This window comes from Manduca sexta, chromosome 22 (assembly GCF_014839805.1).
Source record: "Manduca sexta isolate Smith_Timp_Sample1 chromosome 22, JHU_Msex_v1.0, whole genome shotgun sequence".
NCBI classification, from domain to species: Eukaryota; Metazoa; Arthropoda; class Insecta; order Lepidoptera; family Sphingidae; genus Manduca; species Manduca sexta.
Window position 1 is genome coordinate 8,651,426 of NC_051136.1, and position 69,964 is coordinate 8,721,389.

Sequence of the window (69,964 nt, forward strand, 5' to 3'; positions counted from 1 at the left end):
AAAAAAATCAACAGAGATTACGTTACCGAACATATTTTAACAATCGTTGTGTAAGTAATCGATAAAAACGTTTACGTAGGTGTACTCATAGGTTTCGAGGCTTCTTTATGTTGTACCGTAATTTTCACGGTGAAATCGATCGTTTACGTTCGAATTTGAAGTATAAAAATAATATTAGGTATCGAATTGAGGCCATGTAATCGATTTATTGCTAAAATTAAGGTTAGGGAATGTTAGGTTTGTTTTTGTATATTGGGTAATGGTATTCAACGTATCAGGTATCTATCATACCTTAGCTTCGTAAGATATAAGCAAATCATATTTTGTAAATTGCAAAATATCAATATTATACAATTCTTACGTTGTACATTTTCCCAGAAACAACTTAATTGAATATAATGACTAATGGGATTTTAAAAGTGTTGTAAGTTTACTTTTCCAATATATCGCAAATCACAATAAGAGGCTCAGTGGCGTGTCGAGAATCTTTGAAAATAATTGTTTTATTGTTCTCTGCAAAGTTGATGCTGCAAATCTGTTCTTACATGTTTAAAACGATCGATATTTTTATGCATATTCAGTGGCAACTATCACTCTATTTATAAAATCTTCGACACTGGGGTGTTGGTAGTCAACTGCAAGCGGTACCTTTAAAGTAATGGCACAGAGTCGACAAACTGACAGTTCTAATTGAAATACGCCCATATGCAGTGTGTTTTTGCTTAACGTAACACCGGAGGGCTAATCTCGCGACATTTTTTGTCACCTCGTTTTAAAGGGTTGAATCTGAATTAGTTGTAAGTATTTTTTAAATTGTTCAACGCTGGTGATTTATGAGGCCTTTCGACGTCGTAATCTTAGGATAATATTTTAAATCTTAAACATATATATTTATTCTCGATCCATACAATTATGATAGTGTTTTGATCTGTGTAAATATATATTCTTAATTAATAAAATATATGAAACTTTGGAATAAGTAGATAGTAACAGATGGTTTATTATAGATTACACACAGCTAGTTTTAATCTATACCTAGGTAGCTTTCGGTAGATATGGAAATTTTGGGTTAATAAAACATAATTATGTGACGACTAGCCAAACAAGCGCTTGACAGCGTCCCCACGTATCGATATCTGTGAAGGCAGTTGACGCGGGCGACGCGTTATTCTGTAACCACCGGTGTCGCTGTTAAAGCAAACATGTGTTTTAAAACGTTTAAACTGATATATTTTACACCGAAGGGTTGCACTGTGCACATCTCCCGCATGTCGTTTTGCTAAACATAGGTAGGTGGAGTTCAACCCTCTCGTCGGGGCATTATTTTCAAATAATCCCATTTTAATAGGCATTCTTAATAAAACCCACCCCTTGCCGCTTTGTTTTTGTGTTTCCGGTACCGAATTCAGTACTTTGACGTTTTGACAAAACTATGTAAGCGAAACCGCATGTGTTTTAAACGTAAAAAGAAGTTTAGGTTCGCATTGAATTACCAAGGCCGCATGATACAACGGAGATATATTACTTCGTGCGTGACGACGATAATTATTTACATATAATATACGCGCTAATCATATACATCATAATATATTCTGTAGGTATTTTAACTGCCAATACGAGGCCCGGAAATGGTTTCCTTTGTATATGTTGTTTGTTAAATACCTACATAATAAAATGTCTACTGTATATAAAAGATATAGTCAACATATGTGTGCTAATTTATTCGCGATATCGGTAGGTAGATGGCGATTCGAAGTGTGCTCTGTGGCGAGACGACCTCCGATTGGCCGACGCGCGGGAGGGCGATCCTCCTTCCTCTCGCATGATGCGATTCGCAATCCACTACATAGGCAACTCTGGCAAATCGCTCGGCGTCCTGTGTAAATACGCGATGACACGCACACTTCTAAACTTACTGTTATATTCTGTTGTTTGTATCTTTATAGCTTCACAGTGTTAGTGCTATGGTATTGATGTACTAGGCGCACATGAAATCTTGTTTAATAACGTATGTATATCTATCTTGTGTGTTCGGTATCTTACATATTTAATAGCAATTGGACAGATATTATTTTTTCTTCTTATCATTTGGCATATAATGCGATAAAAATGATAAACATCATATTGTGAATTACAAGGTTGTCTACAAATTTAAAATAATTAATTTATACTATATGACTAGAATAGACGTATCAATAATATTCTCAAAGATAATAGGTTTTCAGGAAGTAAATTTACCAGAACAATAACAGGAAGGTATGATGCAAAATAGAAAATAACAATAACGGTAATTCGTGATAACGAAATAAAGTTTATTCTAAATATTTTTAACGTGCGGAGAGAAAGAAAATATTGACGAACAAAGCATTCACTCAAGATTTGCAAACAATATCGTCATTATGTCTAATTAAAACAATATTGCTGAACTATTCTTCGAACACGCTTCAACAACAATAGTTATTGACAATGAACGTTCTATGCCAGAACTGTATTTTGCCAACATAGGATGGCTCATAAGATTAGCAACAATAATTTAAATCCATAAAACTCAAACAAATGAAAAGAATACGGATGTGTTGGGAGTTGGGACACATTGGTAAACTTCTCAGTATCCTCACAACGCAATCACATCCAACTCTAAGACTTGATCTATATACCCTGAATAAATATCGACTGGCCAAAGTTTTCAACGACAAAATAATATAGTGTCGTGATATGGACCGTCACAAATAGATCATCCTGCAATTTAAAGACGTTGTCGCTATAAGTGAATTGTGAAATGATTGCAAAGAGTACTTAAACAGCCGGGGAGCTAATTAGAGTCATCTGAAATGATAACAGACTAGTTATATTAATAGTGGAATTGTATGAGAGACCAGACGATTTCTTAAGTCGAGATAACGATTCAAACTTGTTTCTGAATAAACAGGTGAAGCATAGCCGACGTGAATGGCAGCAATAAGATGAGAAGATCTAATTGGTTCTTGCTTTAGGATAAGGCTAGTAGTAGTGAACTAACATAGACTTAAGATGCAGTATTCTTTTCATAAGGTAGTCTTACATGGGTTCGAGGAAGATGTTTATGCATAGTTTATTTTTCACAAATATATCATTGGTTTTTATCTCTAATCAATATTTACATGTTTTCATACAAAAAATATGATAACATATCTGGTTCAATCCAGTTTCCCAATGTTAATAGGTATTAATAGAATGATATGCTGAGTTATCATTCTTTGTAGTAAAAACTATATAATGTATAAAATTGTAACTCATTTCGCAATTTTGTTTATATCATAATATTATAGAAATATAGTTAAACATATTTTCACAAACGAAATATTGTTAATATAAAGACTTTGTTTATATTTTTTTCATTTCATTTTTATACCAATCAACAGATTTGTGGCAAATATTATGATGGTCAGAATTACAATATTGTAAGACCTACTACATTGTAACCGTCACTTACTACAAAGTAGATAGTAATATCGGTATAATAATATGTTACATTAACTATATTATTCTGTTATCCGCTAATAGCTTTATAAATCAATATTAAGTCGCCTGACATAACAATTAGAAATTCACAGTAAAAATGTGTTTTTAAAATAACAGTATTATTTTAGACAACTAAGTTTTACAACGTCCTACATTTGATTAAGTGCATCAAATCCTACATCAAAAACTTTAAAATATGCAATAATTAATCACACGAATGCAAATGCAAGGTAACGGTCACTTTTACACGTGAGAAAAAACCAAACAAGGCGGTCAGCACCAAACTGCCCACTGGACTAATGATCACAAAACGTTGCACAAAAGCCGCCCCAACTCCTAACAAAAAGTACCAAAACAATGAAGAACAATAGCGGTGGATTTGCACAATACCAAATATATTAATTACCCTTCTCAAGAATGCACGACAATAGCAAGGGGTTTAATAGGCTTAGAGTAAATAAAAAAGCCGTAAAGTCGAAGAAATGACCGCCGTCTGTCCGTTGACCACTGCTTGTTAATCGTCACTGTGAAATTGGATATGACGTTTATGTATTTATGCTTATAAAGGTACTTTTATTCGTAATCACGTTGCATAGTAACGTAATTCAACAGCGCATAATTGACATTAAGATGATTAAATATTACTACTCCAATAATAAATTGCAGGTATTTAGTAGTTGTAAATATGCAACAAAATTATAACATAAACAGTAGATGTAAGTACCACACATTACTATATCTTAATTAAAAATAATAGGTACTAGGTAAAACTCATAGATTTACGTTTAATAACCCGTATTGTATGGACACCTCAAGCTGCTATGATTATTTTTTTTAAATAACCTCCTCACTTGAGTCTTTTGTGCACTCCCCTGAATTAATCTGAACGTTCAGTATCAAGGCTACGTGTGTGAACTTGCTAATCCAAAGTTTGGCGGACCTTCCTGAGTAGTAATACTGGTCAGGCGCGGGTCAGAGGTGACGAACGGACCGATGGGCCCGGTTCTATTACGCGGAGATTTTTTATGTCCGTTTTTATTCATAGTCCTGTTAGTTAAATAAATATTTTTGAAAATATTTAAGTATAGATTTTACAAAGTCTAACTACATTTTTAACAAAAAGGTCTTAAAAATATTTAGTTACCTATTCTCTTGTTTTACTTATTTTATTGTTTTTTCTTTACACGAAAAGTGAAGGTCATCATTTTGTTTAAATTCTCATTAGCAGTTAGCACACATATCCTTGTCCTTTGTTATAGTTAATTTAAAAAAGTAACAACGAAATGCTAATAAAAGATGTTGCAAAAAAGTACAAATATGCGCTCTATTGTGTCGTTAACAATGCAACTTAGATACAGGTGGGGTGGAGAAATGTTGAGTTTTTGCAATGAACAGGTTTGAGGGCACCGCATACTTGCATTTCCTAGCCGTTGGTCACCTCTGACCGATGACCACTGACCTCATGGGATTGCGAAACTACGCCATGCATATTTAACATTGGTATTATCGATCAAAACTCATAAAACTTGCTTGAATTCATATGCCATGAACAATTTAGTAACTTCTACGAGCGCTTATTTTTGTACTGCTTTTGACAATCTAAGTTTGCCAATATTACAATCTCATATATGTAAGAATAGTCTAGTTAGTGATTAGTTCTCGCAGTTGAAAGAAAAACGTAAAAATAATTAATATGCATGGATATTTTGGCCTTTAAAATTTCGTCGTATTAAATTTTAAAGGCCGAAATATCCATGCATATTAATTATTTTTACGTTTTTCTTTCAACTGCGAGAACTAATCACTAACTAGACGTGAATTTAAATTCTTTACTTGTCAATACTTGTTTAGTTACCCAGATTAAAGGTGAAACAAAATGTATGAAAAATGGACCTTAAGCTATAACCTTAAAATGTTATATCCGTGAGTATAACAAACTAAAGCAGATTTAGTTGGTCATGGTCAAACAATTTTATTCGCAACCCCTCCGAATGTTGGGCCGTTGGTCACCCCTGACCACTGACCGGTGACCTCATGGGATCGACAACTTGTACTCGCCATCGTGTGACATTGAACTTAGTTGGCGATGTATTTATATAGTATTGTAATAATTTCTAATTTTGCATAGCTTAAAAGTTTAATATTGTCAACCTTATCCATAATCTTAATATCAATATTGAGGCTTTACTAAGTTTGAACGTATATTTTTAGGGTATTGAAATAGGAAAACTGCCCATAGCAATTAATGTTTGGATGTAGATAAAAATAGATATAAGTATTATTAATGACTCCCTAGAGGTTGCTTTGAAATGTATAAAATACCTATCATAATTAGCTCACAAGATTCAACAAAATATAGCGTTTTACATGAATAACAGTCCGAATGATGGTTGAATAATTGTTAATCAGCGACAAATGTATGTGACATATGCGAAATAATAGTAGTTAAAGAAGTTCTGCTGAAACCCAAACCCTTATAATCCTTAAAGTTATTACGGACAACCTAACATTTTCCCGAGTACAGCTTCGGACCAAAATGCTATAAATTATTATAGCCTTGTATAAGTATGATAATTGTATATTTGGAAATTTCTAGAAAATTTAATTTTCATTTAAACTTTCACATGTTTATCGTACTAACTTTATTATATACTTGAAAAAATCGTTTGGTCATCTGTCTTGGCGCAGGTTGCGAAAGGGTGCAGCAGTACGACCATCCGTTGGTCACCTCTGACCCGCCAACGAATGCAACTCCGTGTGCATAGATTGCATTATATTAAAGTTTAATAAAAGGGTTACGCTATTTAAAAGGAAGAATGCAATTGAATCGATGGACAGAGATTTATAATGCTTTTTGAATTTCGTTAAAGAACGTTTTTCGCGTTGATTTCGGTTTATTTAGAGTGTTACCGATCCGTATACGATTTAAATATTATGACAATAAATAATAAAGATGCAATAAGTAGACGGACTTTATAGTTGAATATATAATACTTAAACATGTGAGAAATCTTTCCTTTGTGTTTTTGTTTTGTTTTCACATACCAACATGCAGCGGCTTTTGCAAACATTCGGTTATTCTCTCGCAATTATATAAACAGTCACGGTTTATCGGTAAACGCCACTACAGTGCCTTGTGAAGTCTGATTAATTAATTAAGTTCAAATGTCATTATATTTACATATTTAATTATTCGTTTAAAGTTGCCATTTCTACGCGAGCATATATTAATTGCGTGTTTCGCAATACACTACAATGAGGTTCAACGATCGAGTTGACACGATTGTCGGGTAATACCTGAAATGTCAACGTCCACCTTACATATTCTTAAAGTTATTTATAGTTTCAATTTCAATTAATTGTAAAGCATTGTTTAATTCGTTTATACAATGCCTAAAGTTATGTTCGAAACTACAGATTTACTGAAATAATAATTCTATAAAGTTAGGTACGTATAAATATAAGAATCACCTACATCGGGTAAATATAATATGTTTTATACATTTATAATTAGACACGACAAATAGTATTTTTATACTTTGAATCAATCTGTCACAGAAGACATGTGGTAAATTAATTCATTTTTAGATTGAAGTCGTCGAGATAGAAATAGAGCAGTTTTGGTTTACTCACCACCGGAAATATTATTTTAATTTGGTACCTTTACTATTAAATAATTACTAGTAGACTTAAAATATATTTGGACTTGCATTTTTTATATATTCATTTATATTTGATATGTGAACCTATAAAGCGATATTGTAGCCACAGAGCTACAGTAAAACGAAACGATTTCCATGATTCAATAAGTCCGAGCGTCTAACCGCAAAATCTTAAAATGTAGTTATATCAAAAATTACAACATAAAACGCTATATTTTGTATAAGAAAGTTCGAAGCCAACAAGTTCGTATAGCCTGTTTGATATCAGATTACGAATATATATTCGTACCAATAATGTTGTCCATCAAGGATCCGAACCGCTTGATTTCCAAACTCGCACAATTGGATATTACTGATCAAACTCCCAGCTTCTGAAAGATTTTTTCATGTAATATTTATATAATTGTACAAATAAGCCATATCACACACATGTCGAGCATACGACGCTCCCGCCCTCACGTGGTGGGAAGTAGGAAGCTGTAGTCGTTTTATTGGGAACTGTAATTAAGGAAACTTACGGTGTAATTACAGGGGTGATTGCTAAATATAATTAAACTCTTTCTTTTGGAACATGTACAACTTTATCCGCTTTCTAATGTGACGGGGGGACAAGTATTACGTTTATATAGCACTAGTAGTAATAAGATTTAATACAAATATTTTAAGTAGCACTTTAGGCTTTGAATGCATTTGAATTTACATTTCAATGCTTTTAGTGTATTCATTGTCAGAATTGTATAATGTAGATTGTATCTTTACAATTATTGGAAAAAAATAATGCGCGGTTGTGCTCTGTCACCCAACGTGTAGTAATAAAATCAATAGGTATGTTCTGTTTCTATTGTTACAGTTTATAAACGACCTCGTTATGTAAACAAAGTCTACGAATAATACGGACACTTATCATTATTTAAGCCAAACACTAGGCAATTAGCGATTTGGCCATTTAAAGGGCAATTTGCATAGGCTGATAAGACTATCAGTACAAACTCACATTGTATATTGTTGTCTTAGGTTCAAGAGTGAATTTACTAATAAGTAATGTTTAAATCGCTATTTCTTTAAAGTTTCCTTCTTTAATTAGTTATAGAAAAAGTACAAGGTATTTAAGTGATATAATTTGAGTTAATTCTATGAAATAACATATCGTTATAGGTAATATATTATGTAACTCAATGTAAAATTGAAGTACTTACCAAGTAGCATCCTTATTCACAAGCAAGCTAATATGGTATTAGTTAATTTGAATATGATTATATCTATTTAGGACTAGTTGCTCAAAATATAAATGACTGAATGAAGTTTTTAATAAATTGGTGATATTATAACGGGTTTCCAAATTTTTTTTAGTTTACAAATCATCAAATCTGTTATTGCACTGCGTCGCTTTTCTAAACCTTGGCTAATAACACAGAAGTGATCACTTACGGGTTACTTATTTTAAATAGCTTAGGCCATACAATTGCTTTCTTTTTCCTGGTAATTTCTAAGATCTAACTGTTTTACACAAACGTGTATATATTTGTATTAATTTATTACATTTGTCTAATAGACATACCATTTTTAAGTCTGACATCGTATCGATGTAGCCATTCTAGAATTATTTCCATATTGCATTTTTATAAATTTATTTAATTAATATCTATACACGTCACATTGTGCATACTGACCTAATAACAATGTTTACAGACAGCAATTACTTTATTGACAGTAATCTCTCGTAAATATTGTCACATAATTCACCACATTATGTATCTATCCAACTCATATTGACAATTACTGCTATTTCTTTGTTCTTAATTTTACCAACCTACTCTTAAATGTGATAACCTTATGCAACGTAACTTAACGAATTTTGTAATTAACTTGGGGAAAATACACTGACGACTTAAATGATTCTGAACATGTAAATTTTAGTATTTATTAATACATAACGATTTTTGCTGTGATAAGCATTAATTGATGTGCGTGTTTGCGACATCAAATCGTTTTTAATTATCTGAGAAAAATCTTTTATATGTACGCTATTATCACACTTGGTTATGACTCTACGTCGTAATTTAAATATAGGCCAGATATTTATGGTTTAGATATAGGCATCTACATCTTTGTTTGACATAAAGGCGTTAATTAGCTAAAGAAAACTGTTAGAAATATTTGAAGTAGTCCAGGAAGTTTGATGACGTGCGCGTGCGCCTCCCGCGTGTTGCCGGCCGGGCCTCGCCACACCGCGCCGCGCCGAATGCGCTGCATGTTGAGGCAGGCCCGACCGCAGCGCCCGCCCGCGCTCTGTCTGCTGCACATTGAACACTGCACGCCCGCATACCGTCGGCATGTTTCATTAAACAAATTATTAATGGGTTTTTGGGTAAGATTCTAAAATGGTACTATAGAAGGTGAAGATGAAAATTGTTTTAGGTTAGGAATTGATGAGTACCGTAGTTAATATTGCGCTGAAGACAAAATTTGATGTGGAACATTTCCAGCAATTAAGTATATGCCGCTACTTGAATTCATATTTCATCCAAATAAAACGTATTTTCTATAAAAGTACTCATTATAAACATTTACATTATATAAATTTAAAAGGGCGCGCTATTGCGTGAAACTAGATTTTAGGTAATATTGTATTAGAGATGTACTTAATTCTCAGGCATTATGATTTCTTATGTTAGACATTAAAATTAAACTATTTTTCCGATTTTATCGCGGTTTTAATATTTTCTCAGGCACTAATTTATTATCTACGTAAAAAACAATGCAAATTCTAGTATAAATAGTAGCTAGGCAATATGCTATGACAAATTTCCTGGCATGAGTGTGAATATTTTTCATGTGAACGGTACAAAGTAAATTGACAGCAGTACATAGTAACTTTATACGTCGATAGGAACACCAAATAACGGTAAACGATGCGTTTGTATTGGTCCGGCGGCGTAGCTGTGGCGATGGCCGGCTTTCGATGCGGTCTGACGACTGACCTCGACTCTATCTACTTCATGCAATCTCTTCATTCATCTAGATTACACACGAACTGTAGAACATGTATAAGTAGTACATTATTAAAATTCAAACATCGAATAATAACAAATTGCATGATATTACTCAATACTTGCATACTTATTCAACATAATTTACAGAAAAATGTGGACTCGCGTGTGATTAAATGCGAATATAGAATACTAGTTATGCATTATTTTGTTGAGTCTGCGAAAGTTACAATACAACATATACAAAAATGCTGAGTCATACATAATATGATTACAAACAAATGACATAACTATCTGTATAATAACCTTAATACAAACAGACGAGTGTCGTTTGATTCGTTCAATAAAAACGCCAGAAACGAAGCAACAGTGACTAAATGGTAAAATCCGGTTGGCGGAGTAGCAATACTGGTTAGCGAGATTCGGCAGGACTAGTAGGGGTGTGGAAGGACCAAGGGCCAAGAGGGGGGTGCAGTAGTGGGCGGCAGAAGTGCAATGTCCTCGCTAACATCGGAGGGACGCCTTATTTGTGTTCTTTTTGACTTCATACTACTGCGTTTTAAACAGACGATCGAAAATTTTTGTATGTACTTATTACAATTTGTTTCCAATTTATTTTCTAATAAAGAAAGCCATACTAAATATGCAAATTACATTGAATCACCAGTAAGTACTATAAATAATATAACTCACATATACGTATAAATCACAATATTAACACCTAGAATATTATTATGAAACAAACTAAAATTAAATTTTTCAACAAATTTAAAACTATGTCAAGAGATAGTTTTTTTAAGGTGACGTATACCTTGCAGTATCAACTCATGGCGTCGTGCATTTAGAAACGTTTTTAATTAGTGACATTTGGAGTCGGTGTCGATGACCAACAGAAGGGAAGCTGAAGCCATAATAGTGGCCACCACCCAATGAGGGTGAATCCTGTTAATATTTTACATAGATAGTTACACCGCAATATACACTTGTATAAGTACCTGTTTAAAATCAATTGCCCTTATACAATTTATGTAATTAAAGCTACATATTTTTAAATTAATGTACATCGCCTTATGTAAAGTAGAACTTATGTAGAGCGTCTTGTAGAGATACGTATTTACGAGAAGTTTGTAGTAATTATATAACTAGAACGAAATACATGGTAAATTATGTTTCGTGTACTAGTAATCTATCTTAAAAAAATAAAGATTTACAAGTATTTTTAACGATTAATTCAAAATAGGTTTTGAAAATTCTTTCGATTAGCTTCGAATTCTCGAACGTTAATGTTCATGCGTCCGTAAATCTATTAATGTCGTAATAGGTTTAATTGCATAAAAATTGGAAAATCAGCTAATTATTAATAGAGACAAACACCTTTATCGCAACTATATGAGTTTATTGATTACTGCGCAGTACGCGGTTTTATCTCGCAACGTTTAATTGATTATTTGCAATTAAGAATCGATTAAACAGGTGACAGGTCACGTTCGGCAACATTCGTCTTTGATAAACGTTTTGTAAATGGTTTAACAATGGAGTCTGCAGCCAGTTTTGTGCATGTTACTGCGCTCTTGACAAACGCCAATATCCAAATATCAACGTTTATATTTTGTATATTATAATAATACGTTTCAATGGTCATAAGATGAATTATTTATTCCTAATATTAATACTGATTGACTTGATTGCAAAACAAACAATCAAAACACTTTACTAAGCATTGGTAGCAATGGATTATCATCGAGTCGATCGATTGGTACAGTCATGCCACGCTCAACAATAAGTATAACGTCTAATAGGGACCAATTGTTTCAACAGCTCCGTGAGCTTTATTTGCTACGTATACATTATTCTTTTTAAATTTACGTTTCCTATGTTTTCGTTCAGTCAACAGTACAGCTATAAATATTGGATTCATGAGTGTTATCATATAAAATAACCCAAGCGACGATGAATGTTTTGTGTTTCGAAGTAAATTAAAAATCACTTGGCTATTTAGGCTTCCAAATATCGGACAGGCGTGACTCGTAAGTGCATAGGCGCGACGTGGGACGCGCAGGGCGGGGGAGGGCGAACCGAGTGAGGAGGGGGGGGGGATATTAGGAGGCGTCGAGCTGCAGAGACTTGACCTTGAGGCAGGATCGAGCCGATACTCGCGGTCCCTGACCTGACTATTTCGAGTGGCAAGTGCGGCGCTGCGCCATGGCCGCCGCGCTGCATGCAATGTGCATACCGAAATAACCGCCGTATGTCGCCCCGCCCGCGCCAGACACCCGCCTCCGCCACCTCCGTCGCCGCCACCAGGATGTACTGCCTTATACCCATGCACGGCACGCCTATCAGCCGAGGTGAGGGGAAGGAGTTCTGTTACTTAAAGCCGATTGTAAACAACGTACCCCTTTTGATGATTCCTGCGCTTGTTACAAAATTTCATCTTTCATGTCTGTTTCATGCATTCATAAAATATTTCTGAACTTTTATTGTTTTGAGCTATAACATTGTAACATTAAATAAAATACTGAAGACGGCTATGAGAAAATAAGACACCGGGACGGACACGATCAGAAAGTTGTATAATACGGGTAGGTATAAAGCTAAGGCGGCGCGGCAAATGTCAATCCGATAGTTTAATGGAGGGTGTTAGAGTAAGCGGTGAGAGCCGAGGCCCGAGCCGCGTCAGTTTGATAGACGAGGGAAAGGGTCTGTCAAGGTTGCAGCCGCTGTACTTTCACGCGATGCGGCATGCACTATGCATTCGTTGTGCGCCGATGTTTTCGGCCTGAGTCTCCTGACCACGCGCCCACGCCCTCATTATTTCTCAAAGACCTCATTTAGTTGAATTAGTCTTGTAACCATGAACAGAGATTTTGTACTGATAAATTCTTACAGCCACTGATTTTTTTTTTATGTAATAGTGTAATGTACCTATGTGCATTGTAAGTGGTATCTACATAATGTGCATACGTATGTGCAAAAACAATACCGGAGCAAAGTCCTGTTCCAATATAATTCATGTGAGGGTTATTCGCATTCTTGCAAGTATTTTAATGCAAGTAATTATATCACAAAAAATAATTATTTCCGTATTTTATTATTTTACTAACTAAACTATTTCTCGGCCCTGTAGCCAATTTATCCGTGTCACAGGTTTAGCATGCTAGTCACACCGGCAGTCTAAATAGGCCAACGATATGAATTTTACGACGTGCATTAACTAGTGCTCGAAGTTCATCCCTGCAGAGCTCAGCCGCGTCGGTGCGCGGAGCATGTCTGACTAATCTGTTGCGCCTGCGCATCACTCAAGGTCACTGGCCAGCAGTAGCGCGCCCCATAGACCGACTTTAACTACTCGTTAATCGCGTCACTTGTTCCATCATATTAAAAATGTTCTCAACTTGCATTCATTTAAGAAGCAAAATAAGTATAAAAAAAAATTACCAAAATATTAAGTAGGTCAAATAGATAATGGCAATTGCGTTTATTAATAGATAATAACTATTTTACAAGTTTATTTTACTTCTATAACTAAAATATATTAAATACTGATTAAATTAAAGTTAGATTTAAAAGAACTAAAGAGGATTTATCAAAATTAAAAAACTTATTGAAATGATGTAAAGCAATAATTAGTGCAATTTGTTTAAAAATATTTTAGTATGAATACTTAATGAACACATCATATTCGAGTCAAAATTAATATTTTAAATATCCTTAAAGTTATAGACACGTTAGAGAAGACGTTGTGAGCGTTGTGATTCGTGAGGGCGCGCGGCCACGGCGGGGCGAGGGTGGCCGACGGGTTCTGCCGAATGACTTTGTAACGTCCGGGAGCGCGGCCATCGACCTGCCCAATCTCCGCCGCATTAGCATAGCGAGCAATATTTCGTGTCTAGCCAATCCCTTGTGTGCGACTGCGTATAGATACAGCCACATTACCACGCACCATAAACTCACTTTAAAACGCTCCATACTACGTTTCTTTCACACACGACTTCACTCACATATCACACATCATATTTATGTTGTCGAGAATTATTCCAATGGTAGAGGCGATGTATGACACATTCTTGTGTGTGCGTAGTTGCGCTAGAGTCATCGCCAAGGTTTGTATGTGTTTGTGTCTACATGCTGATAGATTAAATACCAGCTCACATTTATAATTCTCCTATGCGTCTGCTGTATTGTGATAAAAACTTAGTAGGAGTTATGTTTGTTTCGTATTGTGTTTTGTAAAACTATTGTTTATTATAAGCTATCGCAATATTCGCGAATGTCTGATTTTGCACGCACGTTGATGTCTTTTATAGCAGACATATTTTAAAATATTTTGTTAGGTAATTCTCTCTTGTGTTTTCAATAAAATTTGTTGATAATAATACGTCTTAAATTAACACCGTTATCAGAAAAATACTGTAATAATTAAACTTGTCCTCATATAAAAGTGAATCGTGACAAAGGAAAATTCTCGAAATTTCATAGTTTTAGCCTTCCTTTATTGTTTGTCATTGATGTACACAAATTATTCACAGATGTGTGCACATTTGTTATGTGTTTGTGAGACATGTGTGTGCGAGTGTGGGAGAGCGCGGAATGCGGCGACGGCGCTGATATAATTTTGGGTTCGTAGTCGCGTTTGATAAAAAGATCAAGTTCAAAGGGGCACATCATACGAGTGATATGTGTTGTATAGAAAAGCTTGCTCGTTGAAGGAAGACATAAAATTAATCGATTTTTACACATCATTGGTAACTTCCACATGTTTATTTGTTAGATTTTATTGTTTTAACTATGACTTATGAGTGGTAAGTAGAGATCCGAATACAAATTGTGGAATCGCCTCATTATTGTAAACAAAACTAGCGAAGAAAAATATTTACTTATATTTATTGTTTTTTAATTAACAAAAAACGTAAACAAAGATTAATCAGAGCAACCAGTTTTCGTAACAAGAATCAATTATTAGTTTAAAACGTGCATAATCGACTGCGGTAGCCGAACAATTGTCACAATAGCTCTTATTGTTCGAAAATCGTAAAAAGATTTGCATCTATTTGCATACAGTGTCAATAGTCGGTGAATGGCACTTGTATTCGCAGTTCGCACCATCCCGCTTTATGATTCCGCATCGCCCAACCCTCCATCGCAACAATGAGTCCTTTTCGTACCTGCGAAGTCGTTTTTTTCGGACTCATCATAAAACTAGTCATTGCGTAATTTTTCCGCATTGTGTAAACCCTTTCCGTTTGTTTTTATTGTACCCCTTTATTTAGAAACGTCGGCGTCTTTGCGAAGTCTGCCGGAGTTCTGCAACATTTGAGGCGAGCCATAAAATAATAAAAATTGCGCTATTCTCCGCAGAAATGTTGCGCAAAGGGTTTAATACTGCGGGTTAAAATTTCTCTTTTATTCGTAGCCATTAGACGTACGTAACGGTAAACATATTTTAAAACATTTCTACTTGAATAACGTAATGGAAGGCGCATTATACGAGATAAGTAAAATGTTTTCACGCGACTAATATTTATCACGAACGGGGTATCCAACAGTTAAAACATTTCTGTAAATGTAACCTAAACGTAAAAGCTTTTGTGGTATAAATTATAATATATTCATAATACAGATACTGTAACTACAAAATTATTGGTAGTATTTAGAAATTTTAATATTGAAGTATTACGTTGACATTACCCTTTACGCTACTGATATAAGTATATTACAAATTGTCTTTATACACTGTTTTACCAATCATTTTTAGTAATAAGTTTAAACATTTTCTGAACCATGCAAGCAAAGAATCCTGCATTCATAATTATTATAAAAGATATATGGAGAGCGAGTAATAGAGGGAAGCTTACTACACGTATTCAATGAAGCTAGTTGATCGGAGCGCGGCATTATGAATAATCAACATTAACGTAGAGCTGGCAAATGACTTGTCACCGTGGACAAAAATTAGATGAAGATGTGCTACAAATAAATTCACAAAGTTGATTTTTACCGTTAATTATTGACAACACTGTATGATGTTGAAATTGCTGAAGATAATAAACAAATTAATTTCTAACTTACCTACCTGTGCCTTATTACTATTGTATATGCTATTTAAAACACAATATTGAAAAGACAGAAGAAGGCGGCTCAGTTTGAGTCGATCAGGATCATAGTATCAAGCCTTAATAACTCTTAGCCACTCTTTATTTTGTTAGATGTTACGTATTATTATGCCACAATTACAGTAGGGCGTGCATTATCTTACTAAATAGTACGAAACAAACATGAATGTTTTATTAGAGAGGTACCAAACTTCCCCATTCAAAATGGTAGGTACTATCAGAAGCTCTACACAGGATGTTGATGTAAATGTATTCGTAAAGCAGTGAATGTAGGTGTATTTAAAGTTTATATCACTAATAGGCTCTTTTATAAGAGTGCATATAAATCCACCAATAAAATACACTATTGAAGGTAACATGTTACATTTCTCACATTTGCCAATTATAATTATTTTAAAGTATGCACATAATAAAATACAATGCTATTTAGTATTAACCCAAACTACATGTTATTTTTAATACCTCACAATAGTCGTGGCTATGCATGTTTTTTATGTATTGATTGTTTGTTTTCGATGCATTCAAAGGTCCTTTTCAGCGAGTGCTAACTCTTAACGATTTTTAACAAAAGACCTAACTGTTTCGTAGAAATAAAACTTTCTAAAGTTATGTACGTAATGATAAAAGGCGCCGACGTTTAATATGATTCGTTTTCAAAGGTTCCGCTTTATGGCATCCCAAACCTTTCGCTGACCGTACATTTCGTTTGTGCAAAATTTTCTATCTCTTATCACATACATTTGCTGCGTTTTTTAACACAAAGGCTTTATTATCGGAACAATGTCGGTCATTGTTTACGAACCAGTTCTTACCTAGAACACCTAAATATTTGCATTTACAAAAATGCTAGTCTTGTAGTGTATAATGGGTTCACCCATAATTATTGTTATTGCTATCTATTGTTTGGACATTCATATACCTACAATATGTAAAGTATTTATCATTGATCTTTGTATTCACACAGCTAAATGGACTGAAAATAATGAAAGTATTCATTCAACCCGTGCCAATCAGATATGTCCATTATGGTAAAATTTATGTAGCCACCATAAATTGTGGAGTGGGCATCAGAAAACGTTTTACTGTTTGACATGGCCGAAGCAAATGACAAAAGTCAATCTACACATCAATCGCCAAACATTGGAAATTCGGGAGGCAACACGCGACTACTCAATAATGCACGAAATATCGATGTGGGCCATCACCACCTTACCACCTCACCACCACCGGTCTACGCGAAGTGCGTGTACGTGGACACATCCCCATTCGCCTACTTTTTGTCTACATATACTCCTAACGTAATTGCTTCGATTTATAACTTTACATTTAATTTCTCAGCATTTTTTTATCCAACTACAAGTATCGATCTAACGGAGGTTTTTCGCGGGTATATTACACGGGTATATGTACGTTATGTACTCATCAGTGGCGAAGAGTGAAATTTCCGAAAGCGAATTCGACACAACATATAATATGAATAAATGCAGTCTACAAAACGTTCTAATGACAATCAGATTTTACATAAATTGTGGAAGGGAACCCGGCAGGAACCGGGTTATATGGACCTTTCGCCACTGCTACTCATGGTGTGTTATATATCTATATATTAATACGTGAAGAAAAATCTTTTAACATCTTTTTAAGCACATTACGCACACCGATGTATGTACGATTTGAAAGAATTAAAATTTATATAGAGAAGTTCTGCAACATATTTTTTTTTTTGTATAATACGTGTTTACTGCGATAATGCGATTGTCGAATTTCGGCCACTGTACGACACCTGGTTTTAATTAACAATCAAATGCAATACTTTTGTGATAATATTTGTAAGTTATATAAAGAAGCATAATATACATATAAGCCGCCAAAGCATAAAATAGTCATAATTACTAGCGTAACGGTATAAGATGAAAATATGAACTTGAAAGTGTCATTTCAATTAACTGGCTGATTAAACCTGTGGGGTATCCGGTCACCTACAATGTGAAATTTAGCACAGAAATAGCTCTTTTATGATCAGTAATTATAAAACATGAATTATACACAATCCAAAAACCATTAAATTTTGATTGACATATTCCATAAGCTCATGAACTAGCTTTATATGCAACAAAAGCTTATTATAAATTATAAATTGTGTTTTAATATCATAATATTGTCATAATTATTAACGCGAGCATTACTCATCATTTGCGGCAATGTTTCAATATATTACAAAAGTAAAGTTTACGCATTCACTCAAGTATCAAGAATTTTGACGAGACATCTAATATTTACTAAATTGTCCGACATCCTTAGTGACTTGTGTCAGTCGATGAGCGTGTGGGTATGTTGATTTTGGTGAAGCGGCTAGCCAGTGGGTGTCACCGGGAAAAGGGGTTGCCAAATGACACGTATCAATTATTCACATTAATTTCCACTACACATTTGCGTGTGGAAGACAAATAGTCCTTTGTCATCGAATGCCGTGGATATTTATAATTACTGTGTGGGGCGAAATCCTCCTTGAAACAAAGTGTGTGTTCTTAAGGTTAACGCTGTCTTTTCGTATTAAATGTACCTGTTGTTCCTTTCTACATCAATTTATATTATTTTCTAAATGCGGTTCTGCGTCTATAAAAGTATGCTTTAGAGATTAAGCGTAATGTATGCAAAGATAATATAGCTTTGTATTTATGAAACATTTTTTGGATTTTACACAATACTTTGAGATTAGCGCATTTGAACAAACAAAAACATTATAGTATCAAATATATCTAAAAAATTAGTTTCCTAATTTTTAACTAAAAATTTTACGTTACCTACACTTCCTAACTTGTTCTTTACTGATCTTGGAATTATATTTGTTTCCTCTGTTGATAGAGCATTACTCCAGTAATGCTGGATATTGACTGTTTGACCTTCATAAACCATGGCTAAGTTTCATTAAACTTTATTCGTTAGTTGTCAGGACGCAGTGCGAGTCCACCTTGAGTTTGTTAAATATTTTTACCCTGATATGGCCGTCTGATTATAAAAGCGGATGTATTACTATCTCATCATATTTGCGGTAGTTGTCGTGAGTTAAAATGTGTTGTATTTAGACGACAACATTTATATGATAAGGACGAGGCCATGTTTCAATATCATTCAAAGAGCTGATACCCTTGCATTAATTTGTGTTGTCAATATTTTGCGCCATATAATGAACTGTTAAAAATTGTGAGTCCATCGGGTTGAGGGTGGTACACTCGGCGTCGGTGGCCACGGCGGTCGGCTCCACCACCGTGGCCCTACGCTTCAATTATTCAAAGCGCGTATTTTGGTCACGAGGACGCGTGGACGTTCAGCCCACTACCAGCAACCGACATGTTGTCAACTTTCAATATACACCAATTGAAAAGGGGTTGATTTAAAAATTAATGAACTAAAAACGCACGCATATGGACATAATATTACACGTTCCACGATGTCGAGGTCAACGATATACTAGATAAAAAGAAATCACTTAGCGCTAAGGTAAACTACCATTAATTTATATGCGGCGGTTTGCGCGAAGGTTCTGCCACTATCTACATAATCCTATCACTAAATGAACGATACAAGTTTGTCTACCTTTCCATGTACCTATTTATATTTATCTTACATAAAAATATCAACATATTAGCGGTAAAACCTTGGCCTCAAAATCTTCGACTAGCCTCGGCGGCATGTTGTTGAACAATCTGTTTAGGTTGAAAATATCGCAACCGAATAGATAATAATACGTGTGTATATTATTTACATCGTTTATTTAAATTTAGTTCATTTTATAAACCCGTCCAATATAGAAACTACGACATTATTATTGTGTTTAATGATTACGTAAAACAAATCACTTTTATTATATAATAGGCAAATATATGCTATACTATGTTTTTTTTCTTATATTTGTAGGTATGATGAGTACTAGGCTAACAGAAGTGTTATCGAGCATATCGGTGTGTGCGAATTTAGCTTATTGTGATAGGTAGAGCGAATTGGTAACGCCTACTCGTGAACGATTTGCCAAAATGAGTCATCGTCGTCACTGGTCGGCCCAACATATATGCCTAACAGTATGTGTACGTCATCATATATATATATACCCAATCAGAATAAAGAGTTACGAATATCTGTATATAGTTTATGTGATCCTAGTAGGAATGTGTCCGTTGGTTTGAAGGTTAGAAAAAAGGATTTTTATAAACAATGAAAATAGACCAAAATATAGTTATCTACAATGATATCTCTAACGTAAAAGATTATAAAAGTGACCTTAACATAGACGGAGATATAAGCATTAATAAAACATTGCGTTGCGCTATTATATTTTATTTAGATACCTATTGTATTTTTCCTCGTCTCATTAGTCGTAACGAAGGTCTATTATTTGTATCTTGTTAAGAAGTTAATTCGTTACGGCATCATAAATATTTAGAACCATGCACAAAATAATAGTACACATTAAAATAATATGTTGTTAAAATAAGATCAAACATTTGTGATGATTAAACATGTCACAATCATGAACAATTATGATATTATGTATCTATCTTAATACTTCCATCTATTTATGCGCCCCTGGTATGAGTGTGCGAATTTGATCATTTGACTTTGCCAAAGTTCACTTCCTTACGTTTTGATTTTTGAATAGTTTATTATTCTTGTCATAATGGTGTATGTCAAATCAAAATGAATAGTAAAATTGAATTACAGTTCAATAGAAATTTGCAAAAGCAATGGTTAAACGGCGTGACGTTGTGTTAGAACAACATAGACATTATAATTTGCGCACAGTGATAAATTTTAGCGAGACACCGCTTCCAATGTTATATAGTCCTAGTACAATTGTGCGAAATTTACGTAATTTTATGCCCGCCCATAACAAAATCATTTTTTGCAAGCGCACGCGCCACTTCGCAGACATCCGTCATTGTTATGTCATTATTACGGTGACTGCACCATAAAAGTGGACGTGGTATTATTATAGCGGCTTTGAATTTCTTTCTATCTAGGTCGGGGATACCCCTTCATTCACAGAATAAACACAGTGAACACACACATACATTATACATGTGCGAATTTTAACGCTAGACAATTTTGTCCTTGTCTTGTCTCTATAGGTATAACATTATGTAACCGTAAAGATATATGTATGGTAAAGGACTTGTTTCAGAGTGCTTCGTTTAAACAAATATTATTCTTACTAATACTTTAAACGCAAAATTGTTTGAAAGTTTGGCTTTTCAGAAGTAGCCTAATCGATGAAATTAGAATATTTTCATTCCGAAAAACTACACAGAGAGACATTTATTCAGGGAAAGTCCCTCGCTCGAGCGGAACCACGGGCAATTCCTACTTGTATTGTTTATTTCATTGATTTTAGCTGGGTCTAATATAAAATTGACACAAAAAGAATTAGACGAGTGGATAAATAGAATGTTAGGAGTCAAAAACCCAACCCATATACTAAATAGTTAGCAGTACGCTATAATATAGTTTTATATATATTATGCCGTGTAAATAATGTTATTGTGTAAAATCTATAGTGTCAAAGAATAGACCGTACGTTAAAATAAAAAATAACTTCTGCTGCCTGATGTTAATAATATCGTTAATTATAATGTAAGTATCACATAGAACATTTTGAGTGTGAAAGAGTATCGGAATTTTTTGTTTGAGCAAATTTATGTGCAGTATCAACAGGACAGTGTGTTATCGCGCCAATGGGCGCCGTTATCGGGCGTAGTACGCATTTTATCTGCGCCTACAAATCGTGCGTGTGCATTGCGTTTCGCGCGATACGCACTCTGCCTACTCGCACGTCGCACGTTCCCAACCATGTTGCACAAAAATGCTATTTGCTTTCGCAAACGAATTATCAATTTTTTATAGAATTCACAATACGTGAGAGTTGTTGAGAAATACATATGTGCGTAACGCACATGTGAAACTGTGATGATACCGCACATTGTTGCACGTTGACTAACCTCCTTGATACCAAGTTTCAGGTCATTTGCTCGAACAAAGAAAATTTACAATTATTATAATAGATATCGTAATATCGCAGTCGTATGTCAATAATGTATCAAATGTAAAAGTATGACTGTTTTAGATAGTGGTCGAGCATAATTTTGAGAACAATAGGTGGAATTTTAAAACTACCCTAGATACAGTGAAGGAACCACTGATAACCCACTGAATTGTAAAATATTGGTATAATAATCTCATGAAATGATATAAAGAAAACCTCTGATTAAATTGCAATATACATTAAATTTAATAATAAAAGAATTAACAAAAAATCGTAATATATTTTTGCATTACAACATTAGTAATTACAACCTATAGTGATTATGAATATCGTGATTATTTTGTAATTGGTAAATATGTTAAGAGTATAGATACAGGTCTATACATACGATATCCACAAATTTCCAAATATTCGGAGGCAAATCTATTTTTGCTTAAAATTGTTTTATGTTCAAATACATTGCTGATAAACACGCCCCTATAAATATTTGTTAGATAAGTTTTAGTATTGCAACATTTCGTTAACTATACTGAGCGGATCGTTTCTATTAAAACGTATCATATCTCTACCAAGAAGTGCATCGCGATAACGATAACAAAGTGACAAATTGCAATACTAATCGTGGATGTGCGCAGAAACTATTCTGTTATGAAATTTAGAAGTTATGCTAATACGGACCATTTCATTATTTTTCCTGGGTATAATGTATGAGGTTTTATTTTTTCATTTCGTGAATGTCTAAAACAATATTAATACTCCTCGTTTTACTATAAAAAAAACCTAACTCCTTCGAATTTTGAAATAAAATCGTAATCAAAAGAAAGTATAAAATAAATATTTATTCTTTCGACGACACCACTTCTAAAAAACAAACAAAGCAACATTTTATTTAGTCTTCATATAAAATAGTTTACGTAGAGACACGAGGATCAAGTCACATTTGCCAACGATATAGTCATGGGCAATCTTTTTGTGATACGAAATTGGGAAAAGGGTTTAACCCTGAGCCCTTTGATGCGGGTCCAATTGGATATCGACAGGAGAACATATTCGTCTGTTTTTTGCCGTTATTCGTGTGTAATAAAAGTGACAGTTTATTAGATACTAAGTAATATTTATTATTTGTTTTTCGAATTGCGCAACAAAATAATGTGTTTCACCCAATATCCATTAGAAATCTGAATACTCTCTTTTACACTGTAGAAGAATTATGGTAACAACTAACAGATATTATTTAAATATTGGTTGTTATTCCACATAAACATATAAATAGACAGTTAAGAATCAAGAAAACAATAGAACAGGTTTATCGGTTTTTGAATTTAGAACCTGGTTTTTGCGTGTCATATTATTCATAACTAATTATAGGATACCCTTATGTCGTGTCTATTTCTCTTACAACCCTGCAATGTTTACTGTAGCGGCCCGGCTCTGAATAAAACGATGCAATTATAATAAAAATACAATTTTGACCACAACCCTCTAGCAAGTAAACGAGGGGTGTTTGCGAATAAAGCGCCCGTAAAACGTATTAAACCTCTATGGTTCTGTATTGACATATGTCTAATAATATTTTGTGTATTTAACCCATATCTATAACAAATGCGAGAGCTTAGTGAAAAAATAAAGACTAAAAAAATTTGAGGAAATAAAAGATTTAATAACTGGATACATAATTAAGCAAAAATATGTTTTCGTATATTAACCAATATTTGCTCTCTGTTAAGTATTTGTGTCCAAAAATAACAGCCTAATATTCTATGTACTGAATAATTCGTTTCACGTACATATATTCAATATCTTAAATTAACTATGCCTTCATTAATCCAAATCAAAAATTTTTTGCATTTACCTTGGAGTTACAACTGAACATTAAATAATGGTTTTCATTTTTCAAAAATTGTTATTCTCCGAACATGCTATCGGAAACAAGTTTATTGCGAATGATACCTGTAATTATGGCAGTGCTATCTATCGCGGTGTCCATCTATTCTCACCCGACCACCGCACCGCCGTTATACACGCGCGACGGAAATAACGTATGCTTATACTATTACACTATTGATTTTACTTCATACTACCCCTTCGTTTATTAAAAGCGACATGCTTTTCGCCAATAACATATCCCTGTAATTAACAGAATGCATTGGTTTGTATCGGAGTTTTTATCGAATTAATAGCTCTAGTAACCTTTCGGTGTATGTTAACTGCGCGGCAAAATAACTATTGCGAAAGATGTTTCAAATGTAATAGATACCCACATGTTAGGTGTTTCGTTTCGTTACGAAACTATGGCAGCTTTTTCAACATTTAGCGACATCGACGACTCGTAATTCCGAGGGCGCTATTACATCTCATTAGTGATGGGTGTGACGACGCACTAATAGCTATCCTATTTTTACATAAAGCAGACGGTAAATAATGGAAATACTTACGACCATCATGATGCAACTAAGTATAAGAATCTCACAAAATATCACACGAATACTATCTACTTTCCAATGCATTTTAAAGTATCGTTTCGGTGCAACGACCAGCGTGCGCCGATGGGACGATTTCTCGCGGCTAGCAGATCGAGTCCGCCCAAGGACGTCCACTTGGAGCCGGCGCACGGACGCAATGCACCGTATCTTAAAATACAAAAGTACCATATTCGATTGCAATGCAGCATTGATAATCCCCTGGCCTAGTTGGTTAGAAAAATGATCCTGTATAAAAAAGTAAAAAAGTAGAGAGCCCGCGGTTGTTTTATTTTGTTGAGGTACAGGCGGCGACAACATGGCCGCGAGACGGGCAGCGAATTATCTTTGGATATACTTTATAAGATTCTTATCACGCTGTGTTGGGTAGACACCACCGTTGTATAAATTGAGGGGCTAATTTTACTTTATAACCACGTGCATTCCAAGGGTATACGAAATTTTGAGTGTATGTATTGAAATATTCTAAAAAAGGAATTGATATTATATGAAAGTTCGTTACGCGCCGCCCTGTCTGCGAGGCAGGTGCTCGCCGATATTTTGACAACCACATTTAGCAGAATCATTTTTTTTATAATTTGATATTTTTTTAGTACTATTGACCCATTTTTAAAATAGTCAATGGTATCTGTAACTGTGACACTTGCATTATTATTACATTGTTATAAGGGATTATTTGAAAACGGTTTTATAGTATTTTATTGTTAGTATTATTTATTCATTATGTGATTCAAATTCTCGTCAGGCATTCATAGAATATTATATACCATTTCTAAATTATTTAATTAAATTTGCAAGGGGTGTTTGGAGTTTCCAACATCATAATAAAAATTCAAATTCTAATGGTCCTAGGTATTAGACAATGGGAGGAAAGAGATTATTGTTTCACCTCGGTCCCGGGGAGTTTCGCTACAATGAACCGCATCCGGGGTCGGGCGTGGACTCCACGATCGCAGGACCAGTATGAATACATTAGATAATACCCACACTGCGTTGGCGTTTTTATAACACACTCAATTGTTGTGGACTACTTTTTGCTTGCCGCCTAAAATGTATAACGAACTCTACGTAGTACGTAAGCTATATTATTATACACAGATATAAGATAATCAAAAATATTTATAGTTACTAATTGTCCAGTGATCGAAATTCAACAATCTTATTTAATAAATATGTAACACATTAATTTTATATTTGTTTACTCCTTTAAAATATCAATTTAAGTACTTATGCTAAATATCACACCCCGCTCGCGCATTGTGCTTGAAGAGGGGTAGGTACAAAATTTTATCTCCATGTAATAATATATAGATGAATAACAAATAAAATTATTTAATCGTTGATGATAATCGTATAGCGGACCTTTGATTACAATTAATGACGTTCTATGATTCTATTATTTTACGTAGTGTAGGTACAGACGCATGCTGTGCTTAGATTATATTATTTTCATATAAAGAAACTTGGTACATAGTTAATGCCTTGAAATAGTATTTCCAATTACTATTTCAAATAGTATTAGAAAAAAAACGCAACTAAAAAACCTACCTTCCTTTCATTCTGTATTTATATCTCTATATTTAAGAATTACATCGATAGCTCTATAGAGTCGTTTTTTAACTATGAATAAAGCCAAACTTATTTTATGGATTTAATTTAAAGTCCAAACTCATGAAACATTGATTGGTGTGAGATGACATTGATTAGTATGAGATATAAAGTTTAATAATCATGCGAGCATATGCAGTATTAATTATATTATCGAATAATTTACTATTATTGGAAACTTATAAAGAACATTTACGTTTGTTAACGCCAAGTACAAAAACATGAGGTGTACAATCCTCAAAATATAGGTTGACTTAAGAAGTAGCAAAAAAGCGAGTCAAGTGCGCAAAATTGGCTTTATTACCGTGCACAATAATGTCTTTTGTTGTTTATGTTACAGATAAGAGGGTGAGAGCACCCCAAACAAAATAAAATAATAAATTCGGGCAGAACGCGTGGCAGGATGCTGGTGACAAATGACGAGGACACCGCTCGCGTAAAATCACAATTATCTCTTTATGCCGGCCACCAACCCTTCACTTATTATGCAAATATTATACATCATATTGTCATTAATGCGTATACTGATAATTAAGTGGCGATTCTGCCACTAAATGGAAAAACCCCTCTAGTTTCGTAATTAATAATAAATAAAATAGTTATTGTAATCGTATTTTTCGGTTGGGTCACAATTACCCTAATAATAACAAGAAAAACACATTGGTTGATCGATAAATAAGAGACTAAGCTTTGAACCGCGTTGAAACACTACCAAACGGTATTTTTATAAACTTTGAACGTAGAAATGATTACTGGTTATATCTGCTATGTATGAATACCGGTGGCAATTGAAAATGTATAGATACTTGTAGGTAACTGGTCTAAAATTATTCTTGGGTATTCACGATACAGGCTTGCCTAGTGGAAATACCATATGATATAACAACTGTAAATTTAGTCTTTCGAAATAAAGACTTGTTTTTGCCTTCATCTTTCACACAGAAAGCCCATGCCTACGTCCCTGTAAAAATAGATACCCCAGTTTGCCAGGCTTATTTTCTTTTATCAGTGCCCTATATGATAGTAATTGAAAAACAAAATTAGTATAAATATTCTGCTTTCCGTACTTTAACTTACTGATATTAAATATAATGAACGCGAACCGCATAATTTGCAAATAAAAAAAACACGCATGAAATATTATGTTTAAAGCAGCCTTTTACTTATGACAATGATTAATCTATACATAATCATTGTAATTAATGCTTGTTTGAACAATGGCATTGTACATATTTTGTTAATAACGTAGTCTTAATCTATATCTATCTATACTTATAATAAATCTGTAGAGAGGTCAATTCTGTACATGAAATATATTTCCAAAATAACTATCAGGGGGTGATTAGGGATCGATACTGATGCCAAAAATGCAATTTGTAAAATTTTTGTCTGTCTGTCTGTCTGTCTGTATAACCGTTATAGAAACAAAAACAACTCGACGGATTTTAACGAAACTTGGTACAATTATTTGTCATACTCCTGTGCTGGTTATAGTATACGTTTCATCACGCTACAATTAATAGGAGCAGAGCAGTGAAGGGAAATGTTGGGAAAACGGGAGAAGTTACTCCATTTTTTAAGCTTCCGTCGCGTGTGCAACTTTAATGGTTAAAGCTACACAGAAATCATGTATGTTCTCCTTAAAATTATGTAAAAAATATCCCACGACAGCATATGTCTATCTTTTATGGTTGACTCACAATAACACGTGTAACTCCCGATAGCTTAGCAGTTCGAAGCTTTCTCATTATATTTGTCTACTCTTACGTTTATAACACTCTCAGTCATCCCTAATTAAAAAAGTTAACATTATTAAATATTCCATAAAAAAGAATCATAGAAATCGGTATAGAAACACCAAAGTTATACATGAAATACACTAATAATAAGCCATTACGTGTGAATACTGAATCATGCTATAAGATTCCTTCGATTTCACCAGGATTCCATCATCAGACCCTGACCGGACAATCGGACCACCTGCATACCACCATACATTAAAAAAACATCCCGACAAATTGAGCACCCCCTCCATTTTTGAAGTCCGAAATCCACGCGGGCGAAGCTGCGAGCGGAAGCTAGTGTAAAATATGCGTATACTCTTTTCGACATTTTTAAAACATTTTGAAGTTTACTACTGCTTAAAGCTTTTTAGAAACTAATCGATAATATTGTGACGTATTAGTAATTTTATTTAATTTAATCCAATCTTGTAGGTATAATAATCAAGAAATTAACTAATATTGCTTTGAAAATCAACCAGAACTATACTAACTCTACTATACTTTTCAGCTCGCTAAGATTTAGGAACAACAACAACCTTGATTAAACGAAAATGTGTGCTATAAGTTTATCACTTATTTTCGGTTCATCTGCCTCGTCAAACTCGGAGCTCAACAAGCCACCATGCGGGATCACGTTATTGCTTTTTTATTAGTTTTTTATCCTAACCCCCGCTTGCAGTTTCAGTTGCATCGTGGGATAGGTCACGAAAATAAACTTTATGCTGGTATTAGCATAATAAACATTTATTATTCAATTTATTATACATTACCAATTGTCGCCGAATGTATGCTAATTTGCCAATACAGGTTCGGTGAAGTTTATTGCCCTGTGTTTAATGAGGAGGCGATCGTTTCCGCGGATTGCTAAACTAATTATGGCCACCCGACGTCCGTGCCAAAGGTCATAACTGTATGTTAAGTATTGACAATGGAGCATTTGCATTTGTATTTCCGGCGTAATAGCCAAATTATCGTGAAATTTTTAACGGTCGTGTGGTTGACCGCTGACGTTACGAAACATGCGCGTGTGGGCCTGTGGTCTAACATTGCACAGTAATTAGCGTATATCATAACTGTACACGTTTATAATAGATATTTTTACCAAAAAGATAAGGATTTTAGCGATAAACTATATTTAAACAAAATCCATAGCGTCTTTTGGATGGCTGTGTGTACTATTGTCTGGTATATCACGAATGTAACTTCTAAGATTGCAAGACATTTGTTAGAGTTATTATAATAGATTTTGACTAGAATAGACATGTACACGACTGGCTGCAAAATACTATACATTTGACAGGCATTTCATATGATAATACATATATAACAACTTGCCGCTGGATGAATAAAGAAAAAAACAGAAATTATTTACTTTACAATTCCCATAGTCAATTGGCTGCAGGCTTGTTAATAAATCAAGCTTCGTTAAATCCATCATCGATATGCAAATGATCGCATACAAAGCATCAAGTGCACTCCACACTTCGAAAATCGCTCTGACATTTGCTGCCATTGTTTTCTTTGCGGAATAGAGACGCAATACAAATAATAGAACCGTGAGAAAATGTGTAAAAATCTTAAGTTTAAATATATTACATATTTTCTTAAACCTTAGTAATTCTTTATTTTAATGTTTATGAACATTTTTCGTTGTACAGTCGAAATAATTACACCATAGAGTTCACTGCATTATCTTATAGGTATAACCAATCATTTTATCCTTTACTTTTAAATGGCTTGTATAAATCGATTTGTTCCTTAATTCCATCATTAATGAGATGACAATCCGCGTGTCCCCTATCATATTAACTATATAGAATAGAGAGGAGCATTATGAAGATTGACGTTTTATACTTATCTATTTTAGAAAACTGCATTCTCTCTATAAATATATTTTAATCGAAACAATTCTTAATGCTCACTATAGGAAAACAATATGTATTAGTTGTTGTTAGTAACGTTTTCAAAATATTTTTTTTTCATTGACTTCATATACCTGTAATCATAAATCTTTATTATAATCCGTAAGTATCAGATTCTAAATTTAAATATTCTGTTAGCTTATATAACAATTGATTTCATGAAAAACTACACGTTCCTATTATAAGCCACTGATTATACAATATACATGGATGTCTATCGAAAGTCTCACCAACTATGTAATACCTACCAATATGTAGAGCACGTTATAAGTTATAATAATACAGTGAAGTTAAAACATTAACTTACATAGAGATTGTTAAACTGTAGGGGCGCTATTTGTTTAAGTATGCATGGAGGTTCGTACAGTTTTAAATAAAAACAAATTATCCACAAGTTTGGCGGATGCCATGCTTCGTAACAAAAAATATTGCACACACAGCTTGGTCTATTTTTGAGTGCATTTCGCGCTATTTTGGCGTTCCCTCCGCAGGCAATATGTCAATGACCCCGTTTACCATCGTTGTTCACGCACTTTTGGGACATTTTAGGGCAATATGCAGATAGCGAAGAATTACCGAATACACGCATGAATTAATATTGTTTCCTTGTATTTCAAATTGAATATCAATGATTCTGTGTATAAATAACAACGACAACTATTAAAATTGGCATTATATTTGTGTAAAATTACTATTTATTTATTTGTAAACATACGATTTTAGGTTATCATTTTTCCAGTATTTTTATTACAATTTATCTTAATGTCATAAAAAACTTACTAAATAGGTGCGTTATAAAAATGTGAGATTTGTGTAAACATACAAATCAATTAGCAACTAGAGTTCGTTTGGCATAAGCAATTTGGTTCTACCTTTATGGTGAATTCTATAAATCGTATTAGAATTTTTGAATCTCATGCACGCTGCTAAGTTCAACGTTAACATACAAAGGCCCAGCGAGGCGCGTCTATGATTTTTTATGAGCTGATTTCGGCTTTATTCTGTCGTCTAGGGCCGATGTGGCCGCGGCCCTGTAACAGCGTTCGCGACGCACACTAGCAGCGCGTAGTATAGTTGCGCGTGCGCACTCACGCACACTGGCGCGCCTGCCCTCCTCAGCGCGCTGCAATTCGTCGGGCACGGTGTACCCCGCGGCCCGCGCCCTCTCGCCCGCACGCAATTGCACTGCACTCCGGCATGCTGCGCTGCGTGCGTAAAAAGCGCACGCAAGAGGCGCGGGGCGCGGCGCGGTGGCGGAGACACGGGCCCGCTGCAGACCGGCCGCCTTCAGCAGACACATACAGTCATCGCCAGGCGCTCGCGAGAACACGCCGCCCCCACACGCAGGGCGCCCACTGTTTCCCTCGCGCAAAACAACCCCAAACGTGTTACGAACTTTATACAGTGCAAGTGCGAAATTATTCTTATGAATCGTTTGATTAACTTCAACTTCTACTCGGCTGGAGTGTGAACTTAGGATACATCAAAGGTAAATATTTACTTTATTCTTTTAAAATTTATTTACATAAATTCGCAGTTAAGCTTTGTATGCATTTTCATCGTATTGTAGATATTTTCACAGTGCATGTCATAGTGGTTTGTTGTCTTTATTTTTCTTTTCCCTATGTTTTGGTCACTTGACTTTAGACTTTTATTCAAAAGCCATAAGGATGCGATTATTCAAATTCGCGCAACATCGAATTTATAACTGAAGGGAACTGGACATAAAAGCTTTCAGTCCCTTAGTTCCATTATACCTGGCGAATAAAATGTAAAAAGTCAATTTAATAGTGTGGAAGGGCTACGAAGCGACGGAGTAGTCGAGGAAGGGCGGTGCAGTCGGATAGCGGCGTTGTTGCGCGCAGTACGTTTACACTGTGCCGCGGGTCGTGGCCGCACACTCGTTGCTCGGCGCTCGACAGACGTCAGTCTAAGCGACTGCACATCGTATTGTGTTCTATGTGGTACGCAGAATATATCAGTTGTTTACCCGTGACTTAACTATTTCTGCTATGTATCCGGCAAATATATACAACGACATTCCCTCAGGTATATGTGTGTTTTAGGATTTATTAATGTTTTAGTGTGTTATTATTTTGTGATTTTACTAGTTATTTTAGTGTAGTTATTATATTTTTTTTCCAATTTGCAGATTTACTTGAAATGATTATTTCAATCATTAGTAATGTTCCTGTATTTTATTTTAAAGTTAACAAGAACAAAAACAAGTATTCATTAAATATTAATGAATGTTTGTTTTGTATAACTTTTGTTTAGAAATGCGCACTAAATATGAAAAAATATATTTATTTTAATTACTACTACGCCGAACAAATAAATTTCAATTTTCAACTCTATTGTTCACAGAAGCTCATTTGAAAAAAATGGAGAGCAACGAAAATCAGCAAACGTTCTGTTTGAAGTGGAATCACCACAAAACCAACCTGGTGGAAATACTCGAAGCATTGATTAAAGGAGAAACGTATGTCGACTGCACACTAGTAGTAGACGACCAAGTGACTTTCAAGGCCCATCGAGTGGTCCTCGCCGCCAACTCGCCTTATTTCCAATCCATATTAGCTGATGTTCCCATGGATCACTGCAGTATTCTATTTCCGGGAGTTAAAGACTTTGAGATGAGAGCCCTCCTTGAATACATGTATACTGGGGAGGTAAATGTAACGCAGGCGCACATTCCGCGTATTATGAAAGTCGCTGAACAATTGGAAGTCAAAGGGCTGTTTGACATGACGGAACTGCGTCGGCAGCCCGGCAACACAGAGCGGACGCCGGGTGTATCGCCTCCCCGTGTTGTTCCGGCCGCGCCGTCCAGTGTGTCCCCGCCGGCACCAGCTCCACCTTCACGTTGGCCACCACCGCCTGCGGCACCCGCTTTGTCTGCCGCCTATGATTCTGCCGATATGAACCCGTTAAAACGTAAAAAGCTATCAAGTATGCTAGCTACCCGTGATACACCGATATTAAGAAATGTCCTCGCCCAAACTTCTCCTGTGGACTCATCGCAACCTATATCGTTAGTATGTCATCCTGTGAACCAACAGCCGGCTCCACCGCGTTTGCATTCTAATGGCTCCGCCCACGAGTCTGAAAGAGCCCCGAGTCCTCAAAGGCCGTTTGACTACCGTCCGCGTAGATTGTCCTCAAGGGCTTCTTCACCTCACTACCATAGGTCAGATCGCTCGGAGGACGCGCATTCGCCCTACACGGAACGTTCATTTGAAGAAGAAACCCCACGTAATTTCCACCCCTCACCGCCACCAACAAATTTCCAACATGACGTCCGAGCCGGTTTAGCGCCCTATGTTCCGCCGCAACAGAAACCCGAATGGAAAAGATATAAACAATACACAAGATCGGACATTCTATCGGCGATCGAGTGCGTGAGAAACGGAATGAGCGCTTTGCAAGCATCGCGCAAATACGGCGTTCCCTCACGTACGTTGTATGATAAAGTGAAGAAACTCGGTATAACAACGAGCCGTCCAATGAGTCGCGGTGTAAAGAGAGAACCCAACGGTGCAGCGTTTCCCTATGGTTTAAGTGGCACGGGTGGAAACGACGATGGAAATGCGACTACGCCTTTAATCGACCCATCATTTCTTCAGCAAGCACTAGAGGGCGCCACAAGAGACGGCGGTCGGGAGGCCTTGCACGCGATGGCTTTAGCAGCAGCAGCTCATGCGGCACTAACTCCGCGCACGCCCCCGCGGTCGCCCCCGCACTCACCTCGAACGCCACCGCCAGAAGACGACCATGTAGAAGACCTCTCGATATCGCGACGACGCGACGTAGACCCACCAACAGGTGTTATCGTCCCACCGCGTAACTTTGCACTCGACTGTGGTAGTGAAAGAGATTGAACTATTAAAGTCGTTTGATGCGAACATTCGAGAAGACTGAATTAGGCGTACAAAGTTAGTTGTAAGGCATTATGGTAACCTACTGGTAGGACGCGCCGCGCGCGCATGCCACGCTGACCGGGCGCTCCGGCCGGGCGATTTGCAATGGGCCCCGCGGCCACTTTCATTCTACCTCTATAACTCTTCTCTATTTATTTCCCAGCAACCTCGAAGCCTTGTAACGAAATAAAATTTCCGTTAATGGGTGGGCGGTGCCTTATTATGATTTTATTTTTGTTTATTTTCTTAGATTTTTTTGTTTTATAACATTTACGTCTTTGTTAATGAATAGCGGAATAGGTTAGCTTTAATTAGTATGTAATATTGTCTTAATTGGACATGTAACCGCATAGGCGACGCGACCGCCGCCCTATGGACGGGTTCGCCTATACAAGTTATTGTGCAATTTGTTGTCCGCGACTGTGATGTTTATAGACTGAAACGCCGCTACTACCTCACGCTCGCTAAACTTGAACTCTAGTCCACCGCATCGCAATAAATGCCATATTACATGAAATAGTCACACAGTAAATTTATTTCAAACACAGGTGCATGTATCCAGGGATAGCGACGTATCATAATTTACAAGTACAAACCGCTTTATATACTCCTTATGTTACGGGTTAAATTTATTTATTTGTTCGTTTTACAGATGCCATAAATGTTCATTGTTAATAAATTGTTGTGTTCATTGACATCAGCAATATAAATATTTGCACAAGCACGGTGGTTCTCGCTAGATTAAGGACATTCAACAACACTTAGTTAAGAATGCTCAATGTTTTAATTAGATGGATATGTGGTAACGTAGAGTTCGTCGTTGCAATTCACTGTTATACGTAAAACTAGATTATATTTAATGTGAATGTGTGTATCTGATGTTTTATTCATTTAAATTAAATTCACAAAACACTTTACTCTAATAACAGTAAATAGTCATGGTAAATAAGTAACTACATCGTAACTATCTCTGAAAAAAAAAAGGCATAAGCAGTACATAGAGATATCTATTCATTTATAAAATACCACACTGGAAATAAATGTATGCGTGTATATTAATTTTATAATAAGTTTAAGTGAAAATATTTTTACTTATTATTTTGTAGTTGATTGGAAGACTGATTTGTTACTTTAGTCTAGTTTGAAAATGCCATAGATACGAATATATCTACCGTAAGATTCGCATACATAACACTATAATTAATTAAGTTAAATCACGTAATGAGTGTGTAGAAACTACACTTTGTAGGTCTCACTATTTTGTGCCTTTGTTTGTTTTAATTAAGATTTAATGTGTGTATGATAGGACATTCCAGTAGAGGCAAATTATGCACTTTTGTGTTTTAGATGGATGCACAGACGTTGGGGCGTGTAATGAGTATTGTGCGAATACTTTAAAAAAACATATTTTTAATAAATGTCACATTTATCTCAGTTTTGTTAAACGATAATGTGTTATGTAATTATTAAATACCTACTTTTGTGCCTAAAGTATATGATATGTTAAGATGTTACTACACTAGTGTTCATTAAGAATTTGTTCAGTATCTATTTGCGTACATTACGTATTCTTGCACTTTATATATAATTTGTGAATTTAAAAATCGTATGTACTTTAAAACTTTAGTTTGTACTGTATCTATACACATAAGTTATATTAGATTTTGTTTATCTCGTCTCTTCATTATAATAATATTAAGAACTCTATATTTACAAATAATATAATGTTACAAATATAAATTAAACGTTTAATATCAAATATTTATTTTGTATGATTTAATTATATTTTACTTTCCTCTAAAGACTATGCTTACTAACTGAATTTCATAATCTTGTAAAAATATATAATACGAGCTTTTGCTCAGGATTCCGATCATGTAGAGACCCGTTATAAGAGTAAAACGAAGCATAAACCTCTGAGTGGTGTAGCTTCTAATCAGAAAAAGAATTTAATCTGTAATTCATATTACATTACAGTACCTATATCAAAACTTACGCATTCTATACTCAAAAATATTATAGAATACTAAAACTTAGTACGCAATGCGATGACGAATTCTGAAAATCTCTTTAAACTTGAAATGAATATAACTGTACATATCTAAAATTTGGTTGGTAGATTCCTAATAGGATATAAGCATCCGCTAAGAAAAGATTTTACAATAAAAAACATCTAAAACATTTTTTGGGTGAAAACTAAATTTTAAGAAAATCCGTAGCCGGGAATACTATCATTGATAGTATTCAGCACCATCTTTCAATCTTATCTTACCTTACGTCTTACTAATATTATGAATGCTAAGTTTGTAAACATTTGAATGTTTTTTATAAGTAAACGCAGAAACAACTGAACGGATTTGAATGAAATTTGGCACGCGGATAGACAATATCCTGAATTAACACAGGCTACTTTTCTTGCCTGTAATTTGGACCCATGAGAAATAATATATTTTTAAGCTATTGAAATAAATATAATTTTTAAGGAAATTTTTAATTAGATGGCACAGGCGTCGTACACGTCGCGCTATGAATCTCTAGTGTTTTAGTAACTTTTGTAGCAGGAATAGCTTTTTACGCAGGCGAAGCTACGAGCAACATCTTATACCTAATAAGACACAGTGTTACACATATATTTTTCCTTCGATGATGTGATATTTACACTTTAAGTATCCTTAAATTTAGTTTACTTTACGATTTGCACGTAATCGACACGTCGCGGTGTTCTGTCCGAAATGTGAGTGCTAGACTTGTTACATATTAGAGTAGGTAACGGTATTTTTAAATAATTGTTTAAAATTCAGATAGTTATACATTAAAATGTTTGCACTTTACATTATAAAAATAATATTATTAAAGAGCGTAGCTGCAAGCCCTCCCTTAAACCTACCAGACCGACTGACCAACATTCGTGTAAACATAAGAAATCATTTTACCAGACCGACCTTTAAAAATTGCGTCCAGCGTCTTTCTACGGTCTCTATTTCGTCGTCGGTTTACCTTATAAGTGGAGGTTCAACGCTGCTTTTCATTTTAAAATACTTTAGTGCCCAGTGCTTTAGGGAAAACGAATAAGTATAAATGACAAAACTGCAATCTACAGTTGAAAATCTTTTTTTATCGGTTTACATGATAATCAAGTCATAACAAAATATAACTAGATGTAGTACCAATGATTCTGCCACTATCATCACCACGGATTAAAATTTTAGAAGTCTACTGCAGAACATAAGCCTCCTCTCTAGATTTTCAGATTTTCTTAGAAGTGGCCTGCATTCAGTGAGTCTGACTACCTCATGTAGGGCAGGTTTTTAGTTTTATATTCATATTTTCAAACATAATATAAGTACCTACACTACATCTCTCTCTTATATGTATACACTACCTGTACAATGAGGATTGCAGTAGACATACCTTGTGGAAGTTATAAAATCCCTAAATGCATTGATTTCGTAAGGAATGAGCAATATCGTGAGCAGACGGTCATTAATATTAGTAGGTAATATAAAACAATTTGTTTGCAAATAGCAATATCGTATTCCTGTCAAAATGCATTATATAAATAAGAGTATAACGCTTTTAAAATTTTTGCTAATATAATCATCCAATAATCCATCAAGCATCAAGCAGTGTCGCTAACTTAAAAACGCTGTGGCGTAGCATAGTTGGGGCAGCAGGCCCCGCTCCGGTATTTTTAGTGGGCCGGCAAAATTTCTGAAATAAAATTTCAAATAATTTTGAAGTTTGTCGTGTCATATTTTATGGTAAGTAAGATAGGGGGGCGCATAGCGCTTTTTTGTATTGAAATGGTCATGCTCTCCGGCGCCTGTGGAGGGGGGAGGGGGAGGGGGGGGGGGTTAATTTTGGTCTACTCCGGGACCTAGAAACTCACGCTACGCTACAGCGTATAAGTGGGTCGCCTAATATTAACTAAGTAATCTTAATTTTCTATAACCTCTTATTATATCAAAATAATTACGACGATCCACTTAGATCAATCGCAACGAATAAGTAGTGAAGGGATCTGAAAGCAATCTGTCACGTTGGTCTTACGTGGGTTTAATATTCAAAATAATTAAAAATCATGAACTACTTATTAATTGTTTTATTCACTCTCGTATAGAAGCTATATTATCCAAAATGATTAAGATTGATATTTCGTACCTTTTATTTCGGTATATATAATATATACATCTGATAGTATTTAAGTCTCTCATATGTGAGACTCCGCCTTTTTTTTTTCGCGAGGGAAATAACGCGTTGTCGCTACTACCACTTGGAGGGTCAGTGGAATGGTTATCTTGGTTTCACCGGTCTTGCGGCCCAATGTCGACACTCGGGAGTATAACATCATCCGGGCGACCATTGGACCGAGTCCCTAACCCCTGTATGCCCTACTCCGGCATACCAACCAAAACTCGCGGTGGCCTTCTTCGGCGCATACGGGACGGCCCCGGGGTATCTTGTGTGTCTCACCGCAATGTCTCTTTTTACGGCCAAGCAGCTGTGTTTAGTCACTGTTGTGTTCCGGTTTAAAGGACATAGTAGCCAGTGTGTATAGTAAGACTCAACATCTCATGTCTCAGGATGGCAAGCACAGTGGAATACCAAACAATACTTTGTAATTCAAGGTATCGGATGGTGTTTCTTCTGTTTACGGGCGGTCGTATCGTTTACCATCAGGCGAATGCTAAGCTCGTTCCGTCATTCAAAGAAAATAAAAAAAAATTACGTCATTAGCCTGATTGTATAGACTTCTTACTATTGATTCCAGAAAATGATTGGCTTCTGTCAAAGTTTTTCCCGAAAACGACTTTCATGCGACCAGAACCCTAAGCCAAAGCCAGTGAATAAGTATTACTTAGATCATGATATTTTTAAAAATAAATTGCAAGTAATGCACCTATTTATTACCTATTTGATATTGATTTACCATTAATGTATAAGACAAACGGGAAACTTCAATTTTGGTTGACTAATAATAATAAGTAAAGCTTGGTAAGTAAGTAGGTACTGTCAGATTGTTAGTAAAAATGGACCAATCAGAATAAACTTTGCTTGACATGCGTACAAATTACCTATTTTGATTGGTTTATTTTTACCATTTACGCATAGTTGGCTGTTGGGTCATGGATGCCGGGAGTTATGTATTGGATAAGCATTTTTTTTATACAAAGTGTTGTTTGCGGCTTCGTTAGCGTTAAAAAGATTTTTCGCTTCAAATAAATATATTTGGTAGGATATAAAATATTAAGTATAATATCCTACCACCAGCTGAATCAGATTAGAAATTACATTTTTTTTCTACGGGAGGGAGTTACCAAGGAAGAAAGTAACCTATGTACTAAGCCAGTGAATGGTCTATGTGTGTGCCAAAGTTCATCCAACTCTGTTCATCCATTTTTGAGTTTATATCAACAAACATATAAACATTTTCATACTTACACTTTTATGCTATTAGTAAAAGTAAGGTAAGATGAGATATAATATTATTATCATATGATATGATATGAGAAAAGAATTAAGTATGTATACACTTTGACGCTATGCGACCAAGACGATGGCACGGACATTGGACAATCCCGTCAAATGACAGCGTAATAAATTCGATCATGCATGGATTTTTATGCACCTGTAATAAATCCCTTTTGAGAATATTCTCTTAATAATATTCTGTTGCATCATCACCGCGTATACTAAAATCGTTTTTCGTGTATGTAGTATGTAGATAATGTAGAAACAAATATTTTTAATTTAGTCTGTTTGTTCGAAGTTCGTTAAAGTAGTATATCACAGCCATATTTAAATTGTATATTGTGTAATTACAAAAAAAAAATAAGTTTAATCAGTGTTACATAATAATATGGAATTTATATCATTAAATCGACCAACAGTATCAAAAGTAAATTTTAATATTTATTTAGGCATTTTATAGCTCCATGCCGCCGCATAGCGCGTGGTTTGTGCTACGGGACGTATGAAAAAATGGTGGGTTTATGTAAAAACAATTTTTGGTGCTAGAACTGAAAGAAAAAACGCTAGTTCAATAATATAAACAAAGTATGACTCATAAGTCATACTCGTGATAGAAGTATTTATCAAAGGGACAGTTCGTGCGACCATCGCATGGCGTATAACCTGTCTTATAAATAAGCAAGTGTGACGTAATATCGCGCGACAAATTAGCGTGCGCTGATTGGTTAAAAAAATATCGCCAGATAAATGTCAAAATGAAATGCCAAAAGGTGGAAAACGTAAACAAGTGTGATATTTTCAAGAAATATAAAAAATATTCATCAAATTGACAATAACTTAGTGTAAACATGGATTCAGATGATATAATAATGAATTCGGACATTTTTAATGTCCATGACATCGCAGATATAGAAGGTAAGTGTATATTGGAGGCAATTATTGTACGTGGTGCGAAGTTGTGACTAATAATTTACGTCTGTAAATTACAGATTTCTTAAATAACTGCGATGCCGACTTCATGAAGAAGCTCGAACAGGATTTAGTGCTCGTGGATAACGGAAATGACAGTGGTTTTCTCAGTGTTGATACAAAATCCAATCCTGAAATTACATCATCCCCACAAGTATCACCTAATTACACATGTCCTGGGAATCCTCTAGTATCCCAGTACACTCACAGAGCGAAACAGTCTTCACAGAACGTTTCCCGACCAAAAGTTGATCCTGTGTTTGTTCCATACACCAGACAAGTTAAGGAAGAAAAACCTTCAGCACCTGATGTCTTTCAACCGGCATATCAAGTTCAGAAACAATCTCCGATGATCGTGCAGCAAGTGGTACAGAGTCCGTTATTTGTTATGGGCCCAGGGAACATACAAAAGGTTCCAGAGGCCAAACCGTCTTTGGTACAGTTAGATGGTGTGACACAAATAAATCAAATCAATAATAAAAAACAGCCAAATCAGCATGTTCTCATACAAAACAACAAGAGTGTTCCATTCATATTGAAGAGTTCTGACGCTAACTTCTCACCGGTGTTATTGCAGTCTAATGTTATTAACCCTGAGACACAGACTTTGATGTACACCAGCACTCCTGTACAAGGTAAAGAATCTTGTTTTTTCGTTTGGGCTTTAACACTGTGGCTAAGCCAAAGACTCGTTGATTATTTGTATTTGTTCGTTCAAACCTTAATAACTTTCCAATACAAGCTGGCGTGACTTGGTTTTAGTTTTGCATTTATGAATCTGTTTATATATATTTTTAATATAGTCAAAATACAAACAATAACGAAATTAAAGGCTTAAAATCAATACATTATGATATTTGGTACAATAGAAATAAAATTTATTAGTATAATTTTGGTGACATTAATATAAGTATTAGTAGAAATTATTTTTAGATACTGCAATGCCAGTAAAAAAATGTAAACTTGCATTACACTTCAGATAAGTTATGTTATAATAATCTAAGTATCTAAGTAATAGTTTGTATCCAAAGAAGCTTATATTCAAATATTTTACTTCTAGGTACAACATCAAGTATCATTACAAGCACAAAGTCAGAGACAGACAATAGGCCAATACACACCTTTTTCACTAGCAATAATGGCCATACTCTTTTAACTGGTATTCCAGCTGTGGTTCTTGAAGGCGATAAAATTGCCTTGAATCCTGCACCGAACATTGCTCCACCGAAAGTGAAAGAAGTTAAAAGAAGTGCTCACAATGCCATAGAGAGAAGATACAGAACAAGTATTAATGATAGAATTATTGAGTTGAAGAACATGCTTGTAGGTGAGGAGGCAAAGGTGAGGAAAAATCTTTTAAAGCTACAAAGTATGATATTATATTTATTCTAAAGGAATATTTTGTTTTCATTAAGAAAAGGATATGATAATTTTTATAGTTTAAATTAGAAAATGTATGAAACTTCCATAAAAAAATTGACTTACTACCCCTAGTATATAATTGATGTAAATAGCTTAAGCAGTAAAATCAGTGTAGATATTCGAAGATGCATTTGTAACTCTATAAATCAAATAACAGTCCATACAATCTGTTGTTTCTAAAAAATTAAAATATACTTAAATTTACAGTTGAACAAATCTGCTATATTACGTAAAACAATAGAATATATTAAGTACCTGCAGAATCAAAATAGCAGATTAAAACAAGAGAATGTTGCTCTCAAGCTTGTGTGCCAAAAGTCTGGTGTAAAGGAGCCTGTGTTTGAAGGTCCTTACACACCACCACATAGCGATGTGTCTTCACCATATCATTCACCATTGTCATTTGATAGTGACACTCCAGCATCACCAGAATACAAGGTAATATTATAACCTCATTGTACTTTTGTATGTTCATAGAATACCAAGCCAAATTGTTTTTAATATGCTTGTACAATTATGTTGCACAAATTGCTATGGGATAAGAGCAAGATGCAGTATTGATTTGAAATTGATGAATTTTATGAGGCAGAATATGACTTATTAAATAAAAATTGCTCAGAATGCCACAAGCGTAAGATGAAATACCATATTGGTTATAATAAAGTAATAAGTAATTATTTTCTCATAACTAAAGTCACTCTTAATTCTATTATTTACTTCTTTTTTAGGTAGAAGAGAAATACTCAAAAATTGTTACTGGGAATGGGTGATCACTCACGTTTGGCATTGTGTGCATTCATGGTTGGTCTTATAGCTTTTAACCCATTCAGAACATTCTTTGGTACCTTTATGTCAGATGTAACTGCTACAGATTTCTCTATGAGAGTAGAACAAAGGAAGATATTATCTGATGACTCAATGGACACAGGCAAGTACAGACATTTGTGTATGATATTATCATTATTGTTTTTGAAGAATAACTAGATAAAGTTGGCATATTGGGCTTGTAATAAACAGCCATCTCAGACAATTAATGTACTTTTCCCTAAATTTCTGTTTTATGTAATTGATTTTAATTTACAAATAATGGATTTAATACATTTTCATTGTTATTTTTAAAATCACAGCACATTAAGAAATAATATGTAGAAGTAGCTCTAATAAAGCTGCATAATGTTCTTTTCAGGTTACAGTGGATATACGTGGGCGATGTGGCTATTTCACATGTTCTTCATTTACATGATTAACTTTTTGGTGTTAGGCGGGTGTCTTGTTAAGTTGTTAGTCTATGGAGATTCTGTAATGAAATCACAATCTAAAGGAGCCGAACTTTTTTATAAACATAAACGACAGGCAGATAATTACTTAAAAAAGGTAATAATATACTTAATATGGATTTGCTTGCCTATTTTATTTTAAGTACTTATTAGATTTGTGTACATGAAATTCCTCCCCAAATTTTTTTGGCATGATCTAAACATTTGAATAGCCTATTAAATATTATTATAATGATTTATTTCAGGGTGATCTAATGAACGCCAGAGTAGAACTTCACAGATCGTTAGCAACATGTGGTAAGAGCGTCCAAGGGAGTAATCCAGGGCAGGCTAAGTATTCAGCATTGATATCAGCTATACTCAGACAAATGCTCCAGAGACTCCCGTTTGGTTCGTTTCTTGCTCGACGTGCTGGCGACTTCTGGAGTGACAGGTGTGTGCTTACTTTATCCTGTACAGAGGTGATGAAGCTTTGCTCGATAATGCTATGTATGCATCGTGAAAATAGACCTATCAAAATAAAGTTTATTCTAAAACTTTCTACATTTAGACGCTCTGATTTGTTTAGTCTGTAGATTGATCCGAAGATGCGATTGAGTCATGAGGTTGTTTATTGGTTTTTACTATTGATCTATTTTTTATTTTTTAGCCCTACAAGACATGCGACAAAACATTGGGCCGCTGAGGTGTCGAGCGTTTCTCTTAAACTTGCGCAGTTGGAAATATTATCGACTCATAGCGGTCGCAGTGAGAGAGTACTTCTAGCATTACAAGCGGTCAATCTGGCGGAGGTGGCAGGCAACAGACAACTGCTTGCAGACACTTATGTAACTGCAGCTTTGGTGTTCAAAGATTATGTACCAAAAATTGGGAATTGGTTGTGTGGGTAAGGAAACTAAATATAATATACATAAGCACTTCGTTAGTACACCTTTATGTGTAAGAAAAAAAAATGCAATATAGAAAATAAAAATTTACCTCTTGGTATGATGATTAAGCATCATTTATTTTTATCTAAATATTATGGAATATGTAAAAATATACACTACACATTCTATAGGTAATGATTTGTTCGCAGACGCTACTTGCGGCTGTGCCGGTCGTGCAGTGCGGTGGAGTGCGCGCGGCGGCTGCGCTGGGCGGGGAGCGCGCGCGGGGCGTGGTTCCTGCGCGCGCGCCGCTGGTGCTACGAGCGCGCGCCGCCCGCCGCTACGCTCTTTGCGCGCCTGCCCGACCCCGTTGACCCGCTCGCTTATGCCATGCGGGTACATTGCATGATATTATGTACAAAGCGAGGTTCAGATTAGCAAAAAAACTCACTTCTCCATGTTATTTTTACCATGCAAACAATCACGGCAAGCTGACGTCTTTGACGGAGTTTGAAGTTTGTAGGATTTACGGAAAGTCGCATGTGTATGGAACCCTTGAAAGTTTGTAGCAAGAAATTGCAAGTCCTAATTTAGTTTAAATTCATATTAACATCATCAAGATCTTTCTTCTTTTGGTTTCTTCTGTATAAATCTGCCTGGCTTAAAACAATCTCTAAGTAAATACTGACATTCCTGTTACATGCATACTATATAAGTGAATAAGAAGGTTGTGATTCCTATTCCCAATTTGGCAACAATGTAAAGCATAATCAATAAAGTACTTAATTGATTTTTTTTAATAATTAATAATTGTAGGATAAATTATCCTTCATGATATAATATTTTTTATTGAATATTCATATAGAAAAATATTGATTTAAGTCGTATTTCTATCAGGCATACCACTTGGAGCTACTTCAGAAGAGTCTGCAAATGCTGCTCTGTGCGGACGAGCGAAGCAACACGCGCAATGTACTCGATCTGATTAAACTCATCACTGATGACGTTTCTACTGATGCTCCTCATCACACCGGTAAGTTAACAGTGTCTTTTGTTATTAGATTCACTTCATGAAGTTTTCCGCAAAGTGTACATTCCCAAAAAAAAATATGTTTCCTTTAATGTTCTTATAAGTTTCAGAATATCGAAATAAAACTAGTTTTTGGATTTAATCGTGTTTTTTGTATTTTATTTTCTGCCGACGTTTCAAAGACTTTGTAGGCTTCATGGTCACGGAGAATGCTTCACGATCCGTGATAAAATCCAAAAAATTGATTTATTTTCAATTTACGAAAACATAAATCATTATTCTTATAAGTTATTGTTTGATTGTTAAGCCCTGCATTATTTTACAGCTTTACCCTATCTTTATTCTTCCAATAATCTTTGCACAATTTCTTTCTTCCTTGTCGCATTACAATGAATAATAAGATGAAGGAGGCGATGATGTTGAACATATTTGATGTAACATTGTTAATTTTTGTGCCCTGTCTTATTACTCGGCTTATTTATTCTAGGTTGTTGGGATCCAGTAATGGAATGGTGGGCGAATATTGTCGGTGTTGCCGCCACTTGGTTGCTAGCTGACACTGGGAAGGCAATAGAAATTGGAGACAAACTTGATATGATGCCAGAGCCACTTACCAACTGCGAGGATCCCTTGCCTGGGTGACTAATTTTGAAATTTTATTCTACATTTAATATTTCGAAACTATTTCATCTACATTGAAAAATGTAGATGAAATAGTTTCGAAATATTAAATGTAGGCAGTTGTGTGCTAAAACAAATGCGTATCGGTCCTCGAGTAGGGATTTTACTATTTTATTACTCACTGTAGCTACACGGATGGGACCAAATATATTTTAAAAAAATGTAATTTTTATTATAATTTATGATATAACTTATAAATTTATATTCCCACATCGTTCTTGTAGAAAAATAATGTAGATCAAATTAAATTTATTTTCCTAATATTGATCAAAACATTTCTGACGAATATTTGTCAGAATCAACAATATTATTATCAATTTGAACATTCTCACACGTGTGAAAACTTAGAATATCTAATCGCGAGTGTTTATAAAACATTCATGTGTATAGTTTATAGTTTTGATATTAATAACTATTGTCTTTGATAGCATAAACATTAGACATTGAAAATATAGCTATTGTGATGATTATTTGTAGAGCACTGCATATGGCGTACAAAAGCCGACGCGGTCTGCTGAGTCTCGCTCAGTGTCGTGATGAAGAGTCCACGGAGAGGGCGGCCGACACCATACTCAAGGTTTGTGGAAATTATATTTGTGAAGGGTTTTAGTGGTTAAACATTAGTGCACATTATGTCGTATAAATCATTTCTATTAGACAAATTTAGGTATATTCTTATGAGTTAACTTTATAATGAATCATATTGACTAGTTTATTGGGTTTATATTGATTGTCAGTACCATCATAGGCATTTTCGAAGGCGCTAATTCTTGTTTTTCCTTACTATCGGTGAAACTATTTAATATTCAAACATATTTACATAAAGTGTGCATAGTGCAATTGTGTTTTTTAATAACGTAATATTTATTAATTTTATTTATATTATAAGGTATAAATAAAACACGGGTGATATTCGATTTCCATGAATATATTACAGAATAGGTACTATGTAGAGGTGTATATAAATATTTAAGTAAGATAAATTATTAATTTTGTATATTGTCACTCTGTCAACTTAAGATAAGCTACTTCGTAACGAAAGAAAGGTTTTCTTGTTGTTTTTATTTTTTCATTATTTTAACGAAATATATACTAATGACTAAAAATATGATAATATGCAGGGGCTAATTAGCTCGAAATAATGTAGAAGGAAATGTATTAAACATACTAAAATTATAATATTAAATGAAGTTGTAAAATGTTTGTAGGTGTGCGACATTGCTGGAGCACGGCTAGCAGATTCTTTGGCTTACTATTGCTGCGGGAAACCAACACAGCTTGTGATGGTAAGTTAACTATAGATATATAGTCATTTAATACTAATGCGTTTACCATTTTCCGACAGCTTTTTTGAAGTTATGACGGACTATTGCGGGAGTGCATTGTAGTTGCATTGCACCTGTTCGTAATTAACGTGCAATATTACTACAAGGCAAATCTCGAACTAGTTGCATTCATCGATCCGAAGAGCTACTGCGAAGATTGTTTAACTAATTGTTGTTCTATATTGGACTATGAATGTTGGTTGTTACTGTGTTGTCAACATATTTATTAAAGTTATTGTGTCGATTATATTTTGATGTAATAAATTAATTTATTTTTGTAATTAGCCATATTCATATTGTATAGAGCATTAGTATAATTTGTAATCAATAAATATTTATATAAAAGCCAGAACAAAATATTCCGTTTATAACATTAACGAGGTTGTAAAAAATATTATATAATTTTCATTTTGTCTTATTTATTCATCGGCAGACGAATTAACAAAGCCACTTGTAATTATATCATATATTATATTTATGTTTATACAATCTGTATTTCATAACAACGCGATATCAAGTAATATTTAAGGTAGGTCTTTATAGCACCATTTGTATGCTTGAATCTACCATAAGGAATTGATGAGAGGATGGCTGGAAGCAGCGGGCTTTAAAATGTTGTATGTGAATAGAAGAATTTCCTCGACCCTGTATTGCAGTGTGGTAAGGGTAAATAGAAGAGATCCGGAATATCAGGTATATAACTTACGAAAATATTTTTCAGAATCTAATGTATGAGCGTTTACATATACAGAGACTCGAAGATTCAAACTGTGATTGCTCATATTGTATGTAATATAATATCACACGATAATACCAGCATTTCTTTCGATTCCATATTTTAAAAAGTTAATATTCTGCCAAAAATTTTGTTAAATAATAATACAAAATCCGAAAAATATAAGCGCCCAAATAAATGGTAAAAACATAAGTTCTATATACATTACTTGTTTAATTAACTCAGTCTTAATTGTCAAATTTAGTTAGAACTTATGAAACAGGCCTTTACATTTGTTAGAAAAATGTGATTAAAAATTTTCATGTTAATAAAAATATTAAAATAAAACAATTCTTTATTCCCCATCTATTATTTTCGCGATTATTAGAAATTCTTAGTGAAAAAGACAATAAATAACATGTGAGTCGGCGATATGTAAGATTGTATGATTATTGTAAGTGTTAATATGTGCAGTTGATGCAAGTGCTGTGCTGCGACTGGGTGATGGAGGTGCGCGCCGGCGCGTGGGAGGCCACGCGCGCGCGCCGCGCCCAGCCCGCGCCGCACGCGCAGCTCCGCGCCTTCCAGCGCGACCTGCACTCGCTGCGGCGCCTGTCGCAGACTCTGCCGGTACTCTCTCTGCATCTCTAGCTATTTTTATATACGGTTACGGCAAAATGACTCAGTTGCACCTGATGGTAAGTGGAGGGGGTCAATTAGAATCTCGACTAACGAGAGATGATTAGCCCTCGACAGTCTATACGCTGACGGCCTGTGGGAATCCGATATACGCAGTCTGATCCCGGAACGCGACGCACTTACGTGGGCTACTATGGCGGGTTTTAACACTTTGTGCACGGTGGTCGCCATCTGGGCGAGTATAATATATAATCCTATTACTAGGCCACAAAGCAACTAGGCCAACTCGAAAAATATTTTTCTTCTGTCTTTCTGGCTGGCTTTATTTTAGCCTATTGCTGAGATCCACTTTACTATGTACATAGTATATACCCTAATTTCTTTTGGCCCTAAATATCCTGTGTATTCTTTCTTTGAAATCTATTTTATCTTGTATTGCAGTTACTTATATTCTAATACGTTTTCAGTGGGTGACGTCTCGAGTGTTTCTACAGTCTGCGGTGTGCCGCATGATGGCGGGCGCGGCTCCGAGACGCACACAACAATTACTGGATGGTAGTCTACGGCCTAGATTTAATCGCACATCCTTAATTTGTGGCAAAGGTAAAGCAGACATTATTTAAAATTATGTATCTTCTATTACATTTGCACATACAATGCTGATAATGGAAGCACTTGATAGTTTTGCGATCTAAATAATGTAAAAGTACAATGAAGTGTGGTATATTATTCGCATGTTAGAGATGGATTTTTATTTATTTTATTTAGGCATAGTTACAGAGTATATTAAACTATAATTATTGTACAGAAAAGATGACTATAATAGTATTAACAAGGCTAAATTGAAACTACCATAAAAGCTACGCACAATATTAACATAAGTTTAAGCGTCTTGGGCAGATCGCAGCTTCTATAAATTTGTATTCCTATTAGTGGCGGCGGTGTCAAAAATCCAAATATTTTTAACGAGTTAATATTTATATTTAATAGACCTCTGTTTATAGTAGCAAGTTCCCGCATCATTATATTGCGCAAGAACTTCCAGATGCATTTGAACTAACGCCCCTATTGTAACAATTTCATACAAATACGCCCACAATTACTGCAATTTTCAAAATTTACAGCAGCTTGCTTGGCGTAATTGTTTACACGGTATAAATAGCTTGCGGAAGATAATTTTTGTAAGTTTTTTTTGTCATATAAACTGTTTACGTGAACATATTTATTCATACCTAGCATTTGTAATTCAGAGCGCGTGCTGGAAGGCGGCGGCGGCGAGGGCGAGCGCGCGGTGGCGCTGTACATGGCGTGCAAGCACCTGCCCGCGGCGGTGCTCGCGGCGCCGGGCGAGCGCGCCGGCATGCTGGCGCAAGCCGCTATCACCCTGCAGAAGATCGGACACAGGAGTCGCCTGCCCCACTGCTACCACCTCATGAAGTCGTTTGGAACCCTACCCTCTGCCCCGTAGAATTTATATTTTTTGTATGTAACGAACGTAATATCGAATAAATTAGTTTTATGAATTTACAGGTGTTATTATTTTGTTATATCACATCTGTAGAAAAAATCACAATAATAGGGGTGTCTGATATAACAATGTATTGTTTTTAATTTTTTATTATTAAAGCTAATTCTCATTGTTGGAAAAATATATAAATTGTGCATTTATTTGAATTATAACTTATTGCGCCTGCAACTTCGCGCACATTTAGATCTATCTAAGGCTGATAAGGCTCGACCGAGATCTCGGTCTCGGTCTCGGTCTCGGCATTCTCGGCTATAAATTCAGCCGAGAATTTTGTCTCGGTTCTCGGCTACAAACCGCCGAGATTCTCGGCAATTACCGAAAAACTTTGTACGGAACAGAACGAGATTCAAATCAGCGCGCGGCTATATTCGTCGCTCGGTGTGAGTGACTGAGTATGCAGTCTGCGTTGTGATTGGTTGGAGTCTCAGTTGGTGAACTGCGGCCGCCTTTGCGCCGTTCGTTCACGGTTTATTTAGCCATTGTTGTTAAATTGAAATTAGTTACAATATTCTAGTTAAGAAAAGTAAGTAACAAACCCACATTAGGCCAGCTTGGTGAATGCCTAAACCGTCTCAGTAGTAAAGGAGAGATGTTCCTAGCAGTAGGATCCAATATTTAATACATCGTATAAATTGTATAAATGTAAGTACTTTTTAACCGACTTCAAAAAAAGGAGGAGGTTATCTATTCGACGTGAATGTTTTTTTGTATGTTTGTTACCTCAGAACTCGCTCATTTATGAATCGATTTGGATAAAAAATCTTTTTTTATTCGAAACAATTTCTCTTCAGATTGGTTGGTTATGTGAAATTATTTTTTGGTTTTGAGTGGTTTTTGAAGGCGGTTTAATTTTCTGTTAAAATTATTTTATAAGTATTGTTTTGCTGAGTTATTACTTGTACGATAAAAGGAGACACTCTTTGAAGGGTGAAAATACAAAAAAAAAAATTATACTATATTATTTGACTTTGATTGTTAAGGCGATACCTCAAGGTCCATTTTCATACATTTTGTTTCACCTTTAATCTGGGTAACTAAACAAGTATTGGCAAGTAAAGAATTTAAATTCACGTCTAGTTAGTGATTAATTCTCGCAGTTGAAAGAAAAACGTAAAAATAATTAATAATCATGGATATTTCTGCCTTTAAAATTTAATATGACGAGATTAAAGGTGAAACAAAATGTATGAAAATGGACCTTGAGGTATCGCCTTAAGCGGTTTTTTTTATAAAACAGTGCCTACTGTAGTATACAGTTAACAAATTTTTTATAGTTTATTCATGATTTATCTATTCTCGGTCTCGGTTCTCGGTCTCGGCCGAGATTGAAAAACCCGTCTCGGTCGAGCCTTAAAGGCTGATAATATAGTTGACCCCGGGCGGTAAAAACTCAGGGTACCCTACTTCGTTTAGCTTCTCTAAGTAATCTGTGTTCGTTTCATATTCCGAATTCAGAACGTGATTTTGGATTATAAGCCCTATAATCATAAAATCACGTTCTGAATACTCTAGTGCTGCTATTTTTTTAATACCTCAACGGTTTTCAAAAAAAAAAAAATGCAAAGGCTATCAGCAATGCAGCCTAGTCCGCCGTTTCCTTAGTGTTGACGGTTGGAACCAGTGTTTCTACTTTTTGGGATTTACCTCCTTTTCGGACCGAAATGGCCGTATAATAATAATTTTATATAGCCTAAGGATTTTTTATTATGGACAGGGATTTAGAGAAATTTGGGGTAGAATCGAACTTAGGGTTGAACTCAATTTTTTTCTAGTAAACATTTTTCAACTTATGACTTTATTTTGTAGCTCTAATGTTTTGCGGGAAATTGCTCCGATTTATAGTAAATGTTATCGATTAAAATTTATTTTTACCTAACGTTGGGATCATTTTTAGACGATAAAAAACATCAATCCATGCTTAAAGTAAATCTAGTTGTACTTAGATAACTATTTCATTTTGAAATACGCGAGCAAGCTGTTTTTATAGTAATGTTCCCTAAAATAGGAAATTTTTATGATCTGTGAGTTAATTTCAGGGATTATTTTATAAAATCTAGGGTAAAATCAGAATCGTAAATAGAAACACTGGTTTGAATTTTTTTCCCATCAGTATTGTACTATCCCTAGGTATTATTATAATTTATAGTACAACACTATTGTACATGTTTGACATAACTGATAACTGATTACTGTTGACAGAATCTATTGGTAACTAAAATCCAAAACCAAACAATAATCGATACATAAATAAAATATAGTAGAATGAACGTTTTGTGAACACTTCACCGATCTTTGTAACTTGATAAATATATTGACTAAGTTTCATAAGTCATAAACTAGAATTTGTTATGAATAGTTGAGCTGCGTTTTAAACTAAGAAAATCGTGTTAGAAATGGTAAGAAAGACACTATTTACTTTTACCATTCTTTCTCACCTTACAAAGCTTATCAATTTTATAGATTATTGATTTTGTTATGTTGGAGTGTTAGATAAATCAGCTTTTTTGTGGAATTATAGGCGACAGCAGTGACTACAACCCAGAAAAAAACCGGCGGCTCGAATAATGCTACAGGTGGGGTAAGAAAGAAATCTGGTCCTAAATTTGAACTCACAGAAGAACAGAGACGTGATATAAAGGAAGCTTTTGATCTCTTTGATACCGAGAACACAGGAAAGATTGACACAAAAGAGTTAAAAGTGGCCATCAGAGCTCTCGGTTTTGAACCTAAAAAGGAAGAAATCAAAAAGATGATTGCAGAAATAGACAAGGGAGATGGGAAAGTGTCTTTTGATGATTTCTTGGAACTAATGACATTTAAAATGGCTGAAAAAGATACTAAGGAAGAGATTATGAAGGCTTTCAAACTATTTGATGATGATGAAACTGGTAAATAATATTGTATATTATAGTTGGTACATGAAAAATGGCAAGAGCAAGTGGCGCTATTATGGTACACTTATTAAAGTAGATGCAGAATAGTTGAATAATTATAATGTTGTCCAACAAGATACATTTCACCCTTATTAGTCAGCCATTAGAACAAGGTTGGCCAATTATATTTGCTCTGCACCCACACTCATACAAATCAGTTTATCATGGCTGGTTTCATGAATACTCACATTTCCAATCACTGTGTCTGTGTCTGTCTTAATAGCCTTTCCTGCTGGGCTTAGATTAATCAAACAAGCCTCATCAATCACAAGCTAGTGGTTTTAGCGGATCAGGAACCCCTGTTTCCTCACCTTTGCCAAATCATTCACATTCTTTTGTGATCATTTGCTTTTTGAAATTAAAGAGTACATGCTATCTTGGATGTGCAATGAAACAAGACAAATATAGTCTCAAAATTCTAACATCATAATATTCAATGTTAAAAATTATCCTATCCTAAACTACTGGTACTTTTTTAATCATTTATATTTTAGGTCATTTTTGCTTCTACAAAAATGATGCCTACAATAAGTCTTTGCAAAACTCTTCAAATATCTATTGTTATTTTATCATTATATAAATTTAACCTTCTAAATATTTTGATTGTGATTTTAGAGCACCAATAATTTTTTTTAATTACATTATGTGGAGTATTTTTTCTGGGTAGGTATTTCATTCTATACATAAAATAATAAATATGTTTATTGCAGGTAAAATTTCATTTAAGAATTTAAAGAGAGTTGCAAGAGAACTTGGAGAGAACTTAACGGATGAGGAGTTACATGAAATGATAGATGAAGCAGACAGAGATGGTGATGGGGAAATCAATCAAGAAGAATTTTTACGTATTATGAAGAAAACCAGTCTGTATTAGTTCTAAGACTACTGAATATCTTAAGATTACTGAATATTACTTCACTTTTAAAAATTGAACCCAATTAAGGATTTTTTAAATTGTGGAAATTTAAATTAATACTACTACTATTAATACTGATTGCATAGATAACACTGTTATTATTCAAAATCTGAAAGAATATAAAAGGGGATCACCAAAATTGCCAAAAATACTTACATTCCACCTTGTATGTAATATGTACAAATCAACATTAAATGGTCCTAAACCTTGTATAGGAGTGTTAATTCTAAGATCTGTATTTTGTTCAGTAGATTTGAGTACTTACTTTAATAATTTAAATAAGTTTAATTTGTTTTATGTTTATTATAGTGAGTAAATAGTACCAAACCCACAAAATGGTATAATAACTAGGGATGTTATGGATATTTGCATTGGCCTACACACTGAGGGACTTCAGCATTAATTGTAACATCCATATCTATCTACACATTTTTTGAGGATGCAGATTTCAAATTCTTATGCAGCATGCACCTGTGCGAAACAGGGTAGACTCTGAATAAGTAACAACTTTAAAGATTTATATCTATAGTCATTCTAGATTTACATCTAGAATGAACTATTTTTCAACATTCCTTAATAAAACATATTACTACAAAAAGGTCATGGAAAATTACATTTTTAAACCTGTGGATGTTAAACTTGGCTGACTGTTCCATGTTTGTAGTAGCACAATGGCATAGTTGGGAATGGAACGAAATTCTATTTCATGTTTTTTTACTGCACATTTTGTAAGTTAAACTTTCTTGTAGCTTTAACATTTTACCTATTTTTGTGTGCACTTTCTTTCTAGTCAATTAATTTGTTTACTGATATAGCCACAAACTAAACCGCACATTATATGGGTATGCATTTAAGTTATTAGCCTAAGCAAGATCCCAACATACATGACATATTTTAGAATATAGTATAAACTCATAATTCCTTTTCTGTGAGTTATTATTGTTACTTTAGCCTTTTGTGAAACAATTTGTATGTTATCAGTTGACCTTTTGTAGTTTTATCTAACAAGAAGGATGTAATATTCATTCCATATAATGGCTCTAAATTTTTTAGTCACTAGCAGATAATGCGACCCATTATTGCGTAAGATGTGTTTTTATGTTTATGCTAAGAAAACTGTTTTGTGATATTTGCCTCTATAATAAATTTCTTATTATATAATGTACATTTTAATTAAATCTTTAGACATATAAATTCAAACAAGTAGTAGATGAAAAGTCATCACCATTTCAAGAAAACAATTTTCACTTACAGTGAATTGTAAGTTTATTGCATCATTGCAGGATGGGATTTGTTTTCAGGAAATCTAATCAACCATATTATAAAAAATCTACAATACATCAATTCCATAAGACAGAAGAATCATTATAGTTTAGCCAATTTATTTGTTCTAGGCAAATTCACATTTTTTGTTAAATTGGTGGAAATAAATAGATAAATATTAAAAATATTATTTATTTAAAAATGTTTTTTTAACAAAAGGTATAAAATGTAAATCTTATCTGAGATTTCTTTTCATGATAATTATTTTACTTATATTAGTTAAATCTTTCAACAACATTTCCTTCAGGCTGCCCAAAATATGCTTTGTGACACATTTTAACAAACAGACCTATTTCCACAACTCCAGGAATCATCTTTATAGCAGCACTGACTTTCTCCCAATCTAAATCTTGGTTAGTAAATACCCAATCAAGGATAAAGTTTCCATTATCTGTCACCACTGGACCAGCCTTTGCTATAGCACTGCGGAGTTTAAAATCTCCTCCATACATAGCCATAATCTTGTTCTTTATGGGAACATATGCCATAGGGACAACTTCAATTGGAATACCCTTCTTGTATCTATCACCTAGCTTCACAGAATCTTTAGTATAATCAGCAATAACAATGAGCTTTTTTGAAAATGACGCAATTATTTTTTCTTGAAGCAAACATCCACCACCGCCTTTTATTAGTGTCATATTCGAGTCAACTTCATCTGCACCGTCGATGGTTACGTCAATAATGGGATTTGTATCGAGTTCTCCAAGCTTCAGGTTATGTTTTATGATTAGCTGTTTCGCTTGAAAAGATGTGGGTATACAGGTGACCTTCAGGTTTTCTGACTCCACTCGTTCAGCAAGTCTTTGTACAGCGTATACGACTGTCGAACCACTGCCAACGCCGAAAATGCAGTTGTCTGTGACAAATTCATCGACGGCCCGGTATGCAGCCACTTGTTTTGCTTGTTCCAAAGACATTTTTGATAAATTTCTAACTAATACTTGAAAGTTGCGGTGATAATACCTTAATTTTGTTCCACAGGTCTTCCACATACATCAAAGATATTAATAGAGTTTTATTTATAAAAGTTCACAAATAAAAGACACCAACTCCACGCACTCGAAGCGCTATAGCGGTCACCAATAATGTCAAGTGTCAACTCAACACTGTCAACTGTCGATAATGTGAACTGACAATATTGTGACAATATCACAACTGCCAACTGCTGAGGGGGTAGAGTGAAGTGCAAACTCTAGACGAAAGAGAATCATGAACATTTGCAATCGAAACATTCAACTCATTCGAATAAATGCAAAAAAAAAATTTTACTTCTTAATAATAATATTATCATAGTGTATATGACGCTAATAGGCTGAATGATTGGATAGTCTACTCAAAGCGACTTAAAATAAGCGACTGAGAGAGCGATAATCGCCGAGTGACACCTGCGTCATCTTCCAGTCATAGTAGTTTCTATTCAATTACCTGCTCACTTCGAATATTTATTTTGGGTGTGGCTTCCGGCTTACCTGTAGTAGTAGTAGTAGTAGACTAGTAGTAGCAAATTATGTTCTGTTCTAACTTATCATTAGCGATTTGTATAATATACTTAAATACTGATTAGTGGTTGTCATTCATTATTATTATTAGTTTTGGATTCGAATGAATGTCGGTACTTGTTAGTTGTAGATTACTCGAATCAAAGATTACATTTAATTTGAATACTCAGATTATTCTCAGTCGCGCATATAATATTTATATGCAAGCAGTATCAAGTTGCGTAAAAATATTAAGCCAGTGTTAATTTTTTCTAGTTACCATAAGGTATGATTAACATAATATTATTATTATAATATTATAACCTAAAAAACATATGCTCACGTTACGGCTACGTTCTACTAAATAATTCGATCTATTTTCGCTAGAGGGCGTAAATTTTTTGTAGATATCTATCAAAATTCAGAACTACATGAATATTATTCTCATAAAGTGTTAGATTTTTATTATTCTAAATTATTTACATTATTAGAGTACATCTAAAATAATCAACCAGTTACTTCCTACGTATAGAGGCTAGAGGCAAGTGGCACTATTTTATATGGGGATCAAGTTGAAAAATTGTCCAGCTATTGTAAGCAGCAAATTACAAATCAAAAACGCACCACAATAGCGCTGGCGTAGCTTTTGTTACGCTAGCGCTAGGGTATGATAACATGTAATAACAATCATGTTAACGGAGTGAAGTATGCTGATTTGAAGAATTTAACGTATCTGATGACTCTTGTAGTTGATATATGGAGGTTAATGAAGCTGCAGTATATAAAAGCGCGATTATAATAAAGGGGAAGCCTTTTTTTCTTGTTTAATTTAATGTCTTACTTCAATAACTTTTGGAGGTATGTTTAAATTGACCCACTTGCTACCATGGCGTCACTATAATTTGCCACTTTTTGACGGACACTTGCATATACGAGATAGTTCTACTTACCTCTACCTTCCATATTTTATGATTCAGTTAGTCTTGATTTTTGTATGGAAGATGTTGAGAAGATGAAGGGACAGACCGACAGAGAGCTTTATATCTTAGGTTTAGTCACATGGCTCTGTTAGTACCCTTTGGGTGTTAAATCCTAATAGACTTAGTGCCTCTATAATTTGTATTAGGTACAGTCACTTTAGGTCACTTTAGGAATACAAATAAAACTTATAAAGCCAGAGCCAATATCTAACTTAACGACTTATTTTGGTAAAATATGGTTTTTTAATTGGCCGTGTATCGGTGGTTTCAATACAATAGCTTCTTGATAGAACTAATTAGCTTCTGTAAAGTTTACTTCCAAACGAACCTTATACCTGCCTATGGGGGTATCTATGCCTATATTGGTAAGTAGATTACAAATTATCGTGGTTAATAAAAACTCATGATTGAACAATTTGTATTGTTACTTTAATTTATTGACGTTATTTAATAATATAATTGTATGAAAAATGAAAATAATTTACTTCAATGAATATTGTTACGTTGGTGTATTACTTTTTATTTACCATTTTGATAACTAATAAATATGCTAATTATTAATAAAATTTAAATGATTACGTTTGATGATTGATCTAATCAGAAATAATTTCTTTAGACAAGGATGTCAGACTTCTAAGCAAATTATCTTGATCTCTAAGCAATTTCTTTATAATAGACAAATGGACCGTAACGTCTAAATCAGGCGATTTTCTAATGAATTTTATTTTCGAGCTCATATGAAAGTTTTTTTGATATTTTTTATGACATGCTAAAGAAATGGGAACTACGTATTTTGCTTTATAATTCTCGTTTCTTTCCCTATGAGAATTATTTTCTTTCTGAAGTCTTGCATTCTGACAGCGTAAGTTTTTCAAATCTTCCGTAACAGCTTCTAAACTATTATTTAAAATATTTATTTTATTATTAAGGAATCGATTTTTTTGACTCAGTTGCAAATTTATTTCTCGTTCGTTGTTGTAATCTGCATAATATTGACCACAACATATTATAATTTGTTTTAATTGTTGCGTGACTGAAATATCAGGTAAGCATTTGTTGTTTATTTTTTGTAATTCATTATAACCAAGTTTGATAAAATCAAACAAGTTATCTAATTCTTCACGGAGCGCCTTGTTGTCTCTAGTCGTGGTCTGAATAATTTGTGATGTTTGTCTGTATTTTTGATATAAATCCGCATACTCGTTTCTCGCAAGATGCAAATGGCCGTTAAGGGAAGTGCTTTCATTTTCTCCAGCTGAAATAGCAGCCTGGGCTACTGCTGAATACAAAATAAAAGGATAAACAACATTAGTTATGTTTTCTACTGCATATTACTTGCATCGTTATAGTACGTGTAGGTATGCAAATGATATTTATATTTTTAATTTATAAAGGATTGTTACAATATCTAAAAGCCCAAAAGTATAAAACGGATGCCCATACAATAGGTGGATAATAATATGATATGATTACTTTACTACCTTAAAAAGCTAATTATTCATAAAAAGGTTTATACTTACTACAAGCTGTTTTAACTTTCTCCTTCAGTTTTTTTATCATTTTTCTTTTGAATGCTAGCGAAGATTTTGATTTTATAAGTTTGTTTATAATGTCTTCGTCGTCTATTATATTCGCATTTGAAACTGTATTATTTGGATTTTGAAATCTAAACAATACGAAGGACTTATTAACCCATTTATGGATTGCTAGTTTAGATAATACCTCGGAGCAGGAGAAATATGTACAAACTACTGCTTTTTGGACGAAAAACACAGTCCATTATATATACCTTATTGGGGTTAAGTACAAAGATCCTTATAGTTTAAGAGGCCATGACTGCAATCTCTTATTTACCATTGAGGTTGGTATGATGCAATAATTTCGATTAACGAGAGAATATTCAATTCCTAGGTTTTATTGAACTATAAGCTTAACTAGTCTAAGTCGTTGTGATTGCGTTGAGATAGTAATATATACCTAGATAATATATATTATATATTGAAATATGGGGATTAAAACCGTAGATACAACTAAGTACATATGTATTAATATTCTGCAAGGTATAATAAGTGCTGAGATTAGTATTGAATCTACGAGGATGTAGTGTACGTGTGGGTGATTATTACTGCTTTATTTATTTCTGCCGCCAAGTAGCAAATATACCTAATTAATCCGGCCAATTTGAAACAGGTCAACATAATTGCGTCAACTAGCGAGGGGTAATCATATCTCGTGAATCGGTACTTTATCTAGATCCTATTCCACTTAGGTATGTACTTTAGGGTCCCTTTGCCGTGTCCGTATAAAAAGGCTAAATAATAAATTGTACTTACAGAAGTATTTCCTGAGCAATAGCATTCAACGCTTCTTTCATTTTATCACGCTTGACTTCATTTACATTAGTTATTGTATGATTACAGGTACTTTCACAATCCTTGTCTGCACAAATCATATTTAATACTTGGATAAATTTTAAATTATAATTTAATAATCAGTTTTATAATATAGTTGACTAAAATTTATAAATTTTGAATATTGGTATTAAATGCTAATAAAAATAGCAGTAAGAGAAATCACAAGGAATCATCAGGATGACATCAAAGAGAATTGTAATTGATTGTAATATATTGGATGACATTATGATTTTATGTTCAACATCAAAGAGAATTACAATAGATATGTAAATTCAGCATAATAATAATATTGTCCTATGTAGTTTAAATACTCTTTGTATAATATTTTATAATTATTGTAATCGATTTCCGAGGATAAGATTAAATAGTTCGTATGGGTTAACCCAGATGTATAAAAACACACACTGCGTCTGGGAATGGACTGGAACTAGGGTTTTTAAAAGGAAAATATTGTATTGAAAACAGTCTCTTTTCAAATCTTGACTGTTGTGTTCTTAACCTTCCGACTATATAAATATATAATAAAAGTATGTATGCCTTACGGTTTTATAGACGATGTTTTCTGATAAAAAACAAATAATTATCAGACCCCGTGGCAATGGACACGGTGAACCTCGCAACTTCTTATAGTAGTATCACCACCAGCAAGAACTTTGAATTCCAAAGCATTGCATGACACTGCATACATTTTGTAAACTGTTGGCGACGTGCCACCAACTAATCACGTAGCAATATATAGTTAGTTTAGTTCAGTAAGTCATAATGTGAAAGAATTTCGATATATAAATAAAAGGGACCCATGTCATTGATTTTAAAACCTTTTCAATATATTAGCGAGGATTTCATGCACAATAATTAATGCATGAGTTTTCACAAAGGCAAAGTAACTGTTTATAATTTGTCCGAACACTACTCATACTTTTGAATTAACTGAAAGGGGGGTGCTTGTAAGATGTCGATTTGTGTTAATTATCAGATGAAAGTGATGATATAGAGCGGACATTGGGGCGATTGTCATACTAAAATTTTGCGCTTATGTGATGCTTTCTCAATCTACTGTGAAATAGCAAAACCATGAATGTAATATATTCCATATTTTTTCCATATCATGATTTGCATTCTTTTAATGTGAACATTACCATGTTTTCTGTAAATATTTTATTTTTATATTAATAGGTATAATATACGCAACGACGCTCTGACATCTTGTCATACGGACATTTCAAATAAGACAGCGACTTATTACCAATAGGTAATAACTGGAGCAAACATTTAGCCCTGATGTCCGGTCTATAACTAACAATATAGATTAATTTCTTCGACTTTACCATATTTTTCAGATCAGTTATAACTTGTAGCGTATGATGATGATTTCGTTGTTATATCTAGTCATGTAAAAGTTTATTATTAAGCTTTAGTATGTTAGGGTACGCAAGCCAATTTTCCGCCAAACGCCCCGGCGGCAAACGGCTGGCTATTTCGTTTGTTCACGAGACAACCAATTCCTGTGGTAACCATTTCACGCTCGATTTCTGTTGCCACCATTAAAAATGGGGATGTATCTTCCGAATGATCAGTTGTATCGGAAAATAAAATCGATACAACATAATGGACAAGAACGCTCTGCTGAGAAAAATCTCAAGTTTTCTTAAAATATGTCACGTCTACACTCTATATCTATATTAGTTGGCGTATCAATACATTTTACTGACTTAATATTAGATAATATTACAATTAAATATGCTATTACAAATATTGAGATAACGAGTTAATTAGGTTAAGAATTTAGATCTTACGTAATACTCGAATGTAAGTCTTGATTTGTATTTTGTGTTTCGTAAATAGTTAATTATCACAGTACGAAGATTTAAATTAGACTGCAATATCATACTACATTCTATATTACATATTTTTTTTACATGTGAATCGCGCCTTTGTGATGGTCTTTTCTAGAGAAAAGTCCTATTGTGCTCTTCCTATGATGCACACTAAAGTATCATCTAATCCAAAATCTAGGTTTTCGTTTGTGACAAAGGTAATTGATGTATATATTTTGTTTTATTTAATTTAACAAAAATAATAAAAAAAAAAAATTAGACAGAAAATACTGACAGTTTTGGATTTAACACGGAATTCTTGTAGTTGTATTGACTTTTTCCCTAAAACTTTTACGATGCCAACAATGTTCGGATATAAAAATCAAGAATTAAAAATATGTTTTGATGAACTACAAACCTAATGTATTATAATATTATGTATTTTACCGTTGTAGAACTTAATGCTGTAGATACATAAAGGTGGACAAGAAATTGCAGAGGTTAAGCTCGGCTTGATGAATGAAAATGATTCACCAATATATTCTAAAAGGATCCCGATCTTCTTACTTAGCCGTTATCCGCACGGTCGGTTTATTTCAATTTCCTTCATAAAAGATGCTATTCTCGGATTTGAAGTAGATTTATCATGCTCGGATAAAGGGGCACTTTTTGTGCTTTTCTTGTGCCTGGATCTGACCCGAGATCTGTCCACTTAATGTGAATAATGGTGTACGATGGAAAACGAATGCGAACTCGAACACAAAAGACAACAATGCAGGACGATTGCAAAACTTGATACAGGGGTTTTAGCGAGATAATGTTTACTATTGTGTGTGTCCTTCGATATTTTATTGATAATGTGATCCACAACACCAAAGAATAACCGTTTTCATCATCAACCTTTTATCCGCTATTGGTATCAAGTTCTGTATGAGGAAAATATAGATTAACTTTATTTTAAGACAAATGAATAATATAATGTTCAGAGTCCAGGCGACAGAAGATAACATTTTATTCTAAAAACATGTATAGGAAAAGAAGTTTATTCGGAGCACGCATGCCTCTTGCCGAGGTAGACATTTAATACACGTCGTCATAGCGGGTTGAGATCCAGGCGATATCTGTGGAATGCGAGACGTCTACGGATAATCGATTCCTCGAAGGCAAAAGCTCGCCCCGTGAGAGATGCACTCGACATGAAGCTACGTTGAGTGTACTACTCGGAACATAGAATTTCTGAACATTTATACGCCTCGTGTACACGTATTAAGCTTCGCAGGAAATCTAATAAACATCAACAACTAAAAGCTACAATGTCTATGAACGGTTAGTTTTTTTTTGGAGCGCTAAACTGTTTTACTTTAGCCGCAGTTACTCGGTAGACGGTGAGCTCTAGCCAGCATTAACAACCATGAAATTATGTTGCGATAAAATAGGAGAACGCCTCACCTCTTTGCAGGGCCCAAACATCACGTAAATAGTTAAATCTACTACTCTAATACAATTTGTAGTAAACCATGATCCCGACGCTAAGGTCGCATTATCGGATTGGAAAAAACTATTACAAAACAATTACAGGAACGTGAAACTCAATCTTATGTAGGATACATTTAAGGTGGTATTTGTATGTAGTAAGTTGGTACGTGAATACGAGGGCGAGTTTTACAATGTTCATGTGACGGCATGACCTTTTTGTTGGACCTTTTGTGCAAGGAATCCGCGATGCCCTAGGGGCCGTGGGGCACGATTTCCATTACACGGGAGAGTTTTACGAAGAGGTTTTGCTTTCCAAAAATTTAACATAAATTACGATGTTCTGTAACGTTAGTAATTACACGAAAGTAACTTACTAGCAACTAGCTTTTGCTTTTTTCTAGATATATATTTTCCGGGGATAAAAGCCTATGTCATTCCCAGGGTTTTCATCTATCTCCATACCCATCGAACAGGGAAAAGAGAGGTGTTATAACTTTAAGGTGTGTATTTGTGTGTCTGTGTATTTGACCGTCTGTTGTAGCATGATAGCTAACAAACGAATCGGCTGATTTTATTGCGTTTTTTTGTTTCACATTATAATTCAAGAAGAACTATTCTGGCGTTTGAAGATCATCAACTGATTTCCTACTATCACAAGTACGATTGACTTGAAATTTAGTGTACTTTTACTTTGGTGGTATTTACAACATAAATGACAACCTTGTGCTGATGCTGCCGCATCAGGTAGTTAGAGGGATATCCAAGTCCTTAACAACTTACAGCAGATACAGCCTGTTTGGGCTCATAAGAATGGTTTCAATGAATTAGTGTTTGATTGATGATTTTTGAGGTCCCTTGTGGAGTAAATAATAATTTAAATAATCCCCGACAAAAAAAAAAAAACTAAAATGAGTTTGGCCTTTCTGTTTATTATAAGTACCTAGGATTATTTTAACCCAAGCATCCTCGAGTCGGGGGATCGAACCCTGGACTTGGGGGTTGAAAGTACTTCTTTAGAGATGCATACATTTTATTTTTAACTTTTTGGAGATTTTTTTGTGTCAGCGATATATATACTTCTTTAAATAATATTTTGTAAGGATTAAAAATATTTTGAAAATACCTGGATCACGAGTAAGGCAAAACGTAAGACGGAGATAATTACAAAATCTTTTCTGATGGACGGTCAATTACGATTTTTAATAAGATTTTATTTCCTGAAAATCATTCAATAAACTAGTAGTGTAATTAATATTTCAAAGTGAATTTGTCTCGTAAGAATCATTCAACACTGCACTTATAAATTCAGATATGTTGTTTTACCATAGTTGTGTATTTTATAGTATAGTTATGTTTTGTGATATATTATTTTGATTGTCATTGTATTTTAATAATTAGCATTTGCCTAATTTGCTAGAGAATTGTAATGTTTCAGCAATATTTTGTGATAGTCAGAATCATCATTTGAAGAGTTTAGTCAACTACTAGCCAAAGAATTAATGAAGTTCCGAGAAGCAACTATTTTGGTTTCATTCTCGGTAGTAAGATTACTGGCTTGAGTATTTTGAATTCTCGGGAATGAGTATAAAGCACACCTATGTCGAATTCCACGAAATACGGAGGCACTCAGGAGATAATATAGCCCACAAGTGTGTGCGCTATACATAAGTGCACTCTCTGTTCCTTCACACATCACATATTGTCCAGTGAGACGGCAATCCGACACGACCGGAGAGAGATCAGGCACAGGACCGACGTCTTTATGTGCCTTCCAAGGAACGGGGCTATCACACCACCAACTTCCTCACTCCGTATAAGATGGGAAAACGCAGTGACAATGATGTTTGGCCTGACGCGGACTCGAACCCAGGACCTTAGCGCGGTAGTCGTACTCGTACCGCGTATGCATTACAACTACGCTACCGAGTCAGTACTTGATTATAGGACTATAGGTATTCTGAGATTTAGAAAGTGGAAAAAGATGATAAATATAAATCTAAAATGAATTGAGTAACTCCGGTTTGAAATCGCTTAAAAAGTAAGTTTTTTGTACAAAGCTAATAAGCTCACCAGCTGGCTTAACACATCTTTGAAAGTATACGCAAACTTATAAATCTTAAAAACGATTTCTTAGTTTGACGTCCGTCATATTTTTGAAAAATTTTCTACCATGTTAATATAATATATTAGAATAAATTATGGGAATTAACAGTCATACGGAGTAGTCATGTTAGTAAATAGCAATATTTAGTTATTCGTTTCCTTATAATAATCCTTATAATAACTATGTTGGGGTGAGATTACAACATGCACATTTGTTTGATTTCTGTTGGATTTGTACCATACAAATGATGCAATATCGGCAAGTCACGTCTCTGCAGTATTTTGAGTTGAAAGTTTGGTGCCGGCTGCAACTCAATAAGCTGTAGCGTTTTTACAAAAGTACACCTACGGGTATATGTATTAAATAAAATTGATTAGTATGGTTTTATAACTTATCAATTCACGCTGTTAATCAGTAACACGTTACCTAATAGATCTTATATTCAGGGAAATGAGTTTTACATGGGATGAATAACAAGAAGAAACTGCAATTACTTACTTATATTTTAGGAGTTAAGCAAATGAACAGATGTTTAACCTTATGCCGTTGATTATCATGAAATGGAATGAGCATTGTATTCTTCCTTCGATCTCAATGATCTAACGGTACGCAACAGGAAAGTTTTCTGCGTGACACTCGGATTATTCCGGCTTATTTAATGTAGAGCAAATAAAGCTAATTTACCCCTTAATATAAGTACAGTGTATGTACATATTAAGCACTGTGTAAATCTTGTGATTAGTTACAAACGATCAGGGACCTTATTATCTATGTCACTCGTTATTTCGTCAGTTTGTGATAAACACGCAACGCACCACGCTGCGTTTAATACAATAGAAATTGACATATAGAATATGAATTGACAATCATTTCACGTGACACAGCTGTGTTACGAGTTTACACTGTCATAGAGAATAAGGCCCCCACTGTTCATACAAATGTATCATCACGCAATTTTGCTTTTCCAGTGGTAAGTTTCAGAGGTGTATCACACTCACACTTCGGCAGCAGCCATGTTAGGTCCAATGTAATAGAAAGCTTATACCAAGCTATTACCAAGCAAAATTCCGATATGGCATTATATTCCATTCCAGTCCGTAAAATAGTAGATAGTTATACATAAGAAGAACAAAGTGACACGGTTGCTACATAAAAATGTATTTGTTGTACGAGGGTACATGTCTAACTCGGGGGTAAAAGTCAGGCGGAACATCTGTTAACCAACTTCTTAAAGTTTCGCAAAAGAACAAAGTACGATAGGTGTCCTTTGGGCCTGTGAGAAGATGCCGAGAGCGTGCGTTCAGCAAAACTTTCAATATAAACCTCACAATATTTTGAGCATTGGTCTATTAATAATTGAAACCCAAAACGTAGTAGATTCTTAATTTTCTGTTAAAATTAGTTTAGGGAAAAAAATAGTTATACATTTATCTATTTTTAGTTAAATTTTCATTTTGAATGTATTTTATAATTTAATAAAAAAATCAAACTAAATAAATAAAACAAATAATAAATTTAATGTGTTGTTTTAGAAATGACGCACCTTTATATTTTACCGGACATCCCCAGAGGAAGGGTAATGTTTTTATAAATTGTAAACGTAAGAACTTAATAATATTATTACTTTCGTTGTATAAATTTCCTAACTGCAGAAATTCCTTTGTGTTTTTAAGACGTATTATAGACATTGTTTTTTTTTAATTAATCTGTTGAATTAATTTTGATGTTAACTTAAAATAGAGCTATCTTGAAATCCTAGGAGACGTAACTAATGCCTTAACGCTCGCCATTCAACTAAGACTTAGATGCGGGCACAACTACGGTCAGAAGCTAGTCGAAGTACGTCTACCAAATTTCAACATAATGTTTGTAATGATTTCTTAACAAAATAGCAATATAGTGCATTTTAATAGTAAAATTTCTAAATTCGGATTATTATAATCAAAATGTCATCGTTTTATTGCAAATCTGTGGTTATAAAAGATTATAATAATGAAACAAACTTAAAGTTTACCTTCAATGATAGGCCTGCTGCTGCTGCAGCAGCCTGTTGATGTTTAATACATAATATTGCAAATCATGTATCTTTGTTACTTTTCAGTCAGAATTACATAGCTAACAAAATTTTACGTTATGTTCTAAGTATCAGTGGTGGTTCGGATAGCCTATTTCCATCCTATGATGTATGGAATAGGCGGTGAGACTATTTATCAAATTGAAAAACTTTTATCTGACTTGGCATTGGAACTTTGAACCTAGGTTTAAGAACGTTGTGTTTCGAGCAATAAGACAAACAACAAGTGAATTAAAGCTGCCTACGACAATTAAAGATGTAAAATTAAATTAATAATCAAATTTAAACCCATCATATTATTTCTGAAGGGTGACATTCCTGCCATAATAATTATTGAAGTTGTTATACCTGGCCCTCAAATAAATGGACCATTTGTTGGAAATATTTTCGCATCGGTAATGCCAGGTGATTTCGGCAGCGAGGGCTGCCAACAATGCATTAAAAACGTTCCTCGTAATCACAGTCGTTTTACTTCTCATTTAATTAACATAATGGTTTGTCAAGGAAGGTAGGTATTTATTATAATACTTTCTTAAATGTTCTTTAGACGGAAGGTGTTTGGTATTAGTTAGATCTCGTAGGATTCTAAGAGTGTCAGTTTCAACAGGACTTATCTAGGTAAATAATTGTTTCTAGAATTCAGTAATTTTGCTTTTCCTTTTAATTGATCTCATTTCTCTTGTTTCTATAAGTTTTGGTTTAATAAGATGTTTCCGAGATCTATGTTCAGATCAAAATTCTGTGAAATTATGAGAAGACCAACTAATTAATATTGGTTTAAGTGGAAATTAATTTGTTATACAATTCCACCTTCATTAAGGTAAACAAAAATCGTATTCTATGACTATATTCAGAACTAAATATAAGTATAAGTTTTAGTATAATGGATTTATTAGGATTACTTTCATTTCAACCCTTATTGTACTGCGTTAGAGATTGTTTAAAAATGAATGAACCGTTTTGGGTTAATGTGATGTGAGGGACATTTCGAAAAGACTAAACCCTATTGACAGTGTGCGTAAAGCGATACATATGCATTACGCATAGCTACAGGATGTAACGTAGGAGCTCATGTTGTGAAGTCTACTACAAATTTCGTACAGGATTTTGAATATTTGTGTTTGACAAAGCACAGTTGTAAAAAAAATGTCATATCGTAATTCAATTAGAAGAGCACACAATCCATTCATTGCGAATGCAATGCTCGCATTTACGGCTGGTTCCATAACAGAGTATAACGTAGTAAACAGACAGGAATATTTGCGTACGTTTCGAATTCTCCGCGCATTCGGACACGCAGAACATTTCACCTGCCATAGTTTATTACCTATTCAGCGGACTCGCACAAATAAAATTGTATAATGCATAAGCGAATGGCGAGTTTGATTTACGAGGGAACAGGCGGCCGCCCGCCCTGGCCAGAGTCACGCGCTGAATAACTAACATACCTAGCGGCTATTCAAATGCCTTTTGTTGCTTGTACGGACTAAACTAATTTAAAAATAACATCATTGAAATTCTATAGGTTCTTTTTTAATAATAATTACTGAAATATTAAATATTAAATACTGGTGGGGGTTTCTCAGAATGCAAGGGGTGGTCTGGGCAGATACGGCCGCAATGTCTATTTCTACCACCAAGCAGCAGTGAGGATACATTGTTTGAAAGGCATTGTAGCCAGCGTAATTATTGCGCATTATGGGGCTTAACCTCTTTTGTCTGAGTGACGAGCGCAGTGAATGAGTGCAGTATTTTGTAAATCAAAGTTCTGTATGCTGTTACTTTTGTTTCATAGTGGTCATATCGCTTACTATAAGGCGAACGATAGGCTTGTCTTGTCATTCAACGGCAATAAAAAAAATATGAAGATAAATTATCTCCTTAGACTTAAAAGATAAACTTTAGTCTCTCACGAATATAAACAGTTATGAGTAAAGGTTATTATTGATCTAGACGCTCTACTTTACGAAGGTGCGTGGGAAAAAGCACAATAAAATAGGTTTCAACTCCACATATTTTTAGAAATCAGGACGTATACTAACAGGTTCACTTTAATTTTTTTTAACTTTTCCGGATGCTTTCCTTAATAGTGTAGCTGATTCACAAACGTAAAAGTCTCTGGAAATTATTATATTTTCATATTAAATATATATTTTACTTTCTTCACTTTTGCATTGTTTCCAAAATGACGCTTGCTGCGTCCTTACTACTCAGTAAATAATAAATCTTGTGAAAGAAGAGACTAGAATCAAAGAACGAATGTTGTCTGGTTTTGCCTGATGGCTATTGTTTAATTTCGAATCGTTTGTTACGAGGTCAAACCTTTCAGCTGTCCCTATTCGGCTGCTTAAAATCCTCTAAAGGATACGATTACATGATTTCGCTTTCACGAGAACATTTAGGTATGTATATTACCAATACCACAAAACTTGCAAAGCGTGTGTCCACGCTGTATAGAAGAGTTACGGTATCGATCATTGTTTATGTTCAAGTATATTTTTT

The 69,964-nt window shown here is 34.4% G+C and overlaps 5 protein-coding genes across 7 annotated transcripts; 3 read left to right on the top strand and 2 right to left on the bottom strand.

Moving 5' to 3' along the window:
* The first annotated feature begins 31,332 nt into the window (after positions 1 to 31,332).
* Positions 31,333 to 35,130, top strand: LOC115454927 (protein bric-a-brac 1). 2 transcript variants are annotated; one of them, XM_037441559.1, is made up of 2 exons: positions 31,333 to 31,586; positions 32,465 to 35,130. In XM_037441559.1, the coding sequence occupies exon 2, from the start codon at positions 32,482 to 32,484 to the stop codon at positions 33,976 to 33,978; it is 1,497 nt and encodes a 498-aa protein (XP_037297456.1). In that variant the 5' UTR covers positions 31,333 to 31,586; positions 32,465 to 32,481; the 3' UTR covers positions 33,979 to 35,130. The 2 variants fall into 2 exon arrangements, with proteins under 2 accessions (XP_037297456.1, XP_037297455.1); XM_037441558.1 differs by lacking the exon at positions 31,333 to 31,586 and adding an exon at positions 31,772 to 32,146.
* A 5,078-nt stretch (positions 35,131 to 40,208) lies between these two features.
* On the top strand, positions 40,209 to 49,941 carry LOC115452279 (sterol regulatory element-binding protein 1). The gene is given in 17 exon segments (XM_030180758.2): positions 40,209 to 40,404; positions 40,479 to 41,093; positions 41,519 to 41,799; positions 42,088 to 42,318; positions 42,609 to 42,625; positions 42,627 to 42,808; positions 43,067 to 43,254; positions 43,403 to 43,590; positions 43,807 to 44,043; positions 44,236 to 44,422; positions 44,924 to 45,059; positions 45,544 to 45,694; positions 46,215 to 46,314; positions 46,946 to 47,023; positions 48,252 to 48,407; positions 48,884 to 49,019; positions 49,667 to 49,941. Coding segments are annotated over 17 exon segments (3,168 nt in total). The 5' UTR covers positions 40,209 to 40,337; the 3' UTR covers positions 49,885 to 49,941.
* Positions 49,942 to 52,061: 2,120 nt separating this feature from the next.
* On the top strand, positions 52,062 to 54,954 carry LOC115452282 (caltractin). The gene is made up of 3 exons (XM_030180759.1): positions 52,062 to 52,340; positions 52,463 to 52,832; positions 53,588 to 54,954. The coding sequence occupies exons 1-3, from the start codon at positions 52,338 to 52,340 to the stop codon at positions 53,749 to 53,751; spliced, it is 537 nt and encodes a 178-aa protein (XP_030036619.1). The 5' UTR covers positions 52,062 to 52,337; the 3' UTR covers positions 53,752 to 54,954.
* Positions 54,955 to 55,232: 278 nt separating this feature from the next.
* LOC115452281 (ribose-5-phosphate isomerase) lies at positions 55,233 to 56,250 on the bottom strand. Its single transcript, XM_037441379.1, has one exon. It carries the CDS (start codon positions 56,109 to 56,111, stop codon positions 55,332 to 55,334), a length of 780 nt encoding a protein of 259 aa, XP_037297276.1. The 5' UTR covers positions 56,112 to 56,250; the 3' UTR covers positions 55,233 to 55,331.
* A 1,645-nt stretch (positions 56,251 to 57,895) lies between these two features.
* Positions 57,896 to 60,253, bottom strand: LOC115452283. Of its 2 annotated transcripts, none has more exons than XM_030180762.2 (3): positions 59,911 to 60,253; positions 59,098 to 59,243; positions 57,896 to 58,853 (listed from the first exon to the last, which is right to left on the bottom strand). In XM_030180762.2, the coding sequence occupies exons 1-3, from the start codon at positions 60,027 to 60,029 to the stop codon at positions 58,171 to 58,173; spliced, it is 948 nt and encodes a 315-aa protein (XP_030036622.1). In that variant the 5' UTR covers positions 60,030 to 60,253; the 3' UTR covers positions 57,896 to 58,170. The 2 variants fall into 2 exon arrangements, with proteins under 2 accessions (XP_030036622.1, XP_030036620.1); XM_030180760.2 differs by having other exon boundaries at positions 57,903 to 58,856; positions 59,911 to 60,252.
* Positions 60,254 to 69,964: the final 9,711 nt, after the last annotated feature.

Excerpts from the sequence above, each read along its gene's own strand:
- LOC115454927 (XM_037441558.1), top strand. The coding sequence starts at position 32,110 with ATGTATCCGGCAAATATATACAACGACATTCCCTCAG. Across the intron at positions 32,147-32,464 it reads ATACAACGACATTCCCTCAG|AAGCTCATTTGAAAAAAATG; the intron begins GTATATGTGTGT and ends TATTGTTCACAG.
- LOC115452282 (XM_030180759.1), top strand. Across the intron at positions 52,833-53,587 it reads ATTTGATGATGATGAAACTG|GTAAAATTTCATTTAAGAAT; the intron begins GTAAATAATATT and ends TGTTTATTGCAG.
- LOC115452281 (XM_037441379.1), bottom strand. The coding sequence starts at position 56,111 with ATGTGGAAGACCTGTGGAACAAAATTAAGGTATTATCACCGCAACTTT.
- LOC115452283 (XM_030180760.2), bottom strand. The coding sequence starts at position 60,029 with ATGATTTGTGCAGACAAGGATTGTGAAAGTACCTGTAATCATACAATA. Across the intron at positions 59,244-59,910 it reads ATTGCTCAGGAAATACTTCT|ATTTCAAAATCCAAATAATA; the intron begins GTAAGTACAATT and ends CGTATTGTTTAG. Across the intron at positions 58,857-59,097 it reads GAAAGTTAAAACAGCTTGTA|CAGTAGCCCAGGCTGCTATT; the intron begins GTAAGTATAAAC and ends TTTTGTATTCAG.